Source organism: Hordeum vulgare, chromosome 1H, assembly GCF_904849725.1.
Source record: "Hordeum vulgare subsp. vulgare chromosome 1H, MorexV3_pseudomolecules_assembly, whole genome shotgun sequence".
Taxonomy (NCBI): Eukaryota; Viridiplantae; Streptophyta; class Magnoliopsida; order Poales; family Poaceae; genus Hordeum; species Hordeum vulgare.
The window spans coordinates 428,336,018-428,408,106 of record NC_058518.1 but is presented as its reverse complement, the minus strand read 5'-3'; the positions used below and the strand labels follow the sequence as shown (position 1 = coordinate 428,408,106).

Below are 72,089 nucleotides of genomic sequence, written 5' to 3'. Positions count from 1 at the left end.
GCGGTTGATGTAGTGGAACGTCCTCACATCCCTCGATCCGCCCCGCGAACAATCCCGCGATCAGTCCCACGATCTAGTACCGAACGGACGGCACCTCCGCGTTCAGCACACGTACAGCTCGACGATGATCTCGGCCTTCTTGATCCAGCAAGAGAGACGGAGAGGTAGAAGAGTTCTCCGGCAGCGTGACGGCGCTCCGGAGGTTGGTGATGACCTTGTCTCAGCAGGGCTCCGCCCGAGCTCCGCAGAAACACGATCTAGAGGAAAAACTATGGAGGTATGTGGTCGGGCAACCGTGAGAAAGTCGTCTCAAATCTGCCCTAAAAGCCCCATATATATAGGAGGAGGGAGGGGGACCTTGCCTTGGGGTCCAAGGGATCCCCAAGGGTCGGCCGAGCCAGGGGGGAGGACTCTCCCCCCCCCAAACCGAGTCCTACTTGGTTTGGTGGGAGGGAGTCCTTCCCCCTTCCCACTTCTTCCCTTTTTTTTCTTTCCTTTGATTTTTCTCTCTTGGCGCATAGGGGATTGGTGGGCTGTCCCACCAGCCCACTAAGGGCTGGTGTGACCCCCCAAATGCCTATGGGCTTCCCCGGAGTGGGTTGCCCCCCTCCGGTGAACTCCCGGAACCCATTCGTCATTCCCGGTACATTCCCGGTAACTCCGAAAAAACCTTCCGGTAATCAAATGAGGTCATCCTATATATCAATCTTCGTTTCCGGACCATTCCGGAAACCATCGTGACGTCCGTGATCTCATCCAGGACTCCGAACAACATTCGGTAACCAACCATATAACTCAAATACGCATAAAACAACGTCGAACCTTAAGTGTGCAGACCCTGCGGGTTCGAGAACTATGTAGACATGACCCGAGAGACTCCTCGGTCAATATCCAACAGCGGGACCTGGATGCCCATATTGGATCCTACATATTCTACGAAGATCTTATCGTTTGAACCTCAGTGCCAAGGATTCGTATAATCCCGTATGTCATTCCCGTTGTCCTTCGGTATGTTACTTGCCCGAGATTCGATCGTCAGTATCCGCATACCTATTTCAATCTCGTTTACCGGCAAGTCTCTTTACTCGTTCCGTAATACAAGATCCCGCAACTTACACTAAGTTACATTGCTTGCAAGGCTTGTGTGTGATGTTGTATTACCGAGTGGGCCCCGAGATACCTCTCCGTCACACGGAGTGACAAATCCCAGTCTTGATCCATACTAACTCAACTAACACCTTCGGAGATACCTGTAGAGCATCTTTATAGTCACCCAGTTACGTTGCGACGTTTGATACACACAAAGCATTCCTCCGGTGTCAGTGAGTTATATGATCTCATGGTCATAGGAATAAATACTTGACACGCAGAAAACAGTAGCAACAAAATGACACGATCAACATGCTACGTCTATTAGTTTGGGTCTAGTCCATCACGTGATTCTCCCAATGACGTGATCCAGTTATCAAGCAACAACACTTTGTTCATAATCAGAAGACACTGACTATCATTGACTAACTGGCTAGCCAACTAGAGGCATGCTAGGGACGGTGTTTCGTCTATGTATCCACACATGTAAATGAGTCTTCATTCAATACAATTATAGCATGGATAATAAACTATTATCTTGATACAGGAATTATAATAATAACTATACATTTATTATTGCCTCTAGGGCATAATTCCAACAGTCTCCCACTTGCACTAGAGTCAATAATCTAGCCCTCACATCACCATGTGAATTACATTGTAATAAATCTAACACCCATACAGTTCTGGTGTCGATCATGTTTTGGCCGTGGAAGAGGTTTAGTCAGCGGGTCTGCTACATTCAGATCCGTGTGCACTTTGCATATATTTACGTCCTCCTCCTCGACGTAGTCGCGGATGAGGTTGAAGCGTCGTTTGATGTGTTTGGTCTTCTTGTGAAACCTTGGTTCCTTTGCTAAGGCAATGGCACCAGTATTGTCACAGAATAAGGTTATTGGATCCAGTGCACTTGGCACTACTCCAAGATCCGTCATGAACTGCTTCATCCAGACACCCTCCTTAGCCGCCTCCGAGGCAGCCATGTACTCCGCTTCACATGTAGAATCTGCTACGACGCTTTGCTTGGAACTGTACCAGCTTACTGCACCCCCATTAAGAATAAATACGTATCCGGTTTGCGACTTAGAGTCGTTCGGATCTGTGTCAAAGCTTGCATCGACGTAACCTTTTACGGCGAGCTCTTCGTCACCTCCATACACGAGAAACATCTCCTTAGTCCTTTTCAGGTACTTCAGGATATTCTTGACCGCCGTCCAGTGATCCACTCCTGGATTACTCTGGAACCTACCTGCCATACTTATGGCCAGGCTAACATCCGGTCTAGTGCACAGCATCGCATACATGATAGAGCCTACGGCTGAAGCATAGGGGACGGAGCGCATATGCTCTCTATCTTCATCAATTGCTGGGCACTGAGTCTTACTCAATCTCGTACCTTGTAACACCGGCAAGAACCCTTTCTTGGACTGTTCCATTTTGAACCTCTTCAAAACTTTATCAAGGTATGTGCTTTGTGAAAGTCCTATCAGGCGTTTTGATCTATCCCTATAGATCTTAATGCCTAGAATGTAAGCAGCTTCTCCTAGGTCCTTCATAGAGAAACTTTTATTCAAGTAACCTTTTATGCTCTCCAAAAGCTCTACGTTGTTTCCAATCAGTAATATGTCATCCACATATAATATTAGAAACGCCACAGAGCTCCCACTCACTTTCTTGTAAATACAAGATTCTCCAACCACTTGTATAAACCCAAATGCTTTGATCACTTCATCAAAGCGCTTGTTCCAACTCCGAGATGCTTGCACCAGTCCATAAATGGATCGCTGGAGCTTGCATACCTTGTCAGCATTTTTAGGATCGACAAAACCTTCGGGTTGCATCATATACAACTCTTCCTTAAGGAAACCGTTAAGGAACGCCGTTCTGACATCCATCTGCCAGATTTCATAATCGAAAAATGCAGCTATTGCTAACATGATTCTGACGGACTTAAGCATCGCTACGGGTGAGAAGGTCTCATCGTAGTCAACACCTGGAACTTGTGAAAAACCCTTTGCCACAAGTCGAGCTTTATAAACGGTCACATTACCGTCAGCGTCCGTCTTCTTCTTAAAGATCCATTTGTTCTGAATAGCCTTGCGGCCTTCAGGTAGTATCTCCAAAGTCCACACTTTGTTCTCATACATGGATCCTATCTCGGATTTCATGGCTTCTAGCCATTTGTTGGAATCTGGGCCCACCATTGCTTCATCATAATTCGCAGGTTCATTGTTGTCTAACAACATGATTGACAAGACGGGATTACCGTACCACTCTGGAGCAGCGCGTGATCTCGTCGACCTGCGTGGTTCAACAGAAACTTGAACTGGAGTTTCATGATCATCATCATTAACTTCCTCCTCAACCGGTGTAGCAACGACAGAGGTTTCCCCTTGCCCTGCGCCACCATCCAGAGGGATGAGAGGTTCGACAACCTCGTCAAGTTCTATCTTCCTCCCACTCAATTCTCTCGAGAGAAACTCCTTCTCGAGAAAAGTTCCGTTTTTAGCAACAAACACTTTGCCCTCGGATTTGAGATAGAAGGTGTACCCAACTGTCTCCTTTGGGTAACCTATGAAGACGCACTTTTCCGCTTTGGGTTCCAGCTTTTCAGGCTGAAGCTTTTTGACATAAGCATCACATCCCCAAACTTTAAGAAACGACAACTTTGGTCTTTTGCCATACCACAGTTCGTATGGTGTCGTCTCAACGGATTTTGATGGTGCCCTATTTAAAGTGAATGCAGCTGTTTCTAATGCATAACCCCAAAATGATAACGGCAAATCAGTAAGAGACATCATAGATCGCACCATCTCTAACAAAGTACGATTACGACGTTCGGACACACCATTACGCTGTGGTGTTCCAGGCGGTGTTAACTGCGAAACAATTCCACATTGTCTTAAGTGAGTACCAAACTCGAAACTCAGATATTCACCCCCACGATCAGACCGTAGGAACTTGATCTTCTTGTTACGATGATTTTCTACTTCACTCTAAAATTGCTTGAACTTTTCAAACGTTTCAGACTTGTGCTTCATTAAGTAGACATAACCATATCTACTTAAATCTTCAGTGAAGGTGAGGAAATAACGATATCCGCCGCGTGCCTCCACGCTCATTGGACCACACACATCGGTATGTATGATTTCCAACAAGTCACTTGCACGCTCCATTGTTCCGGAGAACGGAGTCTTAGTCATCTTGCCCATGAGGCATGGTTCGCACGTGTCAAGTGAATCAAAGTCAAGTGACTCCAAAAGTCCATCAGCATGGAGTTTCTTCATGCGCTTTACACCAATATGACCCAAACGGCAGTGCCATAAAAATATGGTGCAATCATTGTTTACTCTAACTCTTTTGGTCTCAATGTTATGTATATGCGTATCGCTATCAAGATTCAATATGAACAATCCTCTCACATTCGGTGCATGACCATAAAAGATGTTACTCATAGAAATAGAACAACCATTATTCTCAGACTTAAAAGAGTAACCGTCTCGCAATAAACAAGATCCAGATATAATGTTCATGATCAACGCAGGCACTAAATAACAATGATTTAAGTTCATCACTAATCCCGATGGTAGCTGAAGTGACACTGTGCCGACGGCGATTGCATCAACCTTGGAACCGTTTCCTACGCGCATCGTCACTTCGTCTTTCGCCAGCCTTCGTCTATTCCGCAGTTCCTGCTTCGAGTTGCAAATGTGAGCAACAGAACCGGTATCAAATACCCAGGCACTACTACGAGAGCCGGTTAAGTACACATCAATAACATATATATCAAATATACCTGATTTTTCTTTGCCCGCCTTCTTATCTGCCAGATACTTGGGGCAATTGCGCTTCTAGTGACCCATACCCTTGCAATAGAAGCACTCCGTTTCAGGCTTAGGTCCAGCCTTGGGTTTCTTCGGCGGATTGGCAACAGGCTTGCCGCTCTTCTTCGAATTGCCCTTCTTGCCTTTGCCGTTTCTCTTGAAACTAGTGGTCTTGCTCACCATCAACACTTGATGCTCTTTACGGAGTTCAGACTCTGCGACTTTCAGCATCGCAAACAACTCGCCGGGAGACTTGTTCATCCCTTGCATGTTGTAGTTCAACACAAAGCCTTTATAGCTTGGCGGCAGTGATTGAAGGATTCTGTCAGTGATAGCTTCTTGCGGGAGTTCAATCCCCAGTTCAGCTAGACGGTTTGAGTACCCAGACATTTTGAGCACATGTTCACTGACAGACGAGTTTTCCTCCATCTTGCAAGCATAGAATTTATCGGAGGTCTCATACCTCTCGATCCGGGCGTTCTTCTGAAAGATAAACTTCAACTCCTGGAACATCTCAAATGCTCCATGACGCTCAAAGCGACGTTGAAGTCCCGGTTCTAAGCCATACAAGACTGCACATTGAACTATTGAGTAGTCCTCCTTACGTGCTAACCAAGCGTTCTTAACATCCTGATCAGCCGTAGCGGGTGGTTCATTTCCTAGCGCAGCATTAAGGACATAATCCTTCTTCCCAGCTTGTAAGATTAGCTTAAGATTACGAGCCCAGTCTAAAAAATTGCTTCCATCATCTTTCAACTTAGCTTTCTCTAGGAACGTATTAAAATTCAGGATGACACTTGCGTGAGCCATGATCTACAACACAAATATATTCAAAGTGGACTTAGACTATGTTCAAGATAATTAGAGTTCAACTTTAATCAAATTATATGCTAAACTCCCACTCAAAAAGTACATCTCTCTAGTCATTTGAGTGGTTCATGATCCACTTACACTATCCCAAGTCCGATCATCACGTGAGTCGAGAGTAGTTTCAGTGGTAAGCATCCCTATGCTAATCATATCAACTATATGATTCATGATCGACCTTTCGGTCTCATGTGTTCCGAGGCCATGTCTGCACATGCTAGGCTCGTCAAGCTTAACCCGAGTGTTCCGCGTGCGCAACTGTTTTGCACCCGTTGTATGTGAACGTTGAGTCTATCACACCCGATCATCACGTGGTGTCTCGAAACGACGAACTGTAGCAACGGTGCACAGTCGGGGAGAACACAATTTCGTCTTGAAATTTTAGTGAGAGATCACCTCATAATGCTACCGTCGTTCTAAGCAAAATAAGGTGCATAAAAGGATTAACATCACATGCAATTCATAAGTGACATGATATGGCCATCATCACGTGCTTCTTGATCTCCATCACCAAAGCACCGGCACGATCTTCTTGTCACCGGCGCCACACCATGATCATCCATCAACGTGTTGCCATCGGGGTTGTCGTGCTACTTATGCTATTACTACTAAAGCTACATCCTAGCAAAATAGTAAACGCATCTGCAAGCACAAATATGTTAGTATAAAGACAACCCTATGGCTCCTGCCGGTTGCCGTACCATCGACGTGCAAGTCGATATTTCTATTACAACATGATCATCTCATACATCCAATGTATCACATCACATCATTGGCCATATAACATCACAATCAAACCCTGCAAAAACAAGTTAGACGTCCTCTAATTTTGTTGTTGCATGTTTTACGTGGTGACCAAGGGTATCTAGTAGGATCGCATCTTACTTACGCAAACACCACAACGGAGATATATGAGTTGCTATTTAACCTCATCCAAGGACCTCCTCGGTCAAATCCGATTCAACTAAAGTTGGAGAAACCGTCACTTGCCAGTCATCTTTGAGCAAAGGGGGTTACTCGTAACGATGAAACCAGTCTCTCGTAAGCGTACGAGTAATGTCGGTCCAAGCCGCTTCAATCCAACAATACCGCGGAATCAAGAAAAGACTAAGGAGGGCAGCAAAACGCACATCACCGCCCACAAAACCTTTTTGTGTTCTACTCGAGAAGACATCTATGCATGAACCTAGCTCATGATGCCACTATTGGGAACGTCGCATGGGAAACAAAAATTTTCCTACGCGCACGAAGACCTATCATGGTGATGTCCATCTACGAGAGGGGATGAGTGATGTACGTACCCTTGTAGATCGCACAGCAGAAGCGTTAGAGAACGCGGTTGATGTAGTGGAACGTCCTCACGTCCCTCGATCCGCCCCGCGAACAATCCCGCGATCAGTCCCACGATCTAGTACCGAACGGACGGCACCTCCGCGTTCAGCACACGTACAGCTCGACGATGATCTCGGCCTTCTTGATCCAGCAAGAGAGACGGAGAGGTAGAAGAGTTCTCCGGCAGCGTGACGGCGCTCCGGAGGTTGGTGATGACCTTGTCTCAGCAGGGCTCCGCCCGAGCTCCGCAGAAACACGATCTAGAGGAAAAACTATGGAGGTATGTGGTCGGGCAGCCGTGAGAAAGTCGTCTCAAATCTGCCCTAAAAGCCCCATATATATAGGAGGAGGGAGGGGGACCTTGCCTTGGGGTCCAAGGGATCCCCAAGGGGTCGGCCGAGCCAGGGGGGAGGACTCTCCCCCCCCCCCCCAAACCGAGTCCTACTTGGTTTGGTGGGAGGGAGTCCTTCCCCCTTCCCACTTCTTCCCTTTTTTTTTCTTTCCTTTGATTTTTCTCTCTTGGCGCATAGGGGATTGGTGGGCTGTCCCACCAGCCCACTAAGGGCTGGTGTGACCCCCCCAAATGCCTATGGGCTTCCCCGGAGTGGGTTGCCCCCCTCCGGTGAACTCCCGGAACCCATTCGTCATTCCCGGTACATTCCCGGTAACTCCGAAAAAACCTTCCGGTAATCAAATGAGGTCATCCTATATATCAATCTTCGTTTCCGGACCATTCCGGAAACCCTCGTGACGTCCGTGATCTCATCCGGGACTCCGAACAACATTCGGTAACCAACCATATAACTCAAATACGCATAAAACAACGTCGAACCTTAAGTGTGCAGACCCTGCGGGTTCGAGAACTATGTAGACATGACCCGAGAGACTCCTCGGTCAATATCCAACAGCGGGACCTGGATGCCCATATTGGATCCTACATATTCTACGAAGATCTTATCGTTTGAACCTCAGTGCCAAGGATTCGTATAATCCCGTATGTCATTCCCTTTGTCCTTCGGTATGTTACTTGCCCGAGATTCGATCATCAGTATCCGCATACCTATTTCAATCTCGTTTACCGGCAAGTCTCTTTACTCGTTCCGTAATACAAGATCCCGCAACTTACACTAAGTTACATTGCTTGCAAGGCTTGTGTGTGATGTTGTATTACCGAGTGGGCCCCGAGATACCTCTCCGTCACACGGAGTGACAAATCCCAGTCTTGATCCATACTAACTCAACTAACACCTTCGGAGATACCTGTAGAGCATCTTTATAGTCACCCAGTTACGTTGCGACGTTTGATACACACAAAGCATTCCTCCGGTGTCAGTGAGTTATATGATCTCATGGTCATAGGAATAAATACTTGACACGCAGAAAACAGTAGCAACAAAATGACACGATCAACATGCTACGTCTATTAGTTTGGGTCTAGTCCATCACGTGATTCTCCCAATGACGTGATCCAGTTATCAAGCAACAACACTTTGTTCATAATCAGAAGACACTGACTATCATTGACTAACTGGCTAGCCAACTAGAGGCATGCTAGGGACGGTGTTTCGTCTATGTATCCACACATGTAAATGAGTCTTCATTCAATACAATTATAGCATGGATAATAAACTATTATCTTGATACAGGAATTATAATAATAACTATACATTTATTATTGCCTCTAGGGCATAATTCCAACAGAACGTCGACTACATAACACTTCACCATATTTGGTCCTAGAGGAAGGAATTGGGGAGTAATAAGTAGATGATGGGTTGCTGGAGTGACAGAAGCTTAAACCCCAGTCTATGCGTTGCTTCGTAAGGGGCTGATTTGGATCCACTAGTTTAATGCTATGGTTAGACGTTGTCTTAATTCTTCTTTCGTAGTTGTGAATGCTTGCGAGAGGGGTTAATCATAAGTGGGATGCTTGTCCAAGTAAGGGCGGTACCCAAGCGTCGGTCCACCCACATATCAAACTATCAAAGTAACGAACACGAATCACATGAACATGATGAAACTAGCATGACAGAAATTCCCGTGTGTCCTCGGGAGCGTTTTTCCTCCTATAAGACTTTGTTCAGGCTTGTCCCTTGCTACAAAAGGGATTGGGCCACTTGCTGCACCGTTGCTACTACTTCTTACTTGTTACTTTTCGCTTGCTACGTTTCACCTCACTACACCATCACGTGTTACCGCTACTTTCAGTGCTTGCAGTTATTACCTTGCTGAAAACCGTTTATCAGAGCCTTCTGCTCCTCGTTGGGTTCGACACTCTTACTTATCGAAAGGACTACGATTGATCCCCTATACTTGTGGGTCATCAAGACTCTTTTCTGGCGCCATTGCTGGGGAGTGAAGCGCCTTTGGTAAGTGGAAATTGGTAAGGAAACATTTATATACTGTGCTGAAATTTATTGTCACTTGTCACTATGGAAACTGTTCCTTTGAGGAGTTTGTTTGGGGTATCTTCACCATGAACGGAAGAACAAGGAGTTGTTCCTCAACCTGAGGTACCTACTGAAAATATCTTTTATGAAATTCCTTCGGGTATGCTTGAGAAACTGCTAGCTAATCCTTTTATAGGAGATGGATCTTCACATCCAGACTTGCATCTGATCTATGTAGATGAAGTTTGTGGTTTATTTAAGCTTGCAGGTTTGCCCGAGGATGAGGTAAAGAAGAAAGTCTTTCCTTTATCTTTGAAGGATAAGGCGTTGACATGGTATAGGCTATGTGATGATACTGGATCATGGGACTACAAACGGTTGAAATTGGAATTTCATCAAAAGTTCTATCCTATGCATTTAGTACATCGTGATCGGAATTATATTTATAACTTTTGGCCTTGTGATAGGGAAAGCATAGCTCAAGCTTGGGGTAGGCTTAAATCAATGCTATATTCATGCCCCAATCATGAGCTCTCGAGAGAAATTATCACTCAAAACTTTTATGCTCGGCTTTCTCATGAAGATCGTACCATGCTTGACACTTCTTGTACCGATTCTTTTATGAAGAAGGATATTGACCACAAGTGGAATTTATTGGAAAGAATCAAACGTAACTCTCAAGATTGGGAGCTGGAGGAAGGTAAGGAGTCAGGTATGAATTTCCAGTTTGATTGCGTTAAATCTTTTGTTGAGACAAACACTTCTAGAGATTTTAGCGCTAAGTATGGACTTGACTGTGAGATAGTAGCTTCTCTATGTGAATCTTTTGCTGCTCATGTTGATCTTCCCAAAGAGAAGTGGTTTAAGTATCATCCTCCTGTAGAAAGAAACATATTCAAAACCAATCTAGTTGAGGAGAAAGTCATTGCTTTTAGTGGTCCTGTTGGTCCTTGTGCCTACGCTGAGAAACCACCATACCCTGCTAGGATAAAGGATTATTCTAAAGCTCCAACTGTGATACGTAGGGGTTACATTAGACCACTTGCACCCCCTGAGGAAATTAGAGTTGAACCTAGTGTTGCTATTATCAAAGATCTCTTAGCCGAAGACATGGATGGGCATGTTATCAAATTCTGTGAGGACTCCGCTAGAATTGTTAAACCTCACGCGAAAGAAAAATACGGACGTGTAGTTGGCCTGCCCGTGGTTTCTGTCAAGATAGGAGATCACTGTTACCATGGTTTATGTGATATGGTGCTAGTGTTAGTGCAATGCCCCGTTCCCTATATGATGAAATCAAAGATGAGATCGCACCTGCTGAGCTAGAACCCATTGATGTCACTATTATGCTAGCTAATAGAGACACTATCTGCCCTCTGGGAATTGTGAGAGACGTAGAAGTCCTGTGTGGTAAGACGAAGTATCCTACTGATTTCCTCGTCCTTGGCATTGCACAAGATAGCTTTTGACCCATCATATTCGGTAGACCCTTTCTCAACACTGTTAATGCTCACATTGATTGCATTAATCAGATTGTCACAGTTAATTTCGAGGGTGTGTCTCATGAATTTAACTTCTCCAAGTTTGGAAGACAACCCCATGAAAAGGAGTCGTCTGGTAGGGATGAAATTTATTGCTCTTGCCTCTATTGCCGTACCTCCTACGGATCCTTTAGAGCAATATCTGCTTGAGCATGAAAATGATATGCATATGGAGGAAAGAGATGAGATAGATAAAATTGTCTTAGAACAATATCCTATTCTCAAGAATAATCTGCCTGTTGAACTGCTTGGGGATCCTCCCCCACCAAAGGGTGATCATGTGTTCGAGCTTAAACAGTTGCCTGATACACTTAAGTATGCCTATCTTGATGAGAAGGAGATATATCCAGTTATTATTAGTGCTCTCCTCTCAAAGCACGAAGAGAAGAAGTTACTAAATACTCTGAGGAAGCACCGTGCTGCTATTGGATATACTCTTGATGATCTTAAGGGTATTAGTCCCACTCTATGTCAGCACAAGATTAAAACCGATCCTGATTCTAAACCAGTTGCTGATCATCAAAGGAGATTAAATCCTAAGATGAAAGAGGTCGTTAGAAAAGAAATATTAAAGCTTCTGGAAGCATTAATCATTTATCATGTTGCTCATAGTGATTGGGTGAGTCCAGTACATTGCGTACCTAAGAAGGGAGGTATCACCGTCGTTCCTAATGATAAGGATGAACTAATCCCACAAAGGATTATTACTGGCTATAGGATGGTGATAGACTTCCGAAAACTAAACAAGGCAACCAGGAAAGACCATTATCCTTTGCCGTTTATCGACCAAATGCTAGAAAGGCTATCCAAACACACACACTTTTGCTTTCTAGACGGCTATTCAGGTTTCTCGCAAATACCTGTTGCACAATCTGATCAGGAGAAAACCACTTTCACCTGCCCCTTCGGTACCTTTGCTTATAGACGTATGCCTTTTGGCTTATGCAATGCACCTGCCACCTTTCAAAGATGCATGATGGCTATGTTCTCTGACTTTTGTGAAAAGATTGTCGAGGTTTTCATGGACGACTTCTCTGTTTACGGGTCTTCCTTTGATGATTGTCTCAGCAACCTTGATCGAGTCCTACAGAGATGCAAGGATACCAACCTCGTCTTGAATTGGGAGAAGTGCCACTTTATGGTTAATGAAGGCATCGTCTTAGGATACAAAATCTGTGAGAGGGGCATTGAAGTTGATAAGGCTAAGGTTGATGCAATTGAGAAAATGCCTTGCCCCACAGATATCAGAGGTATACGAAGTTTCCTAGGTCATGCTGGTTTCTATAGAAGGTTCATTAAAGACTTCTCTAAGATTTCTAGGCCTCTTACCAACCTCTTGCAGAAGGATGTTCCTTTTGTTTTTGATGAGGATTGTGAGGAAGCTTTCGAAATACTTAACAAGGCTTTGATAACCACACCTATTGTTCAACCACCTGACTGGAACTTGCCCTTTTGAAATCATGTGCGACGCTAGCGATTATGTTGTTGGTGTTGTCCTAGGACAAAGAGTTGACAAGAAGTTGAATGTTATTCACTACGCTAGTAAAACTCTAGACAGTGTCCGAAGAAACTATGCCACTACGGAAAAGGAGTTTTTAGCAGTCGTGTTTGCATGTGAAAAGTTTAGATCTTATATAGTTGACTCCAAAGTCACTATTCACTCTGATCATGCTGCTATTAAGTACCTTACGGAGAAGAAGGATGCTAAGCCTAGGCTGATCAGATGGGTTCTCCTGCTACAGGAATTTGATTTGCACGTCGTTGACCGAAAGGGTGTTGATAACCCTGTAGCAGATAACTTGTCCATGCTAGAGAATGTCCTTGATGACCCACGACCTATTGATGACAGCTTTCCTGACGAGCAATTAAATGTCATCCGCACTTCACATAGTGCACCATGGTATGCTGATTACACAAATTATATCGTAGCCAAATACATACCACCCAGTTTCACCTATCAGCAGAAGAAGAAATTCTTCTTTGATTTGAGACACTACTTTTGGGACGATCCTCACCTTTATAAGGAAGGAGTAGATGGTGTTATTAGACGTTGTGTGCCTGAACATGAACAGGGACAGATCCTGCAGAAGTGTCATTCCGAAGCCTACGAAGGACACCACGCTGGAGATAGAACTGCTCATAAGGTATTGCAATCAGGTTTCTATTGGCCCACTCTCTTCAAGGATGCCCGTAAGTTTGTCTTGTCTTGTGACAAATGCCAAAGGATAGGGAACATCATTAAGCGTTAGGAAATGCCTGTGAACTATTCACTTGTCATTGAACCATTTGATGTCTGGGTTTTGATTATATGGGACCCTTCCCGAGTTCCAATGGGTACACTCACATCTTAGTTGCTGTGGATTACGTCACTAAGTGGGTAGAAGCTATCCCCACTAGAAATGTTGATCACCACACCTCTATTAAGATGCTTAAAGAAGACATTTTCCCAAGATTTGGAGTCCCTAGATATCTAATGACAGATGGCGGTTCACACTTCATTCATGGTGTTTTCCGCAAGATGCTTGCTAAGTATGATGTCAACCATAGAGTTGCATATCCTTGTCATCCTCAGTCTCGTGGTCAAGTGGAGTTGAGCAATAGGGAGATCAAATTGATCCTACAAAAGACTGTCAATAGATCTCGAAAGAATTGGTCTAGCAAACTTGACGATGCACTGTGGGCTTATAGGACTGCTTATAAGAATCCCATGGGCATGTCGCCGTATAAAATGGTTTATGGTAAGGCCTGTCATTTACCTCTTGAGCTGGAGCACAAAGCTTATTGGGCAATCAAAGAGCTCAACTTCGATTTTAAACTTGCCGGTGAGAAGCGGTTGTTTGATATCAGCTCATTAGATGAATGGAGGGCCCAGGCATATGAGAATGTCAAGTTGTTCAAGGAAAAGGTTAAGAGATGGCACGACAAACGAATACAGAAACGCGAGTTCAATGTAGGTGATTATGTCCTGCTATACAATTCTCGCTTAAGATTCTTCGCAAGCAAGCTTCTCTCTAAATGGGAAGGTCCTTACGTTATCGAGGAAGTATATCGTTCCGGTGCCATCAAAATCAATAACACGGAAGGAAATTTTCCTAGAGTGGTAAATGGGCAAAGAATCAAGCATTATATCTCCGGTACTCCCATAAATGTTGAGACCAATATCATCAACATCATAACTCCAGAGGAGTACATAAGGGATGTTTATCAGCCTGTTTCAGATCCTGAAAATGAAGAGGTATCTGTTTCGGTAAGAAATTGGACTCGGAAGCTTTTCAAATAGGAAATTTCCTCCGTTTTGGTATTTTTGGAAAATTAGAAAAATAAAAAGCAGTCCGAAGAGCGCACGAGGCGGCCACAAGATTGGTAGCCGCCACCTACCCCCCTGGTGGCGGCTAGGGGGCTTGTGGGTACCTCGTGTGCCTCCCGGACTCCGTTTTCTTGCGGAGCACTCCTTCTGGTCGAGAAAAAATCATTATATATTCGCCTCAAGGTTTTGATCTCCGTATCGCGCAGTTTTCCTCTGTTTACTTTTCGAGCCTGTTTTTGTGGCACATCTAGATCATCACGACTTCCCCAAATGCTCCTAAGGACAAGATCTTCGAGAAGGTCATCAATCCCTACCTCACGGAAGTGCTGAAACACCCTCAATCTATCAAGATGAGTGAGGGGATGTTGCACATCCGTGATGTTGAGGGGCCTAAGAAGACCGGAAGCATGGAGACGAGGTTCGAAGCAATGGAGGAACAAGTCTTCAAGTGCCAAGGGATGGTGGAGCGTGGACTCAACGCCAACCACATGATGATCATGGAGTTCACCAACAATCACAAGATGGATGCCATTGACATTGGGAAACACCTCTCCAGGCTCTACGACAGGGTTGATCAACTTCAGGGCCAAATCTATGACCTACATAACCAAAAATGTGAGTATGAGTACAGATTTAAATCAATAAGGTTGGCTGCAGATTTGAGGATTTCGGCGAATCGTTCATCCTGCCATGATGGAGCACCTATGCCTTGGAAGACGGAGGATCAGACTGCTTCAACAACTCCACCACCATCTCCACCAAAGGAAGACAACTAAGCATTGGTATGGGCAATCCCCTTGGCTTTTGCCAAGCTTGGGGGAGTTGCCCTGGTATCGTATCACCTTTATATCTTTTGCTTTTACCTTTGTTTTAGTTCTTTCCTTTGCAGTTTTTATTTCTTCTCTTAGAGGAATAAGTCTTTAGTGTTTAGTTTGAGTCTTTTGCTTTTGTCTCTCCCCCGATGTATTCGAGCTTGGGAGCTATATAATAAAGAGTATCTTAGTCAAAGGCTTTGCTTTGTGTCGTGATCAAAAGTATGAAAAGAAAGATAGCATGAAAGATCATGAGATGATCTTATGGAAAGTGATAGCTTCACATATGACAAGTATGATGATTGAAACTTGTTGAGAATAAATCAACATAGACCTCAGTCATTGTTTCAATTAATAAGAAGTAATGAGGAAAGAGAGGTTCACATATAAATATATCATCTTAGACACTTTTTACAATTGTGAGCACTCACCAAACTATTACATGCTTAGGAGTAGATGTTGGACAAGGAAGACAACATAATGAATTGTGTTTGCTTGGTTCCAAACAATGTTATGTGATTAGAGATCCCTTAGCATGTGACGATTGCTTCCACCTCATATTAGCCAAAACTCCCGCACCAAGTAGAGATACTAATTGTGCATCCATAAACCTTCAACCCAGTTTTGCCATGAGAGTCCACCATACCTACCTATGGTTTGAATAAGATCCTTCAAGTAAGTTGTCATCGGTGCAAGCAATAAAAATTGCTCTCTAATATGTATGATCTATTAGTGTGTGGAAAATAAGCTTTTGTATGAACCTGTGATGAGGAACACATAAAAGCGACAGACTGCATAATAAAGTTCTTTATCACAGGAGGCAATATAAAGTGACGTTCCTCCGCACTAAGAGGACACACATTCAAACCTCAAAAGCGCATGACAACCTCTTCTTCCCTCTGCGAAGGGCCTATCTTGTACCTTTACTTTTTGCCCTTGTAAGAGTCATGGTGATCTTCACCAATTACCTATTTTTGCCTTTGTCTTGGCTACCGTCACATGCTTGGGAAAGATCTATATTCATATATCAACTTGGAGTTGAGTACTTATGCTTTATTATTGTTGACTTTACCCTTGAGGTAAATAGTTGGGAGGCAAAACTATAAGCCCCTATCTTCCTCTGTGTCTAGCTGAAACTTTGATACCATGAGTACCACGTGAGTTGTAACAATTGTGGAAAATAAAAGAGATGATTGAGTATGTGGGTTTGCCTTACAAGCTCTTATTTGACTCTTTATGATGTTATGATAAATTGCAATTGCTTCAATGACTTTGGACTGTTGTTGGTTAGTTCTCGGTAAGGTTTTTGCTTCATACTTTGCTTTGTGAAGGAATTGTTACTTTCCCATAAGAATCTTTATGATATATTGCTGTTCTATGTGTGACCATGATGCCCTCATGTTCGTATTATGTTTTATCGACACCCTCGTCCCTAAACATGTGGACATGTTTATGGAACTTGGTTTTCGCTTGAGGACAAGCGAGGTCTAAGCTTGGGGGAGTTGATACGTCCATTTTGCATCATGCTTTCATGTTGATATTTATCGCTTTATGGGTTGTTATATTACTTTGTGGTACCATATTTATGCCTTTTCTCTCTTATTTTGCAAGGTTTATTTGAAGGAGAATTCAGGCAGCTGGAATTCTGGACTTGAAAAGGAGCAAATCTTAGTCCACTATTCTGCACAACTCCAAATGCCGTGAAAATTTACGTGGAATTTTTTGGTATTATATAAAAAATACTAGGCGAAAGAAGTACCAGAGGGGAGCTACCAGGGCGCCACAAGCCTGGTAGCCGCCACCCCCTGGTGGCGGCTACAGGGCTTGTGGGCTCCCTGACGGCCCACTAGCCCCCCTCTTTTGCTATATGAAGGGTTTCGTTCCAGAAAAAATCAACCGGGAGCTTTTTCGTGGTTTCGCCGCCGCCACGAGGCGGGACTTGAGCAGATCCAATCTAGAGCTCTGGGAGGACGATCCCGTCGGGGAAACTTCCCTTCCGGATGGGGAAATCGTCGTCATCGTCATCACCAACACTCCTCTCGTCGGAGGGGAGGCATCTTCATCGACATCTTCATCAGCACCATCTCCTCTCCAATCCCTAGTTCATCTCTTGTAACCAATCTCCGTCTCGCGACTCCGATTGGTACTTGTAAGGTTGCTAGTAGTGTTGATTACTCTTAGTAGTTGATGCTAGCTGGATTACTTGGTGGAAGAGTTTATGTTCAGATCCTTGATGCTATTCATTACACCTCTGATCATGATTATGATTATGCTTTGTGAGTAGTTACTTTTGTTCCCGAGGACATGTGATAAGTCATGGTGATAATAGTCATGTGAATTTGATATTCGTTCGGTATCTTGATATGCAGTATGTTGTCTCTTCCTCTAGTGGTGTTATGTGAACGTCGACTACATAACACTTCACCATATTTGGGCCTAGAGGAAGGCATTGGGGAGTAGTAAGTAGATGATGGGTTGCTGGAGTGAAAGAAGCTTAAACCCCAGTCTATGCGTTGTTTCGTAAGGGGCTGATTTGGATCCACTAGTTTAATGCTATGGTTAGACGTTGTCTTAATTCTTCTTTCGTAGTTGCGGATGCTTGCGAGAGGGGTTAATCATAAGTGGGATGCTTGTCCAAGTAAGGGCAGTACCCAAGCGTCGGTCCACCCACATATCAAACTATCAAAGTAAAGAACGTGAATCACATGAACATGATGAAACTAGCATGACAAAAATTCTTGTGTGTCCTCGGGAGCGTTTTCCCTCCTATAAGACTTTGTTCAGGCTTGTCCCTTGCTACAAAAGGGATTGGGCCACTTGCTGTACCGTTGCTACTACTTGTTACTTGTTACTTTTCGCTTGCTACGTTTCACCTCACTACACCATCACGTGTTACCGCTACTTTCAGTGCTTGCAGTTATTACCTTGCTGAAAACCGTTTATCAGAGCCTTCTGCTCCTTGTTGGGTTCGACACTCTTACTTATCGAAAGGACTATGATTGACCCCCTATACTTGTGGGTCATCAGCCGCCACCCCCCTCCCACCTCCCTCCCGGTCGCCGCCCCAGCCACACCTCCCGTGTGCCGGCGACCCCGGCGCCCTCCCCTCCGGTTAGTGTTTTTCTTATTTTTTTGTTCCTTTTTCTTCTTCTTCTTTTTTGCTGTTTAATTGATAGATTAGATTATGTATGTAGTGTAGATAAGATTAGGTTAGTGTTCTTAGGTTTTATCCGAATAATTTGCTCTAAATTTAGCTAGATGAAGAAACTTAATTAATGTCCGAATAATAAAAAGAAAAAGTAGAAAAAGTAGAAGAAGAATATGTAGTTTAGTGCTAGGTTTAGTTTATTTTCTGTTTTTTATGTTAAATTTGGTAGTTAGTTTATTAGGTAGAAAAAGTAGATAGAAAAGAAAAAAATTAGATAGAAAAAAACTTAGAAGAAAATAAGAGAATAATAAACTAGAAGAAAAAAGAAGAAGAAGAAGAAGAAAGAGGAGAGGAGGAGAAAGATAAAAGAAAGAAGAAGAAGAAGAAGAAGAAGAAGAAGAAGAAGAAGAAGAGGGGGGGGAGGAGAAAAAAGACAAAGAATAATAATAATAAGATGATCAAGAAGAAGAAGAAGAAAAAGAGGAGAGAGGAGAAGAAGAAAGAAGAGGACCCCGACCCCCGACCCCCGACGCCACCAACCCCCAACCCTCGACCCCCGACCTCCGACGCCACTGACACCCGACTCCCGACGCCCGACACCACTGACCCCCGACTCCCGACCCCCGACTCCACTAACCCTCGACCCCCGGCGCCCGACACCATTGACCCTCGACTCCAGACGCCACTGACCCTCGACCCCCGACGCCCAACGCCACTGACCCTTGACTCCCTACGCCCTGACCCTCGACCCCCGACCCCCTACCCCGACCCCCGACGCCACTGACCCCCAACCCCCGACCCCCGACACCTCTTCGGCCTCTTGTTGACCGAAAAGACCCCAACCCCCGACGCCAGTGACCCTCGACCCCCGACGACATTGACCCCCGACCACCGACACAACTAACCCTCGACATCTGACACCACCGATACCCGACACCACCGACCATCGACGCCACCGACACCCGACACCACCGACCATCGACGCCACTAAGCCGACGGGGTCATACTTTTGTAAATTATGAGTTAGGTCACATAGTTATGTTAATTATAAAAACATCATATTTGTGTTGATCGTGTGAGTTTCAATGTGCAGTTGTTCGATGACCTCCACGTGCGTTGGACGATCTCCGCCCCTGCGTTTGTTGGTGAGCACACATGACTTCTCCTCCTACTCCCTTAATTTGCTCTGTTCCGGTCTTCGTGCCGATGAAACTTGCTAGCTATAGGTTTCTTCAATCATGAGTATGCGTGACCAATATGCGTCTCCTGTTCGAAAGGGCGACATCTATAAATATGCATGTCTTTGCATGTTTATAACCTCCATCCTTTCGAATTGTCCAATGTTATCCATGGACAGCCCGAGTATGTGTAGATTGGGTTCATTTTCCCGTATGCCGTGCTGTGGATCCGATGCAGAATTTCGTCAGTGCCTCCCTATTGTTCTCCGGGTACACATCCTCTCTCTTATTGCCGAGACGTATATCAGGAGAACAGCGGGGAGGTGCTGCCGAAATTCTACGTCGCATCTAGAGCAGCGCATGGGAAAACAAACCCAATCTACACATACTCGGGTGGGATTAGGACCTATCTTTACCTATTAGCGTGTAGGTTGCATGGACATAATAAAGCTGACAAACTTGATTAGCGTATGAATATAGATGATGAATTATATATTTATTTCTTGTGCGCCCATAGGTAGCTAGGCAACATGAGTGATCATGCTTGGATGTACACTGATCACCCTAGTCAGAAAGACATGACCAATGCATGCCCAAACCCATTGGATATGCAGATATCCATGGAGCTCCATGGGCATAGAAAAATCAACATGAAGCCTTCCCAAAGATCAAATTAACTCTTCATCGTTCGTTAACTAAGATTATGTTTAATAATTATGCTAGTGGAGTTGTGGGGGATTAGGGAACATGGGTTAGACTTTGACCTTTCCTGACTTCGAGTGACTTGGGGTTGGACATTTGCTTAGTTTATTGTCACTATCATAGGGGCCCATGTGTCATACGGGTATCCACTAGGTATCCATGGAGCAAAAATTAGAATTGTGCCCAACCGGCTGTTCGTGGGTATCCATATCCAGGGATCCATGGGCAGAAATCCGCTCCATACCCTTGCCCAAGTGGGTTAGGTATCCATGGGTATCCAGATCCATGGATAAAATTGCCATCCCTATTTACACCAAGTCATGTGGTAAAGCATATCAAGTGGTATGAAGACATTTAAGTACTTAATCGAAAATGGTAACCCCATTTCGCGCTTAACGATGAGCATGACCTATGATCAAGCATTTTTGCTTGACTCCTCAAGTCAAATACTCTAATATAGGTGACCTAGTCACTGCCCAACATCTATATGGATATTCCTGTATGGTTCATGTTTTTGATGCTTGACTTCTTGGAACCATACAACATTCATCTATATGTGTTTAAATTTTTCAAAAAATAAATAAAAATTCTTTACTATGTTATCCTCAGTTTCTTATTTGCCATTTTCACTTTGTATTTGTCCTACAGTTGGTAACTTTTACTGTTCTATCTCAATTGGTATCTGTTACAATTGGTAACACTTCAATTGGTACTTTACATTAGGAGTTGATTTTCAATTCAACCCGGTTCTTCCATAGGCCTATTTTACATACTCGATTCTACCGAATCAAAATGCCTCACCAACTTTATCTCTGCCTATCATTCTTTCTAGCAATTTCTCGAATATTTGCCAAAGGGAGAGAAATATTTTCTGTGATCCCAAGTTTATAACCTCCAGAGTTTTATTGAACCTATCACATTTTAAAAGGGTGATATAATCTTTTTCCCATACTTTTCAAAGGAGGAGAAATCTTCAAAAAGAGAGAGAAGAACTCGGTGATCCCACAATGTAAGAGGGAGAAACATCTAGGATCCCTAACAATCTGGGGAGATCTTTCTAGGAACTCTTATCCATATTAAAAGGGGAGAACATTCAATGAACTCTTACCTATACCTAAGGGGGAGATGAATCCATGAAATCATATCCATATCCAAGGGAGAGAAATATTTCAAGGAACCTTTATCAGAAAGAGATGAATTCAGGTTCCCTTACTCTCAATGAGCCCTTCCCTCTGACCTTTTTGGCAATTAATTCCAAAGAGGGAGAAATATCAAAGCTTCCAATAAGCTTACAAAAAGGGGGAGAAATATTTACATGAAGGGAGAAATATCAAGAGGGGAGATATAGGTTCCTAAAGGAAGGTCTACCTAAGGGAAGATCTTCCAAGAGGGAACATATATCAAACCTTACATACTCAGGGGGAGCAACACCATTAAGGAGGAGAGAGAGAGTTACAAATTTGTACAATTGGTATTGCTACTTACTATTGATATTTTTCTGGATTGAACTTGTCTAGCCCTACCTACTCCCAATATCTATATGTTATAATTCAGGGGGAGAGGTAATCACATATTCATTCTTAAGGGGAGAAAGTTCTAAATATTCTTAGAGACATATCTATTATCAAATCATATTTTCTCATATGTTCTCCATATCTTGGTGCTTTTGAGGCTCTTTGCATTTTTACAATGGTATACTCTTGTGTTATCTATCAACTGTTTTCTCAAGTGTACTCCTATTGCTAAGATGCTCAAGATCCTCAAGGTAAGTATATGCATCATATCCTTGTTCATGATGATCTCTTGTTGCTTACACATATTAATTTGCAAGAGGGAGTCTTGAACATGGAAGTTCTTCATTCATATTTGTTTGATGCATATAGCCAAGATTTACATGACTTATCTTGTCCTTTCTACCTTATGTGTGCACATGCATTCCAAAGCAACTATTCTTTAAAAAAGGGATTACACACATTTAGGGGGAGCTTGTACTAGACACATATCTTTCAAAGCTGTCATATTCTAATGCCTATTTTTATTTGAAGCTTTGATTGTATGTTGTCATCAATTACCAAAAAGGGGGAGATTGAAAGCACATATGCCCCCTTGGTGGTTTTGATAATTCATGACAACATACATTGTCTCTTGGACTAACTCTTTTACCTAGTATATTTCAGGTTTAGTCCATAGAGAGCATTGTCTAAAGGTTTGTTAAGAGAAGCCCTTGATGAAGGAAAGGGAATATGATTGGCTCAAGATTCAAGCTGGAAGACTCTTCATTTCATATTTTGTGAGAAATCACTTTGAGTCCATAGGAAAGCCAATACTATTAAAAGGGAATGAGGTACTAAAATTAACTAGTTGCTCAAGTGCTTAGAGATAGCCACCAAAAATACTCAGCCATTCTCCCACATAAAATTTCTGTCCCAAGCCACCAAGTTTCCAAATTAGGCACTACCGATTTTCATCCCATACAGAACCCTAGCCAAACCTACCATTTTGGTACAACCAATTCTGCATCGGTGCTACCGAGTTCAGGTGACCAACCTTCTGTTGCCACAGTACACAAAATCAGAATTTCCGAGTTTGGGTATCGGTGTCACCGAGTTGGGTCATCTGACCGTTAGCCACCTTTTTCGGTTCTACCAAGTTGTGTATATCAGTCTCACCGAGATTCAAAAGTTGCTGTCTTTTGTGCAAGTCGGTACCACCGACTTTATGACTTTGGTGTCACCTAGTTTGTCACTTTAAGTGTAACGGTTGGATTTTGGATGCTGCCTATATATACCCCACCTACCTCTCATTCGTAGAGGAAGCACTCAGAACACACACTTCATTGTCATATCCATTTTTCTGAGAGAGAACCACCTACTCATGTGTTGAGATCAGATATTCCAATCCATTCATTTGAAACTTGATCTCTAGCCTCCCCAAGTTGCTTTCCATCAAATAATTTTCTCCTACCCATGCCTATTATGTGAGAGAGTGATTGAGTATTGAGGAGACCATCTTTAGAATCACAAGAGCAAGGAGCTCATCGTTCTACCGCATCTATCACCTTTTGGAGGGTGGTGCCTCCTAGATTGGTTAGGTGTCGCTTGGGAGTCTCCTACTTCGTGTTTTGGAGTTGAACCAATATGTTTGTAAGGGCAAGGAGATCGCCTACTTCATGAAGATCTACCGTGAGTGAGGCTCTTCCTTCATGGGCGGAATCCATGGTGGAATAGACAATGACGCTTCTTCGTGAACCCCTTGTGGATGGAGCACTCCGTGGACTCTTGCAGCCGCTACCCTCCGTGGGTTGAAGTCTGCACTAACATGGACGTACGATGGCGCTACGTATCAGAACCATGCAAAAAATCGCCATGTCAACCTCTTTGCGTTTGATCTCGTAAACTATACTCCTCACTACATGTGCAAAGTCTTTTACTTTCCACTGCCATATATATTGACTAGCATGTGTAGGGTGCACTAGACTTGTTAGAATTGCTAAAAAATTGCGAACCATAAAATTGGGAAAAGGCTAGGATTTTAATCTCGTCAAGTAGTCTATTCACCCCCCTTTAGACACACCTTCTATCGATCCCTCAGTAAAAGCATCTCCAACAACCGCGTTGTATAAGCGCTGCGCTGAAAAAAGACACTCTTTTGCGCGCGCGTGGCTGCTCCGGGCGCTCCAACGGCGGCGCAAAAAATGCGCGCGCGACATAAGTGGTTCAGCGCACGGGACGAAATGGCATCGCGCGCCGCTTATTTCGAGCGTCCGCTCCCGCACGCTGGACAGCTCGCACGCGACTTCCACCCACCACTAGATCAAGGTGCTCGCGCCGCCGCCCGCGCCATCCCATTTGCTCCGGTGACCCAACGACGCTTCCGTGGCCTATCCCCGCGCCGCCGCTACTTCGATGCTGCAAAATATTTTTAGCGCGCGCCCGTTTTGCGGCTGTTGAAGATGTTCTAAGAGTATGTAGATTTTTTGAGTATGTGTAGCATTTTTGGGAAGGAGACATTTCTGGCACCCACCCGCACAGCAGTCACAGACTCACAGTCAACAAGACCCCTGACCCCTCGAAAACCTCCGCCCCCCGCTTAAAACCCCACTCCCCTCTCCCCGCTGCGTCCACTCACCACTCCACCGCCGCTCTCATCGCCAAGATCCCCTCCGGCAGCAAATATTTTCTTGATTCTCCCTCCACCCACACCTTGATCGCCCCCCGATCCCTAAATTCCCCCGCCGGCTTCGCCCGCCTCCGTCCCGTCCCGTCCCGGAGCCGGCGCGCGGGATGGGGAAGAGGAAGGCCGCGAGGCCCCGTAGCGGCGCGGGTGGGAGCGTGCCGCGGCCGGTGAGCGAGGGCGAGACCGAGACCGAGCCCGAGCCCGAAGGGGAGGAGGGCGACTTCTGCTTCGTCTGCAAGGACGGCGGCCACCTCCGCCTCTGCGACTACAGGTTCGCGCCTGACCGAACCCCTCGTCTTCTTGTCCATTCCCGCCCTGTCCCCGCAGCTTGAGGAGAAAGCGGAATGCCGGTCGATGATCTAAAAACCCGGCTCGTAGGTGGAGTTCCGTAGGTTCAGAATGGATGGGTTTTGTGCTGTGTGGATTGAATTTGTGTGAGGCAATACATGTTGTGTGAGGCAACCAACCCAGTTCCGTTGGTTCCTGGGTTGGTTCATCCGCTTTCTTCTAGCTGACTGCATTCTACCACGATATGTCTAGTAAACGCGTGCAACGGTAAGTTCTCGTGGGATGGGGATGAGCCTCCTTCGTCTGTCTTTCATCCATGTGCGGTGTGCCGACGGTCTTTGTCTCTCTAGGATAACAGATATAACAAACTGCGCTACTGAAGCAGCAGCCGGTTACCTGGTCCTGTACAAAATCCTGCTCACCTTTTGCCCGCGTTAGTTAGTTATATACGTATATCTTAGCAAAGAGTTTGTTTCTAGCAAAGTAAAAAAAAAACCGCTAGGCGTTAATTGTGCGTTTTACCACTGCCTTGCACTTTTCCGACCAAAGACTTAAGCACAGTTGTTTTTTATCGGTCCGTAAGTGCAGTTATGCGCACATTAAGCGCAACTAAATGCGCCTCTTTTAACTATGGTTTAGTATATGCTAAATCTGTGGTAACATTGTTTTAGTCCATTGCTTTGTTCCAGAGTTCCAACATTTTTGCAGCATATATTTATATGTATCAGTATTTTCCAGGAACTGCAACAAGGCTTACCATCCCAATTGCGTGGAAAAGGATGACGATTTCCTCAATTCAGACGAGGACTTCATATGTGGTGAGTACCTACATCACTACATGTTCTTTCTTTACCACTGCTACAACTGCCATTGCTGTGGAACTCTTGTGGTTATGTGGGTGAATGAAGTTGCTGTGTGAAACCTGAAATAATTTTACTTACCTTTATTGCTCTGTTTAGCTAGTTCCTTCAGACACTCTATGACACGGCGCAGTAGTCTACTAAAATATGATACCTTAGAATTCCTGATGGATCTAACATACCATGACCCCTGATTTTTGTTAACAGTAGTTTCAGCTGTTCAAGCTGTCTTTAATTCCCCCAAATGTTATTAGTTTTATTCATTACTGACCCTACTGGTTGCTAAATGTGGCAGGTTGGCACACATGCTGTATCTGCAAAGGGCGTTCATACTATCGGTGCCTCTGCTGTCCGGTTAAATCGGTTTGTTGTGATTGCCGGAGAGAAATAGACTTTGTCCAAGTCGGAAGAAGGCAAACAAAGGGATTATGCGCCAATTGTCTAAGGCTGGCAATTATGATTGAGAATAATATCCAAGTCGACTCTGATGGGGTAACTAAGTACATATCCTTCAATCCTTGATATAATTTTAATCCACCGTACTGCCAGGTGCATATCCCCTTGGAGTGGCCCCTAAGAGCATCTCAAAGGGCACTCCTCAAACCTCCCCCATATGTCTGGGCGAACAGTCTGGATTCTGTCCAGACACAAAACGCCTTCCCAACGGGCTTCCCCAAATCAGCCCCATATGTCCGGACAGTCCGGACTTCCCCAAACCTGCCCCATATGTGCGGGAGAAATGGGGTTGTCCGGACATGTCTGCCATATCAGCTCCGGCCCACCTTGGACCACTTTCTTTCTTTACTTTTTCTCTCTCCTCTCTCCATCCCCGCCCAATCATATACATGTGTTGGACAATTGGGGAATAAAATTGGGGAACATCATTGGAGGGGAGCACAAATGGAGCTCAACCCTTTGCTGTCCGCGGACATACGGGATTCAAATTTGACACTTGCGGGCTTGCCCTTGGTGATGGCCTAATTTCATCTAGTGGATTTCAGCAGATTGATCCTGGCCCTTTGTTTAGATTAACCAAAGCCACTCCTTTTGTTCGCCTGAACCACGTCCCTGTCTTCTCCCCATGTCATAACTTCTCTAACCATTTAGATCTGGAATAACTAAAATCTCTTATCACTGAACACCTCAATACTTGACGTCGAGTAGCATAGTAATATTCTCAGCAGAAAGTGGTTGCAGCAGCCAACGAGACGTTGCTGATAAGGAGATGATGTGGGTTCTTCAAAAATCTTTTCTAGCGGTCGTTCTTCTCCAGTCACATGTTTGTGTGAAAAGATAGAAGGAAACTCTAAACACCCCCCCCCCCCCCCCCCCCCCCCCCCCCCAAAAAAATCCAAAATTATGTAGTGTTGGGCAATTTTGGTTGTCGATGTGCACTTGGGAGTTCTCTTTTGAGGACCAAGCACAGTCCAATACGTAACAGGAACATGACTTTTGAATGGAGAGAGAAGGCTGACATGGTGTTGATAATGCATAAAAATCAATCACAGGTTAAAAGCTGCTGAAATCCACTTGGTGGAGCAGGGATAACTCTAGGGGATCTTGACCATTGGGGATTAACTGTTTTCGTTTTTTTTATCGAACACGGGCTTAACTGTTTCCTTTCTTTTGTTATTTGGCTATCTTTGATAACCTTCTATACTGGATATATTTGTTGGCTTGTACTCCCTCCGTCCCAAAATAAGTGTCTTTGATTTAGTACAATTTTAGTACAAAGTTGTACTAAATCAAATACACTTATTTTGGGACAGAGGGAGTAGAAAACACCAGTTTGTGCAGTGTTGTTTAACAGGCCTGTTTCTTGCAGTATAGTTGCGATATTTAACTATATATTGTTTCCTTGCATAATGCATATTGTATTTCTTTGTAGCAATTGCTCTAATGCAGAATGTAACATCTGACATGTAGAATGCGTACCATTAAAATTTTCTTGTGTACATTTCTGATGGTAGTTAGTAGTTACTCTTTGGTGATGGCATTTGGCCCTTCGAGTTTCTTTCTACTCTATATATACATATTTTCTGATGGTAGATTCTCTGTTTTCTAGGAGAGGGTTGATTTCAGTGACAGGTCGACTGTTGAATTTTTGTTTAAGGAGTACTGGGAGATAATTAACAAGAAAGAGAGCTTGACATTGGATAACCTTCAAGAAGCTTATGGTAGTTTAAATGATGGCCCGAATCACATGTCAGATTCTGAGAATTCTCCTAAAGTAAAGGACAGTTCAGATGATGATTTCTTGGGCAATATTGATGGTGGTGATGATGAGCCAATTTGCCCATCTAATTTAAATGGAACATCAAATAAAGTGAAACCCTTTCTGAAGCAAGCAAAATCAAAGAAGAATGTGTATGTTGGCTGGGGTTCAAAAGAGCTAATTGGATTCCTTGAATCAATAGGCAAAGATACATCCAAATCTCTAGATCAATTTGGTGCTGCCGAAGTTGTCAAGGAGTACATTCGACAGAAGGGTCTTTTGCAGAAAGATAAGAAAAAGCATGTCATATGTGATGAGAGACTCAAGCAATTGTTTAGGAAATCAAATATTAAGTACAACAAGATATATAGCTTGCTCGAGAGGCATATTGCTGCAAATGACACATCTGAGGATGAAACATTTGCCAGTTCTGAGGATAACAGTGATTCATGTATGAAAAAGAGAACTCGGACCATGACCTCTGAGTTCACTACTTCGAAAGGGATCTCTGAAAGAAACAAGAGATGCTTTGCTTCTCTTGTTTGCGACAACATTAAGTTGATCTATTTGAGGAAATCTTTAGTTATGGATCTGCTAAAGCAGCCTGAGGCATTTGAAAATAAAGTTATTGGCTGTTTTGTTAGAGTAAAGAATGACCCCAAAGACTATAGTTACCACAAGCCTAAAGCATTGTACCAGCTTGGACAAGTAACTGGTAATGTTCAACCTTTTACGTTCCCTATTCTATATGCTGTTTGACTACTCTATGCCCCATTTGCCTGGTTTAGTGCTCTTCCCCTAATAGGGAACTGGATCAGTTTGATGTGCATGTTGTTTAGTTCTATTCAAATTAATACTGTATTCCAGTGATTAAATGAGAAATAATGATGAATTCTACAATCCATACACTAACAGGAGCTTAACTCATGGAAAAAAAAACTTCATTCCTCCCAGGACATGTGAATAAACATTCTATTATGCATCTTTTGGCTACATCACATTTAGTTATTATTTGCTGATGAGGGATATGCAACAGGCATTAGGAAATCCTCAGAAGAATACAAGGTAAAGGACATGTCTACAAATATGCTTTTGTGCGTTTCCAGCTGCTGGTCTGAAGTCAAAATTTCTATGTTATCAGAAGAAGATTTGGGGGAGGTAGTTTCTAATGCTTTTTATTGTGAGAATTACACTTCTTAATGTTCCAACATTACTAAAGCAATTCATAGAGAGAGAAGATTGGCAGCGATGACTATTAAATATTAATCAAAGCAAATTTATGATCTATAGGTTCTTTCTGCTGTTATTTTATTTTCTTCATGTATGCGCTTAAACTTGTATTGGATGTTCATGTCGTTCAAGTTTTTTGTTGTTCATAATAACAGGAAGAATGTGAAGAGGTTCTGCTATTATTTTATTTTCTTCATGTAAGCACTTAAACTTGTATTGGATGCACATGTTCAGGTTTTTTGTTGTTGATAATAACAGGATGAATGTGAAGATTTTCGTCTGTTCGTCCAGAAAGAAAACTCTAAAAGGCTCACTGTTGTAAGTTACTCTTTTTCAATTTCTAGTGTCCCAAAATGTAGTTATCCTGATAGTATAATGCAGACTGCTATTATTTTTGTTTCAACATGCATAGAAAGTCAGAAGTTATAGAAAACATATAACTGTCGATGCTTGGCTATATTCTCTGTCCACATAATATGTAACTAATGAAGCATATTGAAATTCGAGAAGTTAAATATAGTGATATTGATATCAGCGCCTGACATGTAACTATTTTGGATTTCTCATCATATGTCCATAGATATACTTGACTTCAGACCAGCAGCATTCTTCAGTTTGTGTTGTATCTGAATTGTCCTTGTCACAAGTGCATTCTTCATTGGAAAATAGACGACAAGCCCTGCCAGGCTTGAAGTGCTCGGGTGTGAAACCTGTGATATCTGCGGATGTGCTAGAGAGCCTGGGATGTTTGAATCAGAGTTTCAAGTTATGTTTTTATGGGAAACTGGGCCAACAACTTTATTTAATGACAAGAGGGTTAAATGTTTAACTCAAAATAAAACCTGGTGTAACAGTTAGCCAGTTGCACCTTGCTATTGTTAGGAAGTATTAGTATTAGTCTAGGAGTCCTTATTAGTCTATTAGTATTAGTCTAGGAGTCCTTATTAGTCTATGTTTACTTTCCTTGCACCTCAAGTCATGTGTAATATATATATGCCCCTTGGGCCTTTAATACAGATAAGTTGCTTTCCTAACATGGTATTAGAGCCCTAGGTTTTTTTTCGCACGCGCAACTCGTGCTTTTTCCTCCATCCTGACGCTCTCGCTGCAGCCTCTCTCGCCGACGCTTCCTCCCGCGTCGTGCTTGTGCTGCAGCCGTGTCTCTAGCCCACCCTGCTCCCCTCGTCCCGCTCGTGGAGGAGTTCCTGCCTCGTCGCTTCTCCACCTCGAATTGGAACTGGCTCCGGCGCCTGCTCCCGCTCGCGTCCTGCTACAGATCACTCCAGGAGGCTTAGGAGGCTCCCGCTCGCGTCCTGCCAACAGATCGATCCGGCTCAGCGTCTGCCTCGTCGCTCTCCCGCTCGATGGACGGATCCAGCGCAGCGCCTGCCTCGTCGCTCCAGGATGGGAACCGCTGCCGATTTTCTCTTGCCCGCCCGCCCCAGTCTGCTGCGTCCCGCCGGTCCAGCCTGCTCGGCTCCCGCCGGTCCCGCTCGAGGCAGGGGGCGGCTCTGCTCCCGATCGTGACTGCGTCCCGCCGGTCCCGCCTGCTCGGCTCCCGCCGGTCCCGCTCGAGGCAGGGGGCGGCTCTGCTCCCGATCGCGACTGCGTCCCGCCGGTCCCGCTCGAGGCAGGGGGCGGCTCTGCTCCCGATCGTCAGATCGGGCCGGCCCTCTCTCTGATCTCTGATTCCAAAAAGAAAATGTCTGCTGCATTCGGCTATGTTGCTGTTCCTCGTTGTCCGGTGATCTTTGATGGTACTAACTACACCGAGTTCATTAGCTTCATGCGCATTCACATGCGTGGCATCCGCCTATGGGGTTTTCTTTCTGGCGAGGTCTGTTGTCTGCCATGTCTGGTTCCTCCCATGGCTCCTACTCCGCCGACCCCACCGGCCCTTCCTGCGGATGCTCCTCAGGTCACAAAGGATGCGGCTAAGCTTGCTGATGAGGCCGCTGTGAGTGCTTATGATGAGAAGGTCTTGGCTTATGAGGAGGTTCTTCAGGTGTATCACGGTGCTCTGTCTGCTTACACCCAGTGGCTTGATGATGATGCTCGTGCTGCAGCTGTTCTCACTGCTAGTGTTCTGCCTCAGTTTGCCTCTGAGTTTTTAGGCCTTCCTACTGCCTTTGAGATGTGGACTCGCCTTCGTCAGCGCTATGCGCCCTCTGGTGATGCCTTATACCTCTCCGTGGTTTGTCAAGAGCATGCTCTTCAGCAGGGTGACTCTACTGTTGATGACTTCTATGCACAGAGTTCTGCTATCTGGCGCCAACTCGATTCTCTCCGCACTGCTGGTTGTCGTACTTGCCCCTGTTGCCAGGCTGTCCAGGCCAACTTGGAGTTTCATCGCGTCTATGAGTTCCTGTCTCGGCTCCGTAAGGAGTTTGAGCCCCGGCGTGCTCAGTTGTTTGCTCGTGGCCGTATTTCTCTCATGGAGGCACTTTCTGAGATTCCTGCTGAGGAGACTCGCTTACGTGGTGCTGGTTTGCTGGAGGTTCCCTTGGTGCTCGCTGCTCGGGCTACTTCTACTCCACCTGCTGCACCGACCGCTTCTCACTCGAGTGCTCTGCCACTCTTGCCCACTCCTTCTGGAGGCTCAGGTCGCCCCGTCCACATTGTGGCTACTGCAACAATGATGGTCATATTGAGTCCCACTGCTACACGAAGAAGAAACACTTGCGTCAGGCGCAATCATCATCTACAGAGACTTCGTCATCTACCTCGACAGCTTCAGCCATTGCTTTGACTGAGCAGGATATCCTGAGACTTAAGCGTCTGCTCGCTGCTTCAGGTTCTTCCTCGACGGGTACTGCTGGTATTGTGACTCAGGCTTCCCGCACTGAGCAACCACCTTCTACACAGTCAGGACCGTCTCACGCATACTCTGGTTGGAATTGGCCTTCGCCACCATGATATTATTATTTTTTCTTCCGCTGCCATCATCCCTAATCTAGTGTGTGTTTTCTAGTTTTCTTTGTTTTCCGCTGCGTCCACCAAATCCGTTGATATTTTGTGTTTTCTCATGCCATGCGAGTCCACCATATTTTAGTTCGTCAGCCTTTCTTTGGTCCTGATCCTTTCTATGCAACTTTTGTGGCCTACTTGCCCTTGTTGTTTTCTATAGGATTTTCTGGACTTCTTTTGCATTGTCGATCTACGTCCTTCGTGCCTTAACCGCCGAGCTTCTTTCGCCGACGGTTGTCGTGGACTATGATTTTCTGCGCAATGCTTTCTTCTCTTGATGTGCCATCTTCTTTTGACAACCCACCTTCTCTTGATACTTATGTTGTATCTTCAAGTGATGCGGTGTCTTCTGATGTGCCATCTCTTCGGTGTCTTCCTCTTGATGTGCAATCTTCTTTTGACAACCCATCTTCTCTTGATACTTATCTTGTATCTTCGAGTGATGCGGTGTCTACCTCTGATGTGCCATCTCTTCGTTCTCTCCTTCGGCGACTCGACAAGTTTTGAAGACTCTTCATGCTACGACGACACTCTCAAGAAGTGGATTTGGATTATCATTGTTTTTTTAGTATTACACTTCTTCAAATGCAATGCTATTGCATACGCTTTGCATTTGAGGGGGGGTGTTAGGAAGTATTTTAGTATTAGTCTAGGAGTCCTTATTAGTCTATTAGTATTAGTCTAGGAGTCCTTATTAGTCTATGTTTACTTTCCTTGCACCTCAAGTCATGTGTAATATATATATGCCCCTTGGGCCTTCAATACAGATAAGTTGATTTCCGAACAGCTATGTTGTTTTTAATATTTGTGTGATATCCTTATCAGAGAGTGAGACTGAACTCAAGTATTCAGTATTTGCTTGGAGTCTTGGATGCCAGTTATTTGACATATTTATTTCCTGCTTTTCCTTCTTTTCTGGCTTTGGAAAATGTTACAGATATTTGCAGGGTCTCTTTTTTACTTGATTCCGTGAACCTGCTGGTTTTTACAGGCTGAACTTGAGGAAAAAGCGAGAAGTGTACACAGAGACATAGTCACTCATGTAAGTCTGTTAGGAAATTATACCAACTTTATGTATTTCTCTGGTACATTTTGCATTTTTGTTATGTATCATCCTTTTATATTAGTCTCATTTTGTTTTTTTGTATTAAAATTCAAAACAGTATTTTAGTGACATATTCTAGAGTCTGAACTCTCCTATTTTTAGTTTATCTATTAGTTATTTATTCTGTTAGAAATGTTAACCAAATTGCCCTTTCCCCTTTCCAGTGGATCGATAAAGAACTTAAGAGACTGGACAAATTAATTGAATTGGCCAATGAAAAAGGTTGGCGCTGCGAATATCCTTGTCAGATGAAGATCTTTTGTTCATTTAATGATCTTTTTAATCAAAAAAATAGTTCTAGGTTTCCTCTTTATACTTCATTACGATACACCCATCTTAGGACATGCAAGTGGACTTTGTACAGTTATATCCTTAACTAAATTTTACGAAGTATGAGTACATTGATAAGAGACAGCTATTGCGCTCGCCATCCGAAAGACAACGTCTTCTTGAAGAGGTCCCTCGAGTTATTCCAGATTTGGAAGATAATAAAGACACAAAATTATTAGTCGCAGCATCGGAGATGTCTTTTCAGATGAATACAGCTACTTTAGAAGGTGATGATGCTCCTATCTTTATTACCTGTGGGGGCTGCTGCCACATTGGCTAGTAAAGTCAATCTAGTGTCATATGGAGCTTCTGCAGAGATCTGTGAGAACAAATGGTGGATTAGCTCACCATTCTATTTGCATGATTATATTTCATATACGGCTTCCTTATTTTATTTACATTTGTTATATTTAGGTTAACTTATTACAGCATGTATCTCTACTACTGTTTCCACCAATAGATTACCGATACAAGACACTAAATCTAGATATTGGATCTACTAGTGTTTCTGTTGTTTTACAGCTGCACTTTGTCCTGGACAAATAGTGAATTCTGTTATGTGTGTGACAGTGTGACTGTGTGTTCGGTAACATCCTACATTTTATAGGACACTACATAAGGGCAGTTGGCTACATGCAGGAACCCCAATCAAACTCAATTTACTTTGGAAAAAATGTGGAATTTTTTATTTGTTGATTTTCTTGTCAGTTTACTGTTCATCTTAGAGTTGATTGTCTAGTTTCTATTTGGAAATGGATGCCAAGTATAACAGCTGGTTTGCTTTTGACAATTACCACTAGCAAAAATATCCACTCCAATAGATTATACGGTCTCTATCCACTCCAATAGATTATATGGTCTCTATCAGTTATGCACTTGTTTTTACTCATCTTCCGACATATGGTTGTATGACCATTGTTATGTTGATCTTTGATTTTTAATCCTTTTCATCACAATTGAAGCTGATCCTTTTAACCTTTTTTGTTGTTTATTTCTACGGTCTATCAGGAATTTCTCAAGTTGTTCTAAGACAGCAGGTAAATACTTATTTTGTGTAGGTGCCAGTGGGGAGAGAGTTGTTTGCTCGGAAAGATACTCAGAAGAATCTAAAGGTTTGCTTCTGTAATTTGCTTTCAACTGTTATGGTTGATTGGTAAATTCTGATATTTATGTAGGTGCCAAGAGTGAGTTGTTTATTGAAAAAGTTAACTGGAAGAAATACCTAAAGATTTACTTTTAAATAGAGTATCCATTCAGTCACGATTCATGAACAGGAGATAAACACTGTTTTTGTGTAGGTGCCAACGGGGAGAAAGCTGTTCGTTTGACACGTTGCTCAAAAGAAAAGCCTAGAGGTTTGAGTACATAATGTGCAACGAGTGGTTTAGAATGGTGGTAAACTCTGAATTTTGTGTAGGAGCCAATGTGAGAGCTGTTTGCTTGAGAAGTTGCTCAGACGACAAATATAAAGGTTTGATTACAATAGCATACATTAAATTATTATTTTTTAAAAAGACACTAAAAGTTGTAGTCAATGTTGCTAAAACACACTGATTTTTCTGTAGGTGGCAATGAGGTGATAGCTGTTTGCTTGAGAAGTTGCTCGGAAGACAAATATGAAGGTTTGATTAGATACTATGCACTGAATTTTTGTGAGTTTTGGTAAAACGTTCTGATTTTTGTGTAGGTGGCAATGACGCGAGAGCTGTTTGCTTGAAAAGTTACTCAGAAGGTGTGGTGTTCACTAATTTTTTCACAGTGTTCACTAAATTGTTCCAAATGCTGGTAAACCATTCTGAATTTTTGTGCAGGTGCCGATGAGAAAGCTGCTCACATGAAAAGTTTCTCTGAACAAAAAACTAAGGCCTTGTTTGGTACTAGTGTTTTGGAGGAGATTGGTGAGGATAATCCTCCAAGGGATTGGGTGAAACCCCAACCATCACCCAATTCCTTCAAATCCCCATTTATCCCCAATACACTAGGTAGGGGTAGTGTATTGGGTATTGAGAAAAATGCACTATAATTTGGGGATTTGAGGGGAAATGTGGGGATGAAATATGTCAAATACACTAGAACCAAATGGTGTTATGGGATATGTGGGGATTGAGGGGTTTGACCGGGATAATCCCCATAAATTCCCTAAAATACACTAGTACCAAACAAAGCCTAAAGGTGTGCTTACATGATGTGTGGTAAATTGTTCTGAAAGGTTGTAAAACACTCCTGATTTTTGTAGGTGCCAGTGAGGTCAGAGCTGTTTCCTTAGAAAGTTGCCTGGAAGAAAATTCTAAAGGTTTTAATTGTATAATGATTATCTGCATTCAGCTGGATTTTGTAAAGTTGTATTTCTGTTTTACATACTTGGTACTTTTTGTGCAGGTGCCAATGAGGAAGCTGCTTGCCTGAAAAGTTGCTGTGAAGAAAAACCTGAAGGTTTGCTTACATGATGTGCAGTTTTTTCTTTTTAAAGGTTGTAAAACACTCCTGATTTTTGTGTAGGTGCCAACGACAGCAGAGCTGTTTCCTTATCCTTAAAAAGTTGTCCAGCAGAAAATTCTAAAGGTTTTACTTGTATAATGATTATCTACATTCATCTGGATTTTGTAAAGTTGTATTTCAGTTTTACATACTTGATGTTGGATCACTAGTTTGAGTTAATACTTCCGTTACACTTCTAATACTATGCCTATTTTGATATCAATGGTAGCGGAGTTTGATGCTGCATGAGACCATTAGTGCTATTCTCTTCTGCTGTGAACCGTAGAGTTTAATATTGTAGAATGCCCACTAAAAGAACACTTGAAGATTCATTCCGATCATTTTATGCACCTGTAGATTAGACAGCTTAGCAAGCTACCGATAAGTGCTATCCACATTTGCGGTCGTTAAGTAACCATTACTCTGCATGATCTGCCCTCTAATAAATAATGCATCTTCAGTTAAGTAAGTTGGCTGTTTGGTTACTATTGATATCATCTCAATCATTAGTTGACATTTTAATTTTGATTTAAAAATGTCCTAAATTATACCCCTAAATAGTTTTGAACCGAGGCGCAGAAAACTCCTTCTCTAAACAACAGCTTTACTTAACCTTGGTTTGAAGAATGGAATATTACAAAATCCCCATGTCACCTCTTTCTCTCCCCCTCTCTTCTTTGAGTTACCTTCCCAGTTTCATTGTTCATATATACATTATGCAGCTACTGAAGGTGACACTGATACACCGAGAACGCGTGTTCAAAATCAGGGCACTGCAGGTCTGCGCTTACTGCCTATCCTTTCACTAGTTTTCTTTTTTGAGCAAATATCCTTTCACTAGTTATGCTGTACCACCTCTTTAAATTAATATAAGACCTTTTAGATACTTTTTGAATTTTTTAAGTATTTTTTTCAAGTTTACTGTTTACCGGGTGCAGTTGAGCCTGGGCACCGAATTGAATATCCACTTTTAGATCACTAAAGTAGTGATCTAAAAGGTTAAACTTATTAGTTTACAGAGGGAGTGCTTCTCTGAGGATTAGATGATTAGTCTTCTTCAAGCCTTTATTCCAGCTGATGTTACAGTTTCATTCTAGTGACATACCGACCATTCCGTGCTAGCTGTTTCTCATCTTTCTAAATCCAATGCTGCTGGTGATACACCCAGAACAAATGTCCAAAGCCAGAGTACTCAGGGTTCGGTTATGCTACCTGTCACTTCACTAATAATTGCACTGCTCTTGGAAGGATTGGTCCTCCACCTTCCATGTGTCGAGCTGCTGTTGCATTTTCATTCTGTTGACCCACCGGCTTTTCTCAGCTACCTCACTTTTCACTGTTCATATTTCACAATGCAGGTAGTGAAGACAATGCTGCTGGTGATAAATTGGGAGCAAGTGCCCAGAAGCAGGGTGCTGAAGGTTTTCTCTTATTACCATCCTTTATTTGTTACTATTATATATGAGGAAAAATGTAGTAATTTTTTAGAGGCGCCGTGTTTTACCTATTGAGCTACTATTAAGTAACTTAAAAGTCACCTGTGAATTTCTATGGTAAAACATCACGTGACCTACAGTGAGAAAAAACCGTCATGTAACCCTAGTTTTGTAAATGGATGGTTTTGAATTTTGCACGCATCTTCCCATCATTCACATGTGTAAGCAGTTTAATAAACCCATGAGGCCACAAGTTTGATTACAATTTTCCAGATATAGTGCTAACGTTTTCTGGTTCTTATATATTTTTAGCATTCTGTTCTACCTGACCAACCATGATTGATGGGGCTAATGCAGCTGGCATCCCAACCGAAGTAATCAACATTGATGGCGACGAAGATGGTTTGGCGCATGATGAAGGTGCAAACGTGGTTGTTGTTGATATGGATGCCGATGAGTCTGGGAATACTCATGTGGCGCAACGCAAGACAAGGCAGGCAGACATGTGGCATTACAGGGATCCTTTTGGTGACGAGCAAGGCCCTTTCTCTATAGGGTTGTTGGATGGTTGGAACGAACAAGGTTACTTCGATGACGACTTCAGGGTCTGGAGAGTCGGTCAGTCTAGCGACTCTGCCATCTTGCTCAAGGATGCTCTGCGCCTGAAGCGCTGAGAAGGATGGCGGCTACTTGGGGCTCTCATGCGGTAGCAAGTTAGTTAGACGCATGTGTGCTATCTCAGAGTGAAAGAGGGGGCTTCTCTTGTAATATATTCCAGCCCAGACTCTCCTAGTTGGCTCGTAATATTATGGTGGGAGGACCAGTTGAGACTTACATTACCTGGTCCTATGAAACTTTGGCCTCTGCTGTGAATTGTGGGATGGACATAAGTTGGTTTCAGAGGTTGATGCAAGTTTATGTCTAAACATGTTCGGTTATGCGTTCTGCTCTCTCCTCTTTCTTTTTAGATAATGCTAACCTGGTTGAAATGTTCTGAATGTTGTGATGAACTGATGATGATACTGTTTTCTTCAGATCGATGATCTGCTTCCATTGATAAAATAGTGATGGTAAGGAATTGACACGAACACCAGCAATATACTCCGAACACTAGCAATATGCTTCCTCCGTCTTGAATTACTTGTCATTTGTCTAGATACGGATATTTCTAGACACGTTTTAGTGTTAGATACACCGGTCGTAAATATGTCCTAGAGTTCTTAAGTGGCCTGCAGTCTTCACATATTGTCCAAAATGCCTAAAAAACATATTGTCCAAAATCTGAATAAACTTTGTTTTTAAATTAAATCTGAATTAAGTTGACAAGCCGTCTTTTAGTTACAAGCCCGATAGAGCAGAAGACCAAGAGCACAAATGGATGGATGAATGACGAGAATTAAGTTGGCGAGCTGCCTTTTAATCACAAGCCCAATAGAGCAGAAGATTTAAGATAGGATCATATTATCAATCATTGTACATGTCCTTAGCAGGAAGACATGCAAACGCATCAAACGACGAACAATCGGCTCAAGAGTCGTGGGATACAAACACCGCGGGCTCCATGGCATCTACTCCCTCCGTTCCAATTTTTTTGTTTTAGACAAGAATTTTAAGGCAGGTAATACTACAAGTCTACAACGATGGTTGGAAGGCTTTCATCTATGCGCTCTCATCTCGAGGCTTTCACTTTCGGTGTTGAGGAAGCACCTACTGTCCATATTGCCAATCTCCCAACTGCAAAAGAGCGGAATTTCTGATTTCATACCTTGGCCTTCCGTGCTTGGATAAACATCTGTTGGCATCAGATTGGAATCCCACGGTGAGTAAAGTTGTTAAGAGAGTAGACCCTTGGAAATGGAAACTCATGTCTTAAGAGATTAACTGTTACCAACATGTGGTTATTCGCTATCCCGACCTTTGCTATAGGCCTATTTATTTCAGCAGACAGTGTTCATGCCTAATTTGACAAACTTAGGGTAAGATTTTTTGGGAAGGGGACACAGTAAAGGAATAGAAATTTGCAAACCTAAAGTCTAGAGATGCGTGGATATCGCTAACACCAAGAACATGAATTTGGCTCTCATAACCAAGTGGATTTGAAAATTTTCCGAGAACAATGACAACTTATGGGATTGAATTCTCGTAGCCAAGTACTTCACACACACTTGTTTCTTCGCTTCTAAGACCAAGGGCTCCCAAGTTTGGAGAAGGGTCCAAAAATGCGAAAAGATTTTTAACTTGAGCATTCTCTTCGAGGTCGTGAGCATGAGACACACCAATTTTTGGCTTTCTAAGTGAATCAATGACAAGCCTCTCTACACTAGACTTGTTAATCTTTTCGTCAGTGCATGTAGTCGTTAGAGATCCTTGTTAGTTATGTTTTTGTCGATAGTCTGTTCAATCTTGCTTTTTTGCATACCCTCTCTAAGCCTCATCTTGCTTCTTGGGTAGCGTTACAAGGGCACCTCACAAGTTTCTCCTTATCCACTGAAAGATATTCATTGAAATGTGAGACAATGCCCGTCTTCATAGTGAAATCTCTTTATGCCAAACTGATCCAATGCCGTAGGGTGCGATGTGCTAACGCCTTATTGGATTAAAGGGTTCCTCTTAGAGTTGTATTTTCCTTTGGCAAGCTTCATTAGATCACCTACCATCAACACTTATTCTTCAAAAAATGGTGTGGCTCGGGCAATGACTGATGTGCCCTTTGCGTCAACCAGGAAAACACTCACCATATCCTTTTCTAGTGTGCCCTGATTAAGTTCATAGGGAGCTGTGTCACCAGAAAACGTCGACTACATCCTTTTCCAGTGTGCTCCTGCTAACTTCCTACAAAGTCGTGTCCGGGGAAGTTTTGGCGCTAATTGGGCTCCGAATTCCTTGGTCGATTGTTATTTGGCTACTTGTTTCTCTATTTCGGTTGTAAAACTTTGTAAGAACCTCTGGCCTGTGTTGGCTTCATTACTTTTAAGCTAGACTCTCCTTGCACCTTTCTTTTAGAAACGATCTCCACGACCAGAGCACCCTCCTCTAAGGATACACAACCTTGCTGTAAAAATGAAATCCTAATCTAGATACCGTGTGCCGATTAGAGGAATACAAAACCTGAAACGTGATTGCTAAGCATCATCTGTCGAGGGTAGCGAGCTCTATTGTCCTTGCCTTGTTTCAAGCGTTGCCAAGCAGGTGTTTGTGGAAGTGTGATGGCGTCCTTGTGACATCCCTGTTGTTAGTGGCGGAGCTATGTGGTAAGCTGCAGGGGCCATGCCTCCCCAACTTTGGTCAAAACTGTGAATATTTTTTTGGGAGAGAAGGATTAGGGAAAGTAGAGTCTTTTGCCCCCTCCAAACATTCATATTTATGTCCGCCAGTGCCTATTGTCACCAATTTTCAAGTTAACATGAAGATCCTGATGGTTTCTTTTACGGATATATACTCATAACAAAGTTGTAGTTCCAAGGCTGGTTGGTTTGCACGAGAGGTTTCGAGAGTTCAATAAATCGTGTTGCAAGGGTACGCAACAAGTAATGGTACATCTACAAGAGGTTACTTAAATTTTTTATAGGCAAGATGATGTGGAGGACTATGATTGGTAATAGAGGTGTGGGCAAGTTGAAGTGGAGGATTATGATTGGTAATAGAGGTATGAAGGGGGCCACCCAAGTTAAATGGGGGGGATTAATTTGGAAACTTATGTAAAGCTTTGTAGACCGTTTGTAGATCTATCATTATTGGTAGGGGAGTACTAGGCGCCAGTGCGCCGGCCCAATAGTTCGACCGGTTGCACCACAACCCTCAGATTCGAGCGTTGGGAACCATCTGATCTCATCCCCATTCTTCTCTGACGCACACCGGATCTCCCAGCGAGCGCTGCAGTCGGAGCAACGCCCCCGAGCTAGTCGGATCCCTCGCGGATGTAGCAAAGAGTGCCGCCGCCCTAGATGGGCGGGTCCCCTCGTGCGTCGCTGCCCCTCCCAACCATCTCCCTCGTTCCCAGCTCCGTCATGGTCAGATCCCCGCCAAGCTTGGCCATGGCTGACACGAAGCCTCCTTCAGCAGAGGTTGAAGCTCCCCGTCCCGTGGTTGCAGCATCTGGTGCGCCAACCCCTCTCCATTCTCGCCGACCGAGCTTGCCGCAGGCAGGGCTGGCCCTATGTCTGGGGATGCCCTAGGCGAACTTAATGACATGGACCCCTATGTCCTAAGATCATATACTTTTAGTTTAAAATTTAACTATAATAATTGGCTGACTCTATTGATAATAATAATAACAAAATTTCAACTTACTAAATCGACAATAATAATTCTAAAAAGATAGAGAATGAAATTAAAATGATACGATTACCTCAAATAAGAACCAAGTTTCGAGTGACTTCATCGACAACGATAATAATTTAATTCTTCAGAAAAAGTTTCTTTGGGGGTTTCTTGATGCAAAGTCATTTAAGGCTACGTACTAGATGGATGAATGGACTACTTACTGGATGGAAAAGTACATTAAAAACTACTTGAATTACTAAATACATGGCAAGTACATGAAAAGTACCGGATGGAAACCCTAGACATACATGGAAAAGTACTTGAATTACTAAATATAGATGGATGGATGGACTACATACTGGATGGATGGATGCTGCTGATTCTGCTGTTGATTAGTGATTACTCCTCATTCCGAATTTTGATGGATGGATGGGGCATTGGGGACTCGTACAGCAGGGGCTCCTTCTCTTCGAATAGATGCAAGAATAGTGTTGTCTGCTCCTTCGGTTCTTCTCCAAGACTCCAACGCTGCTTGCCTGCTTCAGATGCAGGTAGATCGAGACGTCGTCGTGCGTTGCTGCGCAATAGTGCTATCTGCTGATGGATGGATGTTGGATATCCGGTCTGCCGGTTGGCCGCCGCGTGCAGCGGCGGCAAGCCGACCGAGACCCGCAGTATTGAAGCCGACGATTCGTTTGACGAGGGCACCGGAGACGAGGCGTCGAGCCGTCAAGGCGACCGGAAGACGAAGCCACGAACAGGTTTTACGACGTGTGCGTAAACTGGGCAATTGATCGCAGCCGGGCCTAACCATCTCATTTCTTGCTTTTTTGTATTTTTTGTATATTTTTAATACGCTATAATGTACATACATACTATATTATGGCCCCCCCTCCTGCGTGGGCCCTAGGCCGTCGCCCCGCCGGCCATACGTCAGGGCCGGCCCTGCCCGCAGGGTACATGCTGTAGGCAATCGTGGCTGTCTTCTTCCTTGGGTAATCCAATTCTACACGTCGTCGTTGTAGCAAAACACCTTGGCGTTTGTAGCAAATATCAAAAGACATTGGTAATAAAAAAATTGAGTGCTTTCAGTGAAGAGATGGATCGAAGCAGAAAAAATCAAAGACGAGATAGTAGCAATAACGAAGACGGTTGTAGCAAAATTTTGTAGTGGTTCCAGCATGTGCCTTCGTGGCTACAACACCACCATCGCTGCCTTCGCTCGCCGTCAGTGGAGGCTTCCACCACCATGTTCAGCAAAAAAAACGCAACAACAAAAAAAATATTCGCTGGTTGTAGCAAATTGAGAAGCTTGTTCCAGCATTTGTGGCGGCGGTTGCAGCAATTTTAGAAGCTGGTTCCAGCATGCCATGATAGTGGTCGTGGTAAATTGTTTTCGGCATGCCTCGGCACTGGTAGTAGCAAATTCAGAAGCTGGTTCCAGCATTCCAGCGGAACGGTTGCAGCATTTAGTGCACGGTCACCGCCTCATCGTAGCAAAAATCCTCCAAGTTTGTAACTTCGAATCACCGGTTGTAGCATATTTTTGTGCCGGTTGTAGCACCACCAAAATCGCTGGGTCGTTAGCACCTCACCTCGTGTCGTTGTAGCACCTCGGCATGCCGCTCCGCTCCAGGACGATTCCAGCACCGGTGCCGCCCGGTTCCAGCAAAATCCGTTGCTGATTGCAACACCTGATCGGCTTTGATGCTTGCAGCATGGCGGGTTGGCTTCTCACGTGCGAGCACGTCGTCGTCGTTGAGAGCTTGCTGGTGGTTCTGCATCCACCCAAGATGGAGGTCATGGCGGCCGCCCACACCCCGACCCTGTGCGTCGTGTAGCACGCATACTGCCCCCGCCCGTTTGCTTGACCATCGACATTCAACGTTGACGCTCGTCGCAAAAAAGCTTGTGGAGGAGCAGAGCCCGACCCTAATGGAGGTACAGAGGAAGGGGAAGAAAAAGAGACGAATGAAAGGATAAGGGAGAAAGGGTAGCGGTTGCACGGGACCCACCACGTACTCGCGTCGCGTGCGGGGTGTTAGGAATAAGCAACTTGTATTACCATGAGGCCATAGGCCGGTATATATATACATGTACAGGTGGTGGACTATATGCAGGAAACCCCTTATATATTGGGATAAATACAGAAGGGTACATGACTTGTATTATAACTCTAACACCCCCCCTCAAACTCAGGGTGGATGAACAACACTGAGTTTGGAGAGATAAAAGCCATGTTGTGCTCTAGTCTGGGCCTTCGTCAGGAAATCCGCCAACTGTAACTCGGAAGGCACATACTGAAGAGCAACAACCTGATCCTGCACAGCAGCGCGCACATAGAAAGCGAACGAAGAGAGGACAGAGTGGAAGAATTAGAAGTCATATGAAAGGAAGCTCCAGAGTCCAGAACCCATGGGGATGTACCTGACTGTGTAGAAGGTGGTTGCTCAGTGCGGGAAGCCTCAGTCACAGAACCAGCAGTACCCGTTGAGGAAGAACCGGAAGCAGCGAGCAGACGCTTAAGTCTCAGAATATCCTGCTCAGTCAAAGCGATGACTGAAGCTGTCGAGGTAGATGACGAAGTCGCTGGAGATGGTGACCGCGCCTTGCGCAAGTGTTTCTTCTTCGTGTAACAGTGCGGCTCAATATGACCATCATTGTTGCAGTAGTTACAATGTGGACGGGGGCGACCTGAGCCGCCAGAAGGAGTGGGCAAGAGCGGCGGATCACTTGAGCGAGAAGGGGTCGGTGCAGCAGGTGGCGTAGAAAAAGTCCGAGCAGCGAGCACCGAGGGAACCTCCAGCAAACCAGCACCACGTAGGCGAGTCTCCTCAGCACGAATCTCAGAAAGCGCCTCCATGAGAGAAATACGGCCACGAGCAAACAACTGAGCACGCCGGGGCTCAAACTCCTTACGAAGCCGAGACAGGAACTCGTAGACCCGATGAAACTCCAAGTCGGCCTGGACGGCCTGGCAACAGGCGCAAGTACGACAACCAGCACTGCGAAGAGAATCAAGCTGGCGCCAGATAGCAGAACTCTGTGCATAGAAGGCATCAACAGTAGAGTCACCCTGATGAAGAGCATGCTCCTGACGGACCACGGAGAGGTATAAGGCATCACGAGAGGGCTCATAGCGCTGACGAAGGCGGGTCCACATCTCAAAGACAGTAGGAAGGCCCAGAAACTCAGAAGCAAACTGAGGCAGAACACTAGCAGTGAGAACAGCGGCAGCACGAGCATCATCATCAAGCCACTGGGTGTAACCGGACAGAGCATCCCGATACACCTGAAGAGTTTCCTCATAAGCCAAGACCTTCTCATCATAAGCACTCACAGTGGCCTCATAAGCAAGCTGAGTCGTATCCTTTGCGGCCTGAGAAGCATCCGTAGGAAGAGCCGGTGGGATCGGCGGGGTGGGAGCCAGGGGAGGAACCGGACATGGCGGACAAGAGACCTCGCCGGAAAGAAAGCCCCATAGGCGGATGCCACGCATGTGGATGCGCATGAAGCCAGTGAACTCGGTGTAGTTAGTGCCATCAAAAATCACTGGACAACGAGGAACAGCAACGTAACCGGATGCAGCAGACATTTTTTTTTAGAACCAGAGATCCAATCGAGATCAGATCAGGGCGGCGGCTGGCGGGCGCTGGATCAGGCGCTGGACCTGACGGGAGCCGCTCCTGGCTGGAGCGGGAGGTGCAGTGGGAGCGGGAGGGGCCGCTCCTGGCAGCCTGGAGTCCTGACGGGACGGGGAGCCGCTCCTGGATCAGGCGGTGGACCTGTCGGGAGCCGCTCCTGGCTGGAGCGGGAGGAGCAGCGGGAGCGGGAGGGGCCGCTCCTGGCAGCGAGTCAGCCTGGAGGCCTGACGGGAGACGCCCCTAGCGGGAGCGGGAGCGGGAGGAGCCGCTCCTGGATGGAGCGGGAACGGGAGGAGCCGGGGGAGATCGGCCTGCTCCTGGCGCGATCTGGAGGAGAGGAGCCTCTCCTGGGCAGAGCCGCTCCTGGCGAGATCGAGAGTTTCGACGGGGACGGCGGGAGCGGACGAGGAGGAGACAGGAAACACGAGTTGCGCGTGCTAAGAAAACCTAGGCTCTAATACCATGTTAGAAATAAGCAACTTGTATTACCATGAGGCCATAGGCCGGTATATATATACATGTACAGGTGGTGGACTATATGCAGGAAACCCCTTATATATTGGGATAAATACAGAAGGGTACATTACTTGTATTATAACTCTAACACGGGGCAGGGAACTGTGATGAGCAAGCCACCGTGGCTAGCGAGCCGGCCAAAAGTTCGGTCAGCTGACCGGCTACGGGCGTTTACCTATATCTCATCGGTCGGACATGTTCGCATGTCACCGCCTCTCGCCGACCGTCCATGCCGCTGGTCGCCGTCCTCGCCAGCCGTTCCTGTCGGCCATCCTCGCCGCTGGGTGCCGACCTCGCTGACTGTCCTAGTCACCGTTGCAGCCCACGCCATGCGTCCTCGCTGTTGGTCACCGAATCGCCGACTGTCCTAGTTGCCTGTCATAGCCCTCGCCGACCGTCCACGTCGCCGGCTTCACAAATGCTCTCAAGCTTCCCCCACCTATGGGCACACAAGAGCTTCAATGGCACCGGGGGACGCATGCTGCAATGGTGATGGAAGGGTGCAACGGTAGCAACGAGCATCGGTGCGCGACTGAACCGAGTCAAGACTTGAACTGTTGTACATCCGTGGGTTGCAACCGCTAGAAAAATAGCTTCAATCCCTAGATGAAAAAGCTTCAACCGACTATAAAGAAAGTTTTAGCTGACACTGCGAACCAGGGAAAGATACAACTGTTGACACAAAATGCTTCAACCTTAGATAAAAAAAATCTTCAACCAGATGATAGAGAGAGCTTTAACCAAACGCTACTCAAAACGAAAAAAGTTCCAATCATTTACAGAAAAGCTTCAACTATGAATGGAAAAAAGCTCCAACCTTCGAGAGAAAAAAAACTCTAACCAGACACTACGCAATCAGAGAAAAGTTGCAACCATTGACAAAGAAAGCTTCAACCGTATATGAGAAAAGTTTCAGCCGGCTACCGGCGACAAAAAAAAGCTGGGATCGGCCACCAGGGGTTCTCGAAGAAGTTGTATGTGTTTTTTTGCTGGAATGGACGAGGCGAAAAGCTGCAACTAGAGAGGCGGTTTGCTGGGACCAACATCAGACGAGAGTGGTGTGTTGCGACGGTGGCGAGTTGCACTACCAACAGTGGTGGAGCTGCGGCAGTCGCAGCTAAACCACAGGGAAAATTCACACTGATTAAAGGGCAAGAAATCTTGAGGATGAGGGAGAGGAATCCATGAACTGATGACGGTGCGCAGTTTTGCTTTGGGAAAGAAGAAATGAACGGTGAAGGCGTAGAGCTCACGAATGAAGGAATAAGACACGACCGTGGGCGGTGTGTGGGTCTAGCTACGTGGGCACAACACATGGGTGACGTCTGAAAACGCACAATCGCAAATGATCGCAGAGCGTGCGCGGAGCCGGCGAAACGTTTCAGCCGACGCTTCGGATGTAAACATTTCCCTTGTTGGTACGTAGCTAATGAGGTCCTTGTCAACTTACAACCCAAGTAGACAACCCAAGTTAGAGGCAGACTCGGATCCAACCTCACGGCAACGCGACCTCAACGCATACAATACATCTCCGGATGCCCAAGCTTAAACCCAAATCTACCCCCACACGGCCCTACCTCCTCACCAGCAAACCTGGCAAATAATAGCCGGCAACACAACACCCAAACAGCCAGGAAAATCCACACGCCATCATGGCCACCACGCGACTCCGCCTCCTATTCCTATTCACGCTGCTCGCCGGCACCGCCGTCTTCTCCGTCTCCGCTGCCTGCGACGTCCCTGCCGAGCCGGCCGTCGCCGGTGCAGTCGGCGCGGAGCCGAGCGCGTACGAGATGCTGGAGAAATTTGGGTTCCCAAAGGGCATCCTGCCGGTGGGCGTCACCGGCTACACGCTCCGGCGGTCGGACGGCGCGTTCCAGGTGTTCATGGACAAGGATTGCGAGTTCGAGGTGGACGGCGGGTACAAGCTCACCTACCAGCGGACGATCTCCGGCAGGGTGGCTGGCGGCAGCTTACGGGACCTCCGGGGCGTCTCGGTGAGGATCTTGTTCGTCAACTGGGGCATCGACCAGGTGCTCATGGCCGACGCCGACCACCTCATGTTCTACGTCGGCCCGCTCTCCCAGGCCTTCACGTCGGACAACTTCGAGGAGTCCCCGCGGTGCAGCTGCCGCCGCCATGGCGTTGCGGACGTTGGAGAGGTCGTGGGCGTGGCGGCGATGTAGGATCGGGCAGTTGGTTACGTGATTGCATATACGTGTACACAACAAACTACTGGTTTTTTTTTGAACACAACTACTACTGGTTAATTTGGTTTCCGGGATTGGTGCGTGAAATTCTTGCACGTGATGCTGTGAATTTTTTGATGCAAGTCGATGCATGCACGATTGGTGTGCGTGCAACGCGCTGCACACCGAGGAAAAGGACCCCATCAAATGGGGTGTCGATTTTATTTGCCATATTTATGATTCTTCTTCTTAGTGCGTGCAATTGTTATATTTTGCCTTCAATGTTTTATGTGGATTTGAAGACGATTTACCGTCTCTGGTCAGGTGATGATCATGTACATTAGTGGTGGTGTCGAGCTTGTCAGGCATGTTTGCAAACAAACAAAAAAAAAAGAATAAGGCTAGCAGATGCGAGTTTGTACCATCAAGCGTCAAATCATTATAGAGAGTTCGACTCATCCATCTACATATATTCACTTTGATCCCTTATCACCATCTTTTTTATGTCCATGTGATCTTTAAACGTTATCAACCAAAATCTAGCTTCTATGTGCATTTATTTGCGCCACAATTTTGTTTAAAACTCATAATTTTTGATTCAAGTGTCGAAATCAAGTTTTGTTTTTACTGTTGGGTTTCTCGTTATGAGATCTTCAAAACTAGATCCTATATTGATATCTTTTGTTGAACTTTTTTGAGGCAACTTTGGATACGATGAAGGCAACTTTAGTGTTATTGGAAAGCAACTTCATTTTTTTGCCTAGCAGGATTGGCAATTAGTTGGTTTGCGTAAAATTGAGAAAATCATACAAAACATGAGGCACATTGATCTCCCCCTAGCAAGTTGATCTCGCACTGTGTGCAAATCCTACTCATGTTGTTTGTAAGCCAAAGAGCAAGTGGACTGAACTGCTCTCCCTTACTATGAATAAAACGGAGAGTAGAACCGAACACTTGAAGCTCTAATTACCAGTATCTTTGGATACGGAGACCGAGGAAGAGTTCCTCCAATCTCTTTAAACACACTATAATTGGGGGTCCAGATTCCAGGTCGGAACCCACGTTATCCCTTGTTTAAGGGGAATAGATGAGATCCAACTATACACATTAGCATATAGCAATTGTTCTAGTAAACTCTAATCAAGTGCCGTGCCCCCTCCCCCTAGCACAAACCCACACAACTGTCCTAGCAAGATCAATAGCAACTACTACTAGCAAAAAAAATCCAAGCAATTATCCTAACAAATACAAGCAATTGTATTACCAAAACAAAATGAAAAAAATTGTTTCTAGCAAAACCAAGAAAAATATTACCAAACCACAATGCAAAATTGTTTTAGCAACACCGAGCAACTATCCTACAAAACCAAGCATCTATACTATCAAATAATCCAAGCAACTTCATTATTAACAAACAACTATGAAAATTATTTCTAGCAAAACCAAGCAAATGTCCCTAGCATTACTACTTAGGTTGTCTACTTTAAGCAAAAAAAAGTATGATGAACTTGAATAGCCTTTGTGGACAACTATATGACCCCCTACCCATGCAACTTATGTATTGTAGAAAAAAAACCCAAAACAACTCAATTATGAAAAGAACACAAAATGAAAAACTGTTCTAGCAAAAAAAATCCAAGCAACTCTCTAGCGAAACTAAGCAATTGCATTACAAAAAAAAATGCAAACACCTTTTAAAATTGAATCCGAGCAACTTCCTAACAAATCACAAGAACTTAACAATGATAATGAGTTGCCTAACAATGATGTCGAGTTGCATGTCATGAATAATTAGTTGGCTACGTTACTAGGAGAAGTTGTTTGTTGGTGTAGCTCATGCTTCCTATACTCTGAAACATAGTGTTGTACTCGATAGTGTGGTAGTCAACTTATATGTGAATTTTGTTGGGGAACGTTGCATTGGAAACAAAATTTTTCCTACGCACACGAAGACCTATCATGGTGATGCTCATCTACGAGAGGGAGATCGGATCCACATACCCTTGTAGATCGCTAAGCAGGAAGCGTTAAGAAACGCGGTTGATGTAGTGGTACAGCTTCGTGATTCAAATCACCGTCGTCCCACGATCTGTCCCACGATCTGTCCCGATCTACCACCGAACGGATGGCACCTCCGCGTTCAGCACACATACACGTCAATGATGATCTCCGCCTTCTTGATCCAGCAAGAGAGACGAGGAAGTAGATGAGTTCTCCGGCAGCGTGACGGCGCGTCCGTGATGGTGATGATCTATTCCTGTAGGGCTCCGCCCGAGCTCCGCAGAAATCCGATCTAGAGGAAGAACTACGAGGTATAGGTTTGAGTTGCACGTGGAAAAGTTGTGTCTCAGAAACCCTAAAACCACCAGTATATATAGGAGGAGGGGAGGGGCTAGCCTTGGGGCTCAAGAGAGCCCCAAAGGCGCCGGCCGAAGGAGGAGATGGACTCCCACTCCAATTTGGTTTGAAGGAGGAGTCCACTCCTTCCTTCCCACCTCCTTTTTTTTCTTTTCTTTGGTTTTCTCCTTGTGGCGCCATAGCCCACTTGGGCTGGCCTCACCAGCCCACTAAGGGATGGTGCGCCACCCTAGGACTATTGGGCTCACTCCCGGGTGGATGGGCCCCTCCCGGTGCAAACCCGGAACCCATTCGTCACTCCCGGTACACTCCGGTAATGCCCGGAATCTTTCCGGTGACCAAATAAAACCATCCTATATATCAATCTTTGTTTCCGGATCATTCCGAAAACCCTCATGACGTCCGTGATATCACCCGGGACTCCGAACAACCTTCGATCACCAACACCTATAACTCAACTATACTAAAACGTCACCGAACCTTAAGTGTGCAGACCCTGCGGGTTCGTGAACTATGCAGACATGACCCGAGACACTCCCCGGTCAATATCCAATAGCGGGACCTGGATGTCCATATTGGATCCTACATATTCTACGAAGATCTTATCGGTTGAACCTCTGTGCCAAGGATTCATATAATCCCGTATAACATTCCCTTTGTCCTTCAGTATGTTATTTGCCCGAGATTTGAACGTCGATACCTCTAAACATATTTCAATTTCGTTACCCGCAAGTCTCTTTACTCGTTCTGTAATACAAGATCTCGTGACTTACACTTGAGTCACATTGCTTGCAAGGCTTGTATGTGATGTTGTATTACCGAGTGGGCCCCGAGATACCTCTCCGTCACACGGAGTGACAAATCCCAGTCTTGATCCATGCTAACTCAATAGACACCTTCGGAGATACCTGTAGAGCACCTTTATAGTCACCTAGTAACGTTGTGACGTTTGATACACACAAGGTATTCCTGCGGTGTCAGTGAGTTACATGATTTCATGGTCATAGGAATGAATACTTGACACGAAGAAAAAAATAGCAACAAAATGACACGATCACATGCTACGTTTATAATTTGGGTCTTGTCCATCACATCATTCTTCTAAGGATGTGATCCAGTTATCAAGTGACAACACTTGCATATGGTCAGAAAACCTTAACCATCCTTGATCAACTGGCTATCCAACTAGAGGCTTACTAGGGACATTGTTTTGTCTACATATCCACATATGTATCTATGCTTTCATTCAATACAATTATAGCATGGATAATAAACGATTATCTTGAAACAGGAAATATAATAATAACTATTTTATCATTGCCTCTAGGGCATATTTCCAACGGTCTCCCACTTGCACTAGAGTCAATAATCCAGTCTCACATCGCTATGCGATTTACATTGGAATGAATCTAACACCCATACAGTTCTGGTGTTGATCATGCTTCGCTCGTGGAAGAGATTTAGTCAGCGGATCTGCTACATTCAGATCCGTGTGCACTTTGCAAATATTCACGTCCTCTCCTTCGACATAGTCACATATGAGGTTGAAGCGTCGTTTGATGTGTCTGGTCTTCTTGTGAAACCTTGGTTCTTTGCTAAAGCAATGGCACTAGTGTTATCAAAGAACAGAGTTATTGGATTTAGTGCGCTCGGCACCACTCCAAGATCCGTCATGAACTGCTTCATCGAGACACCCTCCTTAGCTGCATCCGAGGCAGCCATTTACTCCGCTTCACATGTAGAATCTGCTATGACCCTTTGCTTGGAACTACATCAGCTTACCGCACCCCCATTAATAATAAATACGTATCCGGTTTGAGACTTAGAGTCATCCGGATCAGTGTCAAAGCTTGCATCGACGTAACCCTTTACGATGAGCTCTTCGTCACCTCCATAAACGAGAAACATTTCCTTAGTCCTCTTAAGGTACTTCAGAATATTCTTGACTGCCATTGAGTGATCTACTCCTGGATTACTTTGAAACCTGCCTGCCATACTTATGGCCAGGCTGACGTCCGGTCTCGTGCACAACATTGCATACATGATAGACCCTATGGCTGAAGCATAGGGGACGGTACTCATCTTTTCTCTATCTTTCGTAGTTACTGGACATTGAGTCTTACTCAACTTTATACCTTGTAATACTGGCAAGAACCCCTTCTTGGACTGCTCCATTTTGAACTTCTTCAAAACTTTATCAAGGTATGTGCTTTGTGAAAGTCCTATTAGGCGCCTCGATCTATCCCTATAGATCTTAATGCCTAAATGTAAGCAACTTCTCCTAGGTCCTTCATTGAAAAACATTTGTTCAAGTAATATTTTACGCTCTCTAAAAACTCCACATTGTTTCCAATCACCAATATGTCATCCACATATAATATTAGAAATGCCACAGAGCTCCCACTCACTTTCTTGTAAATACAAGATTCTCCAACAACTTGTATAAACCCAAATGCTTTGATCACCTCATCAAAGCGCTTATTCCAACTCCGAGATGCTTGCACCAGTCCATAAATGGATCGCTGGAGCTTGCCCACTTTGTTAGCATTCTTCGGATCGACAAAACCTTCGGGTTGCATCATATACAACTCTTCCTTAAGAAAACCGTTAAGGAACGCCGTTTTGATATCCATCTGCCAGATTTCATAATAAAAAAATGCAGCTATTGCTAACTTGATTCGGACGGACTTAAGCATCGCTACTGGTGAGAACGTCTCATCGTAGTCAACTCCTTGAACTTGTGAAAAACCCTTTGCCACAAGTCAAGCTTTATAAATGGTCACTTTACCGTTCGCGTCCGTCTTCTTCTTAAAGATCCATTTGTTCTAAATAGCCTTGCGACCTTGAGGTAATACTTCAAAAGTCCACACTTTGTTTTCATACATAGATCCTATCTCGGACTTCATGGCCTCCAGCCATTTGTTGGAATCCGGGCCCACCATTGCTTCTTCATAATTCGCAGGTTCATTATTGTCTAGCAACATGATAGATAAGACAGATTTATCGTACCACTCAGGAGCAGTACGTGATCTTGTCGACCTACGAGGTCCGATAGTAACTTGATACAAAGCTTCATGATCATCATCATTAGCTTCCTCCTCAACCGGCGTTGCCTCGACAGAGGTTTCCCCCTGCCCTGCGCCACCATCTAGAGGGAGTAGAGGTTCTACAACCTCAGCAAGTTCTATCTTCCTCCCACTCAATTTTTTCGAGAGAAACTCCTTCTCAAGAAAAGCTTCATTCTTAGCAACAAACACTTTGCCCTCGGATCTGAGATAGAAAGTGTACCCAACCGTCTCCTTTAGGTAACCTATGAAGACACACTTTTCCGCTTTGGGTTCCAGCTTTTCAGGCTGAAGCTTTTTGACATAAGCATCGCATCCCCAAACTTTAAGAAACGATAATTTTGGCCTCTTGCCATACCATAGCTCATATGGCGTCGTCTCAACAGATTTTGACGATGCCCTATTTAAAGTGGATGCAGCTGTCTCTAATGCATAACCTCAAAACGATAACGGCAAATCGGTAAGAGACATCATAGATCGCACCATATCTAACAAAGTACGATTACAACGTTCGGACACACCATTACGCTGTGGTGTTCTAGGCGGTGTCAACTGTGAAACGATTCCACATTGTCTTAAGTGAGCACCAAACTCAAAACTCAGATATTCGCCCCCTCGATCAGAACGTAGGAACTTGATCTTCTTGTTACGATGATTTTCAACTTCACTCTGAAATTGCTTGAACTTCTCAAACGTTTCAGACTTGTGCTTCATCAAGTAGATATATCCATACCTACTCAAATCATCAGTGAAGGTGAGAAAATAACGATATCCGCCGCGCGCCTCCACACTCATTGGACCGCACACATCAGTATGTATGATCTCCAACAAGTCACTTGCACGCTCCATTGTTTCAGAGAACGGAGTCTTAGTCATCTTGCCCATGAGGTATGGTTCGCACGTGTCAAGTGATTAAAAATCAAGTGACTCCAAAAGCCCATCAGTATGGAGTTTCTTCATGCGCTTTACTCCAATATGACCTAAGCGGCAGTGCCACAAAAATGTGGCGCTATCATTGTTAACTCTACATATTTTGGTCTCAATGTTATGTATATGTGTGTCATCACAATCAAGATTCAATATGAACAAACCTCTCACATTGGGTGCATGACCATAAAAGATATTACTCATAAATATAGAACAACCATTATTCTCTCACTTAAATGAGTAACCGTCTGGCAATAAACAAGATCCTGATATAATGTTCATGCTTAACGCATGCACTAAATAACAATTATTTAAGTTCATAATTGATCCTGATGGCAACTGAAGTGAGACTGTGCCGACGGCGATTGCATCAACCTTGCAACCATTTCCCACGCGCATCGTCACTTCATCCTTCGCCAGCCTTCGTTTATTCCGCAGTTCCTGCTTCGAGTTGCAAATATGAGCAACAAAACCGGTATCAAATACCCAAGCACTACTAAGAGAGTTAATTAAGTACACATCAATTACATGTATATCACATATACCTGAGTTTTCTTTGGCCGCCTTCTTATCAGCCAAATACTTGGGGCAATTGCGCTTCCAGTGACCCATCCCCTTGCAATAATAGCACTCTGTTTCCGGCTTAGGTCCAGCCTTGGGTTTCTTCGTCGGATTGGCAACAGTTTTGCCACTCTTCTTAGAGTTACCCTTCTTGCCTTTGTCGTTTCTCTTGAAACCAGTGGTCTTATTGATCATCAACACTTGGTGATCTTTCCGGAGTTCTGACTCTTCGACTTTCAGCATTGCGAATAACTCGCTGGGTGACTTGTTCATCCCTTGCATGTTATAGTTCAACACAAAGCTCTTATAGCTAGGTGGCAGTGATTGAAGAATTCTGTCAGTGATAGCCTCTTGCGGGAGTTCAATCCCCAGCTCAGCTAGACGGTTTGAGTACCTAGACATTTTGAGCACATGTTCACTGACAGACGAATTCTCCTCCATCTTGCAAGTATAGAATTTATCTGAGGTCTCATACCTCTCGATCCGGGCATTCTTCTGAAAGATAAACTTCAACTCCTGGAACATCTCATATGCTCCATGACGCTCAAAGCGTTGTTGAAGTCCTGGTTCTAAGCCATATAAGACTGCACATTGAACTACTGAATAGTCCTCCTTACGCGATTGCCAAGCGTTCAAAACATCTTGGTCAGACGTAGCGGGTGATTCATCTCCTAGCGCAACATCAAGGACATAATTCTTTTTCCCAGATTGTAGGATGAGCCTAAGATTACGAGCCCAGTCTACAAAGTTGCTTCCATCATCTTTCAACTTAGCTTTCTCTAGGAACGTATTGAAATTCAGGGTTGCTACTGCGTGAGCCATTTATCTACAACATAAAATATTGCAAAGTGGACGTAGACTATGTTCAAGACAACTAGAGTTTAACTAATCAGATTACCAATAAACTCCCACTCAAATAGACATCCCTCTAGTTACTTGAGTGTGGCATGATCCAAATTCACTAACTCAAGTCCGATTATCATGTGAGTTGAGTATAGTTTCAGCGGTAAACATCTCTATGCTAATCATATAAACTATACGATTCATGCTCGACCTTTCGGTCTCTTGTGTTCCGAGGCCATGTACGCACATGCTAGGCTCGTCAAGTTTAACCCGAGTGTTTCGCATGTGCAACTGTTTTGCACCTGTTGTATGTGAACGTTGAGTCTATCACACTCGATCATCACGTGGTGTATCGAAACGACGAACTGTTGCAACGGTGCACAGTCGGGGAGAACACAATTTTATCTTGAAATTTTAGTAAGGGATCACCTTATAATGCTACCGTTGTTCTAAGCAAGATAAGGTGCATAAAAGGATTAACATCACATGCAATTCATAAGTGACATGATATGGCCATGATCTTGTGCTTCCAAAGCACCGACATGATCTTCTTGTCACCGACGCCACACCATGATCTCCATCATCGTGCCGCCATCGAGGTTGTCGTGCTATCTATGCTATTACTACTAAAGCTACGACCTAACAATATAGTAAACGCATATGCAAACACAAACGTTAGTTTAAAGACAACCCTATGGCTCCTGTCGGTTGCCGTAGCATCGACGTGCAAGTCGATATTAACTATTACAACATGATCATCTCATACATCCAATATATCACATCATGTCTATGGCCATATCACATCACAAGCATACCTTGCAAAAACAAGTTAGACGTCCTCTAATTTGTTGTTGCATGTTTTACGTGGCTGCTATGGGTATCTAGTATGATCGCATCTTACTTACGCAAAAACCACAATGGAGATGTGCAAATTGCTATTTAACCTCTCTCCAAGGACCGCCTCGGTGAAATCCAATTCAACTAAGGTTGAAGAAACCGACACCCTCCAGTCATCTTTATGCAACTAGTTGCATGTTGGTCGATGAAACTGGTCTCTCGTAAGCGTACGAGTAATGTTGGTCCGCGCCGCTTCAATCCAACAATATCGCCGAATCGAGAAAAGACTAAGGAGGGCAGCAAATCAAACATCAATGCCCACAAAAACTTTTGTGTTCTACTCGAGATTACATCTACGCATGAACCTAGCTCATGATGCCACTGTTGGGGAATGTTGCATGGGAAAAAAATTCATACGCACACGAAGACCTATCATGGTGATGTTCATCTACGAGAGGGAGATCGGATCCACATACCCTTGTATATCGCTAAGCGGGATGCGTTAAGAAACATGATTGATGTAGTGGTACAGCTTCGTGATTCAAATCACCGTCGTCCCACGATCCGTCCCGATCTAGAACCGAACGGACGACACCTCCGCGTTCAGCACACGTACAGCTCGATGACGATCTCCGCCTTCTTGATCCAACAAAGAGACGGGGAAGTAGATGAGTTCTCCAGCAGCGTGAGGGCGTGGCGGTGATGGTGATGATCTATTCCTGCAGGGCTCCGTCCAAGCGCCACAGAAATCCGATCTAGAGGAAGAACTACAAGGTATAGGTTTGAGTTGCACGTGGCAAAGTTGTGCCTCAAAAACCCTAAAACCACCAGTATATAGAGGAGGAGGGGATGGGCTAGCCTTGGGGCTCAAGAGAGCCCCAAGGGCGCCGATCGAAGGAGGAGATGGACTCCCACTCCAATTCGGTTTGGAGGAGGAGGAGTCCACCCCTTCCTTCCCACCTCTTTTTTTCTTCTTCTTTTCTTTGGTTTTCTCCTTGTGGCGCCATAGCCCACTTGGGCTGGCCTCACCAGCCCACTAAGGGCTGGTGCGCCACCCTAGGACTATTGGGCTCACTCCCGGGTGGATGGGCCCCTTCCGGTGAAAACCCGGAACCCATTCGTCAGTCCCGGTACAGTGCCGGTAATGCCCAAAATATTTCCGGTGACCAAATGAAACCATCCTATATATCAATCTTCGTTTCTGGACCATTCCGGAAACCCCCGTGATGTCCGTGATCTCATCTGGGACTCCGAACAACCTTCGGTCACCAACACCTATAACTCAACTATACTAAAACGTCACCGAACCTTAAGTGTGCAGACCCTGCGGGTTCGAGAACTATGTAAACATGACCCGAGACACTCCACGGTCAATATCCAATAGCGGGCCCTGGATATCCATATTGGATCCTATGTATTCTACGAAGATGTTATCGGTTAAACCTCTGTGCCAAGGATTCATATAATCCTGTATAACATCCCCTTTGTCCTTCGGTATGTTACTTGGCCGAGATTTGATCGTCGATATCGCTATACCTATTTCAATCTCGTTACCGGCAAGTCTCTTTACTCGTTCTGTAATACAAGATCCTGTGACTTACACTTGAGTCACATTGCTTGCAAGGCTTGTATGTGATGTTGTATTACCGAGTGGGCCCCGAGATACCTCTGTGTCACACGGAGTGACAAGTCTCAGTCTTGATCCATGCTAACTCAACGGACACCTTCGGAGATACCTATAGATCACCTTTATAGTCACCTCGTAACGTTGTGACGTTTGATACACACAAGGTATTCCTCCGGTGTCAGTGAGTTACATGATTTCATGGTCATAGGAATGAATACTTGACACGCAGAAAACAAAGGCAACAAAATAACACGTTCACATGCTATGTTTATAATTTGGGTCTTGTCCATCACATCATTCTCCTAATGATGTAATCCAGTTATCAAGTGACAACACTTCATATGGTCAGAAAACCTTAACTATCCTTGATCAACTGGTTAGCCAACTAGAGGCTTACTAGGGACATTGTTTTTTCTACATATCCACACATGTATCTATGCTTTCATTCAATACAATTATAGCATGGATAATGAACGATTATCTTGAAACAAGAAATATAATAATAACTATTTTATCATTGCCTGTAGGGCATATTTCCAACAAATTCGGTGAATATGATATCCATGGGAGGCAACTTATAAGGACTTCTCGTTGTTAGGCAATCATAGCAGGGAACTAAGAAAAAGTTGCTCTCGTATAGCACTAAAGTTGACTCTATATCACACAAAGTTGCTCTAAAAAATATTCGTCTAAACATATTCATATGAGATCTAGTTTTGAAGAACTCGTCATAAGAAACCTAATGGTGAAAACGAATCTAAATTCCGATACTCAAATCCAAAGTTATGGCTTTTAAATTTTTATAAAACTGAATTAAATGTACACACTTTTCCTTAATTGATTTGTGTAAAGTAGGGAGCGTTTGAAGGAACAAGGATCAGATACTATTCAATTTTTATACTACTCCCTCCGTTTCAGTTTATAAGTCCTGCACGTGTATCTAGGTCGTCAATTTGACCAACTTAATAAGAGACATATATTACAAAAAATATATCATTAGAAACTTTAAATGTTCTATTTTCTAATGATATAATTTTTATGTTAAACAATATATTTTATATAAGTCAAATTGACGACCTAGGTACACGTGCGCGTCTTATAAACTGTGATAAGGGAGTATTCATTTTTTATAGTGTATTGATGACACGGGATAATTATCCTTTATTGCAGGTCTGCTTGGATGCACGCCATGCCATCAGTTTTTTTGTACTCCTTCTATCAATTATTGCAGGTCTGCTTGTGTTCAGGTCTGCTTGTCTGCTTGTGTTCAGGTCTGCAATTCTATCCTTTATTGCAGGTCTGCTTGTGTTCAGGTCTGCTTGGAGTAGTGTAACACATGCGCTCGAAAAGCTCAATTAATGCAGCTGCATTAATAAGTATTTGGGATAAAACACCCTGGTTCAATTAAGCAATCTCTAGAAAGGTGTTTTCTAAGCGCACTGCACCCCTTCCCCGCTGGTAGGCCGTTGCCCCCTCCTCAGCAGGTGTAGTGGTGCACAGAGGTTCCTAACTATGATAGAGCCGTAGTTTTCCCTGCTTTGAGATTTTAGTAGGGTTATACATGCCGACTGTGCCACTTTGGGGATTTGGACAATGACCTGCTGTTGACATCGACACTTTTGAGGTAGCAGTGGATGCGTGGGGGTGGACACACTGCGATGAAGAGGGCGGCTCACCCTTCTTGATGGTGGGAAAGACCGGGCGTCACTGGGTGCCCGGATGGCGGCACATAAGGGACAATGAATCCTCCTTGACACGGCGTCAGATCTGAACACCACCATTGCACCCAGAGGACAGTGGCTCCTCCTTGACACGACACCCGATCTGGACGCCGGGTTACATAGAGGGGGCAACCATGATGAACTCCAATTGATTGACGATCAACATAACACCTCCTCGTCGTCCGAGCGGGCCACGACATTGAGCAACAGGGCTGCTGGTTGTCATCATCCGATATTGGCTACGCCTTCACGGTGGACGGAGCCATGGACAATGGCGAGCCCGGTTACATTGGGTGATGGCGTGAACTAGATTCGAAGCTCCCCCGGAATCGTTATCCTGATGCGACAGCGGCTTGTTCGTGCGGTAGCCGTCGAGCAGCCTCCACGTCGAGATCTTCCCGATGTCTGTCTTCTTTCCCATCATGGCGGGCGGAGGGCTATTTTTTTAATATTTCATTTTTTATTTAATTACATAAATAATACACTGATTTGAAATTTTGTAAAAATAATACGGCCCCGGCCGCACCGAAGCTGATTGGCTTCAGTCGGCCTTGCCGTGGCCGACGGGCTCTAGTCGGCCTTGCCGCGGCCGATTAGTGGATAGTCGTCCACGTGGTAGCCGACGATTGGCTCGGACATGTCGTGCCCGGCCACTCGGCCTGGTGGGTAGGCACTCGGCCTACTAGTGGCCGACAGGCCTGTCTGCTTTGGCACAACCGACAAGAGGCTGGTTGGCCTCAGCCGCCCCGCTCCCCCTTCTTCCTCCTCCATTCCTCTTCTTTTCTCTACTTCTCCTCTTTCCTTCTCTCCTCACCCGAAAACTCTCTTATTTCTACACAAAATCGGAGCCGTTTGTTTCCTCATTTTCCACTGTAGTTGGACTCTAGAGGGTTAGGGGAGTCAAGGCAACCGTCAATCTCGCGATGGGGTAGTTTGTGGTGGTGGTGTTGAACATTTTGGTGGTGGTGGTGGTGGTGGTGGTGGTGGAGGTTGAGCTGGAGGTGGTGGTGGTGGTGGAGGTGGTGGTGGTGGTGGTGGAGGTGGAGTTGGAGTTGGAGTTGGAGGTGGTGGTGGTGGTGGTGGAGGCTGATCCGTTCGTCGTTTTTTCTCGGTGTTCGTCGTTCGTCATTTCTTCGCGCGCTTCAAGGGTGAAATTCAACGTCCGCTCTCGTAGCTTTGTGTAATATATTTAGGTTTGTAAATTATTATGTTTAAATATTTTTAGGTGCTCTCGTAGATTTGGATATATTTAGGTTTGTGAATTAAGGTGTTTGAATATTTTTAGGTGCTCCGGTAGCTTTGGGAAATATATTTAGGTCTGTGAATTTTTAGTTGATTCGAAAATAATTTAGGTTTGTCCTTTTGCTAAAATCTGCCAATGTTGAATAATTTTTTAGGTCAGCAGAGATGTCTGATGTAGTGAAGTTAGGTTTTCACTACGGTCCTGGTACTGTTCAAACAAATGAGATGGGAGCTATCTGAGTGAATTTCAGTACATTGAGGTGCGAGTGACTTCCCTTGAAACATGGTGTGCTAGTCAGTTAACAGAATGGATGGCCGAATGTTTATGGTTTAATATTGAAACACACACCGTCGGTGTTCATGCATTATTGTCCCGGTCCAGTTCAAATATTTACTTTTATTTGAAGCATATAGAGCGGGACGATTAGTGGGTGCACTGGTTAAAAGCTTGCGAGCGTAGGGGATGTAATCATGTCGCCTTACTCCTCCCTATGCTGAAGCCGGTTAGTGCACCTGAAGCCGAATGTAGTTATGATTATGGCCAAAGCAGTGAAGGGATGCATGATTCACGTCCAAATTATGCGTCCCATGCTGGAGATGATGTTTACGAAGCAGGGTAGAGCAGTCAGGCAGAAGGGGGAAATGAAGCCGATTATGTCAGTGGCGAGGCACAAGTTGACGAGATAGACGGGCACATGCAAAACCAGATGCAGGAAAAAGATAGAGAAGGTGATATTGCCGATGATTCTGCCGAGTCAGACAAAGAAGAGAACAAACATGAAGCGCCTATTACCTGCATCATGGAATCAAGACTTCTCATCTGCAATGATCGTGAACGATGGTCATGATTCTGTGTGAAAGTATCACCACAACAACATTGTGACATGCGCCTTGTATCCAAACAAACAGCTCTGAAGGATGCAATCATTGTTTGGGCAATTTCCATGCAAATGGTTTATGTAGCTGGTGTTTCAAGTCCGAAAAACTTGATAATGGTATGCACAAACCAGGGTTCCTGCAAGGGTGCATGGATATCTCCCTAATTATGGCATAAGCTGGGTCATGAGTGACATAGTTCATCATATTTGTATTATTCCATGTATACCTCAAGATCATCCTAACCTTACTTCCACGATCATTGCTCGATTGCTTTACAATGAGATAGTGGAGAGAAAAGCGATGGAAGTTAAGGCTATCTAGACAAAAGTCTTCATCAGGTTCAGTACAAAATTTCTTATGGAAAGGCTTGGAGGGCTAAGTAGAGGGCACTTGAGACCAGATTTGGTTCGTATTTCGATGCATATGACTCTGTTGTCTGGCTCCTCCACACACTGCAGAACTAGAATCCCGACACCTATGTCGACATCCAAGACTTGTTCATGCCAGAGTTCCCAACTATGAGGGTGCTGCATTAATTGTTCTTCTCTTTTGGTGTCTGCATCGAAGCTTTCAGACATTATCGACCGATGATATGTGTAGATGGCACTTTTATCACTGGCAAGTACAAGGGTCTTATCCTCATAGCCACTGGTCAAGACGGCCAAAATCAAGTCGTCCCACTTGCATTTGCTTTTGTGGAGAGCGAGAACACTAAGAGTTGGACGTGGTTCTTGAGGCAGTTGAAAATAGCAGTTGTGCATGATAAGCCAAATGTGTGCATCCTTCATGACATGCATGCATGTATACTCAGCGCGATCAAGACATCGTCAAACCCTGGTCTCGATGAACAAACTCCATGGCAGGACCTACAGAGCCGTTGGTGCATGCGCTATCTTGGGGCAAAATAATTCTCGCAATTCAGAAATAAGAACCTCATGAATTTATTCAAGAAACTCTGCAAGCAGAACCAACAATGGAAGTATGAGCTAATAGGTAACAGACTTAATGTTTGCACATAGAGACATGTTAGGGACAGGCGAGCCGCAAGAGATGCAGCTGTGACGACATATGTTGAAGCAGTAGCTGCACAATTAGCAACATGATTAGCTGCCCTGGAGGAAGAGCCTATTGGGCTTTGTGACTTGCTAGGATTTTACCCTCCTGGTATAAGGACAAGGCTTGGGAGGATGATTAAAACCTTTGATCAATGGACAGAGCATGAGCCTTTGGAGAGGTGGTCTTAGTTGCATGACACACATGGAGCAAGGTACGGTGTCATGACTACCAATCTCAGTGAAACATATAACTTTGTCCTCGGAGGAAACACAGATTTGCCACTTGCAGCGATTGTGGAGGGTATTTTCTATGGCACAGTGAAGTATTTCAGAGATAGACGTCAAAGCGCTGAGCTGCATATCACTAACAATCCGAACACACGTTATTGTGAAAGGGTTATGAAGTACATGGATGAAAAGATGAAGAAAGCCCGGTCACACAGTGTTGTCGCCATCGGAAATCTAGAGAAAAAGTTCGAGGTACGCTTAGCTAACAAAAAATTCGGATGTGCAAATGAGGCGAGGACGCATGAGGTGAAAACTGAAAACAAAGTCAGGCCAACGTGCGAGTGCACACGCAACAAATCAAGGTTGCTTCACCTACCTTGATCGCATGTACTTGCTGCTTGCGGACAGCTAGGCCTTGACGCAATCTCATTCGTGTCTCCGTACTTTTTGAAAGAGTCCATCGTCAATAGCTGGATAGGTGAGTTGACGGGTTTTCGATCAATGGTTAACTTCAACATTGTTGACCGTGCTGAAAGGAGATACATGCCACACCCTAATAATATGCATACAAGTAGAGGTAGACAGCAGTGTCAGCGCATCCGGAATGACATGGATGAATCTAAAGCCGGCTGATACGTCTCCAACGTATCTATATTTTTTGTTGGTTCCATGCTATTATCTTGTCAAACTTTGGAAGTTTTGTATGCCTTTTATATCTTTTTTGGGATTAACTTATTAACTCAGTGCCAAGTGCCAGTTCCTGTTTTTTCCGTGTTTTTGACCCTTTTCAGAGGAGGATTTTAAACGGTGTCCAAACGGAATAAAACTTACGAAAAGATTTTTTCCGGAACAGAAGATACGCACGGGACCCGTGTGGCTCGTCTGCCCTACCTCTTCCACCTATAAATTCTCGAAAAATCCAAAACTACGCGAGAGATCCACGAAAATACTTTTCCGCCGCCGCAAGCTTCTCTCTCCGCAAGATCCCATCTGGGGCACATTCTGGTGCCCTGCCGGAGGGGGGATTCAGATACGGAGGGCTTCTTCATCAACACCATGGCCTCTCCGATGATGCATGAGTAGTTCACCATAGACCTTCGGGTCCATAGCTAGTCGCTAGATGGCTTCTTCTCTCTCTTGGATCTTCAATACAAATTTCTCCATGATCTTCATGGAGATCTATCCGATGTAATCTTCTTTTGCGGTGTGTTTGTCGAGATCCAATGAATTGTGGATTTATGATCAGATTATCTATGAATCTTATTTGAGTTTATTCTAATCTCTTATATGCATGATTTCATATCCTTGTAATTCTCTCCGAGTTGTGGGTTTTGTTTGGCCAACTTGATCTATGATTCTTGCAATGGGAGAAGTGCTTGGTTTTGGGTTCATACCGTGCGATGACCTCACCTAGTGACAGAAGGGGTAGCAAGGCACGCATCATGTTGTTGCCATCAAGGGTAAAAAGATGGGGTTTACATCATTGGTTTGAGTTTATCCCTCTACATCATGTCATCTTGCTTAAGGCGTTACTTTGTTTGTCATGAACTCAATACACTAGATGCATGCTGGATAGCGGTCGATGTGTGGAGTAATAGTAGTAGATGCAGACATTATCGGTCTACTTGTTTCGGACGTGATGCCTATATGTATGATCATTGCCTTTGATATCGTCATGACTTTGCGCGGTTCTATCAATTGCTCGACGGTAACTTGTGTTGGAATTATGCCCTAGAGGCAATAATAAATATAGTTATTATTATAATTCCTGTATCAAGATAATCGTTTATTATCCATGCTATAATTGTATTGAATGAAGACTCATTTACATGTGTGGATACATAGACAAAACACCGTCCCTAGCAAGCCTCTAGTTGGCTAGCCAGTTGATCAACGATAGTCAGTGTCTTCTGATTATGAACAAGGTGTTGTTGCTTGATAACTGGATCACGTCATTAGGAGAATCACGTGATGGACTAGACCCAAACTAATAGACATAGCATGTTGATCGTGTCATTTTATTGCTACTGTTTTCTGCGTGTCAAGTATTTATTCCTATAACCATGAGATCATATAACTTACTAACACCGGAGGAATACTTTGTGTGTATCAAACGTCGCAACGTAACTGGGTGACTATAAAGATGCTCTACAGGTATCTCCGAAGGTGTTCGTTAAGTTAGTATGGATCGAGACTGGGATTTGTCACTCCGTGTGACGGAGAGGTATCTCGGGGCCCACTCGGTAATACAACATCACACATAAGCCTTGCAAGCAATGTGACTTAATGTAAGTTGCGGGATCTTGTATTACGGAACGAGTAAAGAGACTTGCCGGTAAACGAGATTGAAATAGGTATACGGATACTGACGATCGAATCTCGGGCAAGTAACATACCGTAGGACAAAGGGAATGACATACGGGATTATATGAATCCTTGACACTGAGGTTCAAACGATAAGATCTTCGTAGAATATGTAGGATCCAATATGGGCATCCAGGTCCCGCTATTGGATATTGACCGAGGAGTCTCTCGGGTCATGTATACATAGTTCTCGAACCCGTAGGGTCTTCACACTTAAGGTTCGACGTTGTTTTATGCGTATTTGAGTTATATGGTTGGTTACCGAATGTTGTTCGGAGTCCCGGATGAGATCACGGACGTCACGAGGTTTTCCGGAATGGTCTGGAAATGAAGATTGATATATAGGATGACCTCATTTGATTACCGGAAGGTTTTCGGAATTACCGGGAATGTACCGGGAATGACGAATGGGTTCCGGGAGTTCACCGGGGGGGGGGGGGGGCAACCCACCCCGGGGAAGCCCATAGGCCTTGGGGGTGGCGCACCAGCCCTTAGTGGGCTGGTGGGACAGCCCAAGAAGGCCATATGCGCATTGGAAAGAAAATCAAAGAGGAAAGGAAAAAAAAGAAGGAGGAGGGAAAGGGAAGAAGGACTCCACCTTCCAAACCAAGTAGAATTCGGTTTGGGAGGGGGAGGCCTTCCCCCTTGGCTCGGCCGACCCCCTTGGGAGTCCTTGGACCCCAAGGCAGGTCTCCACCCTCCTCCTCCTATATATAGTGGGGTTTTAGGGCTGATTTGAGACAACTTTGCCACGGCAGCCCGACCACATATCTCCACGGTTTCACCTCTAGATCGCGTTTCTGCGGAGCTCGGGCGGAGCCCTGCTGAGACAAGATCATCACCAACCTCCGGAGCACCGTCACGCTGCCGGGGAACTCTTCTACCTCTCCGTCTCTCTTGCTGGATCAAGAAGGCCGAGATCATCGTCGAGCTGTACGTGTGCTAAACGCGGAGGTGCCGTCCGTTCGGCACTAGATCGTGGGACTGTTCGCGTGATAGTTCGCGGGGCGGATCGAGGGACGTGAAGACGTTCCACTACATCAACCGCGTTCACTAACGCTTCTGCTGTACGATCTACAAGGGTACGTAGATCACTCATCCCCTCTCATAGATGGACATCACCATGATAGGTCTTCGTGCGCGTAGGAAAATTTTTGTTTCCCATGCGACGTTCCCCAACAGTGGCATCATGAGCTAGGTTCATGCGTAGATGTCTTCTTGAGTAGAACACAAAAGTTTTTGTGGGCGGTGATGTGCGTTTTGCTGCCCTCCTTAGTCTTTTCTTGATTCCGCGGTATTGTTGGGTCGAAGCGGCTCAGACCGACATTACTCGTACGCTTACGAGAGACTGGTTTCATCGCTACGAGTAACTCCGTTGCTCAAAGATGACTGGCGGGTGTCAGTTTCTCCAACTTTAGTTGAATCGGATTTGACCGAGGAGGTCCTTGGATGAGGTTAAATAGCAACTCATATATCTCCGTTGTGGTGTTTGCGTAAGTAAGATGCGATCCTACTAGATACCCATGGTCACCACGTAAAACATGCAACAACAAAATTAGAGGACGTCTAACTTGTTTTTGCAGGGTATGCTTGTGATGTGATATGGCCAAACGATGTGATGTGATATATTGGATGTATGAGATGATCATGTTGTAATAGATAATATCGACTTGCACGTCGATGGTACGGCAACCGGCAGGAGCCAAAGGGTTGTCTTTATAACTAACGTTTGTGCTTGCAGATGCGTTTACTATTTTGCTAGGATGTAGCTTTAGTAGTAATAGCATGAGTAGCACGACAACCCCGATGGCGACACGTTGATGGAGATCATGGTGTGGCGCCGGTGACAAGAAGATCGTACCGATGCTTTGGTGATGGAGATCAAAAAGCACGTGATGATGGCCATATCATGTCACTTATGAATTGCATGTGATGTTAATCCTTTTATGCACCTTATTTTGCTTAGAACGACGGTAGCATTATGATGTGATCTCTCACAAAAATTTCAAGACGAAATTGTGTTCTCCCCGACTGTGCACCGTTGCTACAGTTCGTCGTTTCGAGACACCACGTGATGATCGGGTGTGATAGACTCAACGTTCACATACAACGGGTGCAAAACAGTTGCGCACGCGGAACACTCGGGTTAAGCTTGACGAGCCTAGCATGTGCAGACATGGCCTCGGAACACATGAGACCGAAAGGTCGATCATGAATCATATAGATGGTATGATTAGCATAGGGATGCTTACCACTGAAACTATACTCAACTCACGTGATGATCGGACTTGAGCTAGTGTAAGTGGATCATGAACCACTCAAATGACTAGAGAGATGTACTTTTTGAGTGGGAGTTTAGCGAATAATTTGATTAAGTTAAATCTAATTATCTTGAACATAGTCTAAGTCCATTTTGAATATATTTGTGTTGTAGATCATGGCTCACGCTACAGTCATCCTGAATTTTAATACGTTCCTAGAGAAAGCTAAGTTGAAAGATGATGGAAGCAACTTTGTAGACTGGGCTCGTAATCTTAAGCTAATCTTACAAGCTGGGAAGAAGGATTATGTCCTTAATGCTGCGCTAGGAGATGAACCACCCGCTACGGCTGATCAGGATGTTAAGAACGCTTGGTTAGCACGTAAGGAGGACTACTCAATAGTTCAATGTGTAGTCTTGTATGGCTTAGAACCGGGACTTCAATGTCGCTTTGAGCGTCATGGAGCATTTGAGATGTTCCAGGAGTTGAAGTTTATCTTTCAGAAGAATGCCCGGATCGAGAGGTATGAGACCTCCGATAAATTCTATGCTTGCATGATGGAGGAGAACTCGTCTGTCAGTGAACATGTGCTCAAAATGTCTGGGTACTCAAACCGTCTAGCTGAGCTGGGGATTGAACTCCCGCAAGAAGCTATCACTAACAGAATTCTTCAATCACTGCCGCCAAGCTATAAAGGCTTTGTGTTGAACTACAACATGCAAGGGATGAACAAGTCTCCCGGCGAGTTGTTTGCGATGCTGAAAGTAGCAGAGTCTGAACTCCGTAAAGAGCATCAAGTGTTGATGGTGAATAAGACCACTGGTTTCAAGAGAAACGGCAAAGGAAAGAAGGGTAAATCGAAGAAGAGCGGCAAGCCTGTTGCCAATCCGACGAAGAAACCCAAAGCTGGACCTAAGCCTGAAACAGAGTGTTACTGTTGCAAGGGTATGGGTCACTGGAAGCGCAATTGCCCCAAGTATCTGGCTGATAAGAAGGCGGCCAAAGAAAAATCAGGTATATTTGATATACATGTTATTGATGTGTACTTAACCGGCTCTCGTAGTAGTGCCTGGGTATTCGATACCGGTTCTGTTGCTCATATTTGCAACTCAAAACAGGAACTGTGGAATAGACGAAGGCTGGCGAAAGATGAAGTGACGATGCGCGTGGGAAATGGTTCCAAGGTTGATGCAATCGCCGTCGGCACAGTCTCACTTCAGTTACCGTCAGGATTAGTTATGAACTTAAATCATTGTTATTTAGTGCCTGCATTGAGCATGAACATTATATCTGAATCTTGTTTATTGCGAGACGGTTACTCGTTTAAGTCAGAGAATAATGGTTGTTCTATTTCAATGAGTAACATCTTTTATGGTCATGCACCCAATGTGAGAGGATTGTTCATATTGAATCTTGATAGTGACACACACGTACATAAGATTGAGACCAAAAGAGTTAGAGTTAACAATGATAGCGCCATATTTTTGTGGCACTGCCGCTTAGGTCATATTGGTGTAAAGCGCATGAAGAAACTCCATGCCGATGGACTTTTGGAGTCACTTGACTTTGATTCACTTGACACATGCGAACCATGCCTCATGGGCAAGATGACTAAAACTCCGTTCTCCGGAACAATGGAGCGTGCAAGTGACTTGTTGGAAATCATACATACCAATGTGTGTGGTCCGATGAGCGTAGAGGCACGCGGCGGATATCGTTATTTTCTCACCTTCACTGACGATTTGAGTAGATATGGTTATATCTACTTAATGAAGCACAAGTCTGAAACATTTGAAAAGTTCAAGCAATTTCAGAGTGAAGTTGAAAATCATCGTAACAAGAAGATCAAGTTCCTACGGTCTGATCGTGGGGGTGAATATCTGAGTTTCGAGTTTGGTGCTCACTTAAGACAATGTGGAATTGTTTCACAGTTAACACCGCCTGGAACACCACAGCGTAAAGGTGTGTCCGAACGTCGTAATCGTACTTTATTAGAGATGGTGCGATCTATGATGTCTCTTACCGATTTTCCATTATCATTTTGGGGTTATGCATTAGAAACAGCTGCATTCACTTTAAATAGGGCACCATCAAAATCCGTTGAGACGACACCATACGAACCGTGGTATGGCAAAAGGCCAAAGTTGTCGTTTCTTAAAGTTTGGGGATGTGATGCTTATGTCAAAAAGCTTCAGCCTGAAAAGCTGGAACCCAAAGCGGAAAAGTGCATCTTCATAGGTTACCCAAAAGAGACAGTTGGGTACACCTTCTATCTCAAATCCGAGGGCAAAGTGTTTGTTGCTAAAAACGGAGCTTTTCTCGAGAAGGAGTTTCTCTCGAGAGATTTGAGTGGGAGGAAGATAGAACTTGACGAGGTTGTCGAACCTCTCATCCCTCTGGATGGTGGCGCAGGGCAAGGGGAAACCTCTGTCGTTGCGACGCCGGTTGAGGAAGAAGTTAATGATGATGATCATGAAACTCCAGTTCAAGTTTCTGTCGAACCACGCAGGTCGACGAGACCACGTGCTGCTCCAGAGTGGTACGGTAATCCCGTCTTATCCATCATGTTGTTAGACAACAATTAACCTGCAAATTACGAAGAAGCAATGGTGGGCCCAAATTCTAACAAATGGCTAGAAGCCATGAAGTCCGAGATAGGATCCATGTATGAGAACAAAGTGTGGACTTTGGAGGTACTACCTGAGGGCCGCAAGGCTATTGAGAACAAATGGATCTTTAAGAGGAAGACGGACGCTGACGGCAATGTGACCGTTTATAAAGCTCGACTTGTGGCAAAGGGTTTTTCACAAGTTCAAGGAGTTGACTACGATGAGACATTCTCACTCGTAGCGATGCTTAAGTCCGTTAGAATCATGTTAGCAATAGCTGCATTTTTCGATTATGAAATCTGGCAGATGGATGTCAAAACGGCGTTCCTTAACGGTTTCCTTAAGGAAGAGTTGTATATGATGCAACCCGAAGGTTTTGTCGATCCTAAGAATGCTAACAAGGTGTGCAAGCTCCAGCGATCCATTTATGGACTGGTGCAAGCATCTCGGAGTTGGAACAAACGCTTTGATGAGGTGATCAAAGCATTTGGGTTTATACAAGTGGTTGGAGAATCTTGTATTTACAAGAAAGTGAGTGGGAGCTCTGTGGCGTTTCTAATATTATATGTGGATGACATATTGCTGATTGGAAACAATGTAGAGTTTTTGGAGAGCATGAAGGATTACTTGAATAAAAGTTTCTCTATGAAGGACCTAGGAGAAGCTGCTTACATTCTAGGCATTAAGATCTACAGGGATAGATCAAAACGCCTGATAGGACTTTCACAAAGCACATACCTTGATAAAGTTTTGAAGAGGTTCAAAATGGAACAGTCCAAGAAAGGGTTCTTGCCAGTTTTTACAAGGTACGAGATTGAGTAAGACTCAGTGCCCAGCAACTGATGAAGATAGAGAGCATATGCGCTCCGTCCCCTATGCTTCAGCCATAGGTTCTATCATGTATGCAATGCTGTGCACTAGACCGGATGTTAGCCTGGCCATAAGTATGGCAGGTAGGTTCCAGAGTAATCCAGGAGTGGATCACTGGACGGCGGTCAAGAATATCCTGAAGTACCTGAAAAGGACTAAGGAGATGTTTCTCGTGTATGGAGGTGACGAAGAGCTCGCCGTAAAAGGTTACGTCAACACAAGCTTTGACACAGATCTGGACGACTCTAAGTCACAAACCGGATACATATTTATTCTTAATGGGGGTGCAGTAAGCTGGTGCAGTTCAAAGCAGAGCGTCGTAGCAGATTCTACATGTGAAGCGGAGTACATGGCTGCCTCGGAGGCAGCTAAGGAGGGTGTCTGGATGAAGCAATTCATGACGGATCTTGGAGTGGTGCCAAGCGCACTGAATCCAATAACCTTGTTCTGTAACAACACGGGTGCCATTGCCCTAGCAAAGGAACCACGGTTTCACAAGAAGTCCAGACACATCAAATGACGCTTCAACCTCATCCGCGACTACGTCGAAGGGGAGGACGTAAATATATGCAAAGTGCACACGGATCTAAATGTAGCAGACCCGCTGACTAAACCTCTTCCACGGGCAAAGCATGATCAACACCAGAACTGTATGGGTGTTAGATTTATTACAATGTAATTCGCATGATGATGTGAGGGCTAGATTATTGACTCTAGTGCAAGTGGGAGACTGTTGGAATTATGCCCTAGAGGCA

The 72,089-nt window shown here is 44.5% G+C and overlaps 2 protein-coding genes across 6 annotated transcripts; both read left to right on the top strand.

The window, feature by feature from the left end:
• Positions 1-24,291: 24,291 nt before the first annotated feature.
• LOC123442679 (uncharacterized protein At5g08430-like) lies at positions 24,292-38,213 on the top strand. 5 transcript variants are annotated; one of them, XM_045118788.1, is made up of 21 exons: positions 24,292-24,637; positions 25,393-25,472; positions 25,810-26,006; positions 27,580-28,444; positions 28,766-28,887; positions 29,218-29,277; positions 32,918-32,968; positions 33,196-33,266; positions 33,419-33,588; positions 34,420-34,473; positions 34,660-34,716; positions 34,779-34,832; positions 34,927-34,983; positions 35,049-35,093; positions 35,173-35,343; positions 35,598-35,654; positions 35,741-35,794; positions 35,861-35,923; positions 36,562-36,618; positions 37,198-37,260; positions 37,633-38,213. In XM_045118788.1, the coding sequence occupies exons 1-21, from the start codon at positions 24,474-24,476 to the stop codon at positions 37,947-37,949; spliced, it is 2,829 nt and encodes a 942-aa protein (XP_044974723.1). In that variant the 5' UTR covers positions 24,292-24,473; the 3' UTR covers positions 37,950-38,213. The 5 variants fall into 5 exon arrangements, with proteins under 5 accessions (XP_044974723.1, XP_044974732.1, XP_044974746.1 ...); XM_045118804.1 differs by having other exon boundaries at positions 24,293-24,637; positions 35,173-35,259; XM_045118797.1 differs by lacking the exon at positions 35,861-35,923.
• Positions 38,214-47,275: 9,062 nt separating this feature from the next.
• LOC123412812 lies at positions 47,276-48,311 on the top strand. Its single transcript, XM_045105763.1, has one exon. It carries the CDS (start codon positions 47,351-47,353, stop codon positions 47,882-47,884), a length of 534 nt encoding a protein of 177 aa, XP_044961698.1. The 5' UTR covers positions 47,276-47,350; the 3' UTR covers positions 47,885-48,311.
• The last annotated feature ends 23,778 nt before the right edge of the window (positions 48,312-72,089 follow it).

What these genes read in the sequence shown, in the direction of transcription:
- LOC123442679 (XM_045118788.1), top strand. Translation starts at nt 24,474, where the DNA reads ATGGGGAAGAGGAAGGCCGCGAGGCCCCGTAGCGGCGCGGGTGGGAGC. An exon ending in CTGTGAAGAAAAACCTGAAG is followed by an intron (nt 35,795 to 35,860) that starts GTTTGCTTACAT and finishes ATTTTTGTGTAG; the next exon opens with GTGCCAACGACAGCAGAGCT. An exon ending in CCAGAAGCAGGGTGCTGAAG is followed by an intron (nt 37,261 to 37,632) that starts GTTTTCTCTTAT and finishes GGGCTAATGCAG; the next exon opens with CTGGCATCCCAACCGAAGTA.
- LOC123412812 (XM_045105763.1), top strand. Translation starts at nt 47,351, where the DNA reads ATGGCCACCACGCGACTCCGCCTCCTATTCCTATTCACGCTGCTCGCC.